Raw genomic sequence first — 60,948 nt, 5'->3', positions numbered from 1 at the left:
AGTGGTTACATCTATTTCTCTGAAATGAAATGGAAATGGAAGGGAGAGAGTAGGCCTCTCTCTTTGTCCCTCGAGCTGAGGGTGTAGTAAAAAGCAGTTGGGACATAATCAGGGGATTACAGCTCCATCTGGCCATGCCAAGGCAAAAACGGGATTGAGCTCTCCTTATCCTCTCTAGCTGTTTCTTCCACTTCCATTGTCTCTTTCCTCTACAGAAAAGGAAACAGAATGAAACTCCAGACCCCTCGTTTTGTGTTCTGGCAGCCTATTCCTCAATGCTAAAAAGCCTGGCATATAGTATCAAATGAGATAACATATGCAGACCTCAAGATACTATGTAAATGCTGGTGACTGCTGTTATTATACTGTTGTAACAGAAATTTGGTGGCGGGGGAGTAGGCACTGACTTGTAGCCCACATGGGCTGGTCACCCTTCAGCCTGCTAAATTAACTCATTTCTGTATTAATTTCTCATCAACCTGTCTTCTAGGGTAATGCAGTGATTTCTACACTGTTAATAATAATCTCACATTTCCACAATAGCAAAGTTGGTAATGCAGGTATTATCCCTATGTGAGGATAGGGTAGTCCCAGGCCTTCTGTTACATCATCACTGGGAACCCTAGATATGGGAAAGTGCTTCCACAGAGGCAATTGAAGGGTAACTGACAGTCTTAGAGAGTGGTTTAGACCACTGACAGGCTAAGTGACTTGCCCGTGGTTGCAGAGATAGCGTGCATCAAACAGGACTTGATCGCAGGTCTTAAATCCAAGGCTGGCCATCCTTCCACTATTCCATGTTGCCTCTCACTTGAGCTTCACACAGAAAGAAACAATTCAAGCCCTGGGTGGTCAGTGCTCTTTCCCTCACAGCCCCGCTTGTGTCCAAGGTAAACCTCGCTATTCTTCCTGACTACTTTCCAAATCTGGGCCATTTCCAATTGTCCTACTCTGTATCTGGTCACTGGACCCAGATGACTCTGGAGAAGGTGAGGCCGGTGACTTTGCACAGCCCTCCCTCACTGTAATCCACTTCACTTGTGAATCATGGCATCATCTTCCTGATGTCATTGGTCCTCTTCGAGAATGAAGGACAAACCACACACACAACTTTCTAAATCCAGAGTTCCTCATGCCCCCAGCATCCGGACCCAATTAGAGGTCCTTAGCTCCTCATGCCAGGTCTGCTTTCACTGGTGCCACTACAGATTCAGGACATTTTAAAAGCCAGCAGTCTGTCCCTCCATCTAAATCACATTAGTTCGACCCTCTGCAGAACCCTTTTTCCTGACATTTATTAACCTTCAGACCTTTATCAGGGAAAGTGAATGTCAGATGGCAGTGACTTTGATCTTCTCAGGCCTTCTTTCTGCCAGATAGTCAAGGGATATATTCATGAAGCCACGTTTCATGAGGTAGCTCTTCCTCATCTCCCCCCACCATAGGAAAATAGACTCCCATAAAGCACGTTAGCCTTGGACTCCTGTTCTTTGATCTTTGTCCCTTGAACGCAGGGAACTTTCTGCAATGGTTTGGCCCCTCGGTGTGGGCAGTTGGAGGGGTTTCTGTTACAGGAACTGGAGAGCCAAATGGGAGAGCTGTCCCACTTGGTCTGTGAAAGCAGCAGGGTTGAGATGAGACAGGCCTACTGGAAAATTCTCATCCTGAAAAATGCTTTTTTGACCACAAGCTCCTGGGCTGAGACTGATCAAAACTGTTCAATATTAATAAACACTTGCCAATGGCACTGTTGACATGATTACCAGTCACCACATGCCACTGAGGTAATTTTTAGCCCTGTCAAACAGGGACCTTTGACTCACTGTACATATTCCTTCCTCCCTTCCTCCCATCATTTCAAACTCTGAGATGTGCCTTCTGCTTGCCTCAGGGAGTCCCTTGTGGCTAAACTCCTAGGAACTAGGAACCCACAGCTTGCCTTAATTCTCAGGAAACAAAGGTCAAACAAATACCACCTTGACTGAGAAAACAGAGGTTTAGGGGGAACTGAGTCCCTGTCTTCCACTCTTTGAAGGACTACCATTTGGAGGAGAAATCAAACTTATGTTTCTAGGACCTAAAGAGTGGAATTAAGAGTGGTGGCAGGTTACAGGGAAGTCGGTTTTAGCAAAATGTCAGGAAAAACTTCCTAATAAGGAGACTTGTCCAACCATGGACTGGCAAGAACTCACATGTGTGTAGCGATTCCAGGATTGCTTATGGAGTGAAGTGTTCAACTAGGCCCTAACGGATGAGCCCCTGTCAGCAGGGCTGCAGCAGAGTCCTGTGCTGGGGGAAGCTCTTAACAGATGACCCTAGAGGGACCTTCTAATTCTAGAATTCTATGAATCAGAGAAAAAACAACAAACAATTTGTTTCCCTACTGGGTTGCTTTAATTCTGCACAACATGGATGGACAAGTAGAGGCCTGGGGGTCTGGGAAGGCCTAGGACTCATGTTTGCATTTAATTTTGGTTTTAGAGGTAAACAATTGAGTGGAGAGGATTGACAAAATACTCTTAGGCCAGAACATTTAGCAGCAAAGGTCATCAATGAATTTTAGAAAAGTATGAAAAATGGCTGAAGTTAACCCTTTAATACAGAATCTGGGAGCTCCACAGGTCTGAGTGGTCAGTTAGCCAAGCCCCAATGGCCAGGAAGCATGGGGGATGGTCTTCAATAAATCCAAGATTACAGACATATCAGATTTTGGGTACCCAGATCAAATCCTGGGTTTGTAAAAGGCAAATGTGGCTTTGGAATGAGCTTGTCCTTCTGCTTGTGGTCTGTGTCCTGATTGGGGAGAACTGTCTTATCAGAAAGTAGGGTAGCAGCCTCCATCTAAAGCTGTAAGGCCAAGGGTGAAGGGGGAATGTCTTTCACTTGTACTTCCTGGTAGGAAATTCCCTTCGGCCCTTACCCTCACTGCCAAAGTTTCGCACCCGATGGATGGCCTGAAGTTGCTGCTCGATGGTGGCAGTGATATCTACATCATCGGGAATGTGGACATAGCGGACATTGCGACCGGTCACAAAGAGGTCATCAAGTTGGACCTGCTGGCCCTGCCGGTCCGTGTAGGTGACTTCAGCCAGGCGGATGTTCATGAAGGCATCCACGTTGTCCACTCGGCCACGGGCCACAGTCTCATCCCGAAGGTCCACTGTGGTCACCAGACCCCGGAGACCCTGCAGCAGGATGACCAGGCTATTCTCAGCAATAGTCCGCTCTTTTACTGAGTGGCTGACCTCCATCTGGCAGTGAAGAGGTGGGGATACTTCAAAACTTTGCTAAAGACAAAAGGAAACAGATGTAAGCAGCAGCAAGTGAAAGGCACAACCCATCTTTATAGAATCTTGAGAGCCAGAAGGGACATATGTTGAAGTCGTCAAGATTTTGTGTGTGACATGGACCTATATGACAGTCTGGTGAAGCTTAGAGACCTCTTCTTAAAATGTTTTTTAAATGTATAAAATAAAATACATAGAATTACCAAGGAAGCCAGTTACAATGAAATACTATTATCAAAATATTTTAAAAAATAAGTTCACAGGCCCCAGGTTAAGAACCTTTGACCTGGTCCACCCATCTTATTTTAGATGTGGGGCTGGGGACAAAGGTTCCCTAACTCACTCTGAGTCATACAGGTAGTAAATAGCACTGATTCTCAGGGTTTCTTCAAATGTTACCTCAAAACCACTTCACTCTGGGAACCCCTTGACCATCACCACCCGCTGGCCTCCATTTCTCACAGTAGTCTGGGATTTAACAGACAATACCCACTGACACGGTGCATTCTTCTACGGCCTGTGTGCTTTGTGTGTTGGCCTACGAGCTCATTAGGGCAAGGACGATGTCTCCTTCCTCTGTCATTAAAGAGAAACCAGCCTCTAGCCTTTGCAGAGAAAGCTGGGAGAGTCACATATGGGTGCCAGAACAGGATGTCTATTTGTCTTGTGCTGTTTCTACCTGGGTGACCTTCAGTGAGTCACTTCCCATCTCCCTGGAACTCATTTTTCTTGGTAAAATGAGGGAGTTGAACTAGGTAATCTCCAAGGAGGTACACAACAAAGAACACTGGTTTAGGAGTGATAAGACTTGGCTTGGCTACACAGATCCTTGCCCTCCCAATTGTTAGTTGAGCAAGCCCCTTTTTCCCTCCCTAAGTCTCAGTTTCTCTATCTATATGATGGTAAAATGAGGGAGCTAGAGACTAGATGACGTTCTCTAAGGTATTTATAAATTCTTCAGTGGATGATCCAATCATCCAATCGTTCTTAACCTGAAACAAGTGAACTTATTTTTTTTAAAACATGTTGATAATTATTTCAAGGCAACTTACCTCTTTTACAATCTTATGTATTTCATTTTATGCATTTAAAAACATTCTCCAGAGAGGGGATCCATTGGCCTCACCAGACTGCCAGAGGGTTCCATGATTCAAAAAAAAAAAAAAGGGTTAGGAATTGCTGTTAACCTCAGCAGGATTTAATCAGCTAAAGGATTTGCAAATTCCTAAGAGAATCACAGATTTTCAGAGTTGGAAAGGCCCTCGATGGCCACTTAGACCTGACAAATAGAAGTTATTCAGTCTTTGCTTGAAGACTTCCAGTGAAGGAGAAATCACTACTTTCAGCCCATTCCACTTTTGGAAAGTTTTTCCTAATATCAAATGGCCATTACCTCTTGGCAACATCTACCACTGCTTCAAGTTCAAGGTCCTTAGCCATCGTTAATTCAATCTCTATTGCTAAACACCAATTATGTGTAGACCACTTGGGACTTCAGAGGTCACCTTGTCCAATGCTTTATTTCAGAGATGTGGAAAATGAGGTCCAAGGAGGCAGAGTGACTTGTCCAAGGTCACACAGACAGTCAGTGTGGCAGGAAGGACTCCAGCTCCAGAGCCTGAGCGATTTCCGTCCTTCTTCTCCCTCCAGGTACCAAGCCGAGCTAAGCCTCGATCACTAGAGACCACCCGAGGCTCAGGGAGGAAGGGCCGTGGCCAGAGTGGCAGAGGTGTGAGCTCAAGCTGCCAAGCCCCGAAGGTGCTGCTGCCCCTACACCAGACGGGTCTGGCTTTTGAGCCTTGTGGAGGGAGGATCTGAGGATGGATAACTAAGGCTTTGTACCTGGTGGGCTGTCACCCTCTCCGGCTGCGGTGGAGCGGAGGGACAAGCCCCTTTTGGGGGGGGGGCAGGGCAGATGGGGAGCTCAAAGCCCTCTGGCTTTCAGGGAGAGGGGGAGGCGGGGTGAGGCGAACAAGGATATTATCCAGGGTCTGGGGAAGGGCTAGCAACTTTATATTTATAGCGGGCAAAAGTGGGAGGGGGGCACGGAGCAAGATAGATGGCACAGGGGATAGAGTGCGAGACCTGGAGTCTGGGAGAGCCGAGATCAAATCCAGCCCTCAGACACGTCCTAGTTGGGTTAAGTCACTTCACCTGCCTGCCTCAGTTTCCCCATCTACAAGATGAAGTTAATAGCAGCACCTTCTTCCCAGGGTTCTTGTGATCATCGAGATGAGGATTGTAAAGCGTTTAGCATAGTGCCTGGCATATAGTAAACGCTATCTAACTGATGGCAATTATTATTATCAATTATTGAGAACGCCATTGAGAAAGTGGGGGGGGAGGAAGAAACACTGCAATCTCCCCCCCCCCTTTCCTCTCAGGGCTTCCAAGCCTGCCCAGGAGCCCATTCCCATTATCCTAGCGCCTCCCTTCCCTCCTCCCCCGCCCCCGACCACTCGGGATTACCTTCCCCCCACGCTCCCCTCCCCCCACACTCAGGGGAGCCTTCCCCCCAACTCCCTCCATTTCGGCCTCCTCCCCGCCCTGCGGACCCACCACGCAGGGCCCTTCACTTCTCTCTTTCTCTCTCTTTCTCTAAGGCCTGGGAGGCCTCCAGGGGCCATGGAGAACCCGAACGCTGCCTCACCAAACTTAACCTCCAGGGCCATGGAAAGGCAGGGACGAAGAAAGGACGTGACCACGTGACTCCGTCGCGCGAACGCCGCGAGAGCGGAAAAACTGCAAGTCCCAAAAGGCTTCGCGGCACTTGGCCCTTTCCGCGCTCCTTCCGGCGGACTCCCGCGCATGCCTGTTGGGGGCCGCTGAGAGCACGCCTCCTGGGGGTCACATCCTCCTCCTCCTCCCACCGCCCGCCCATAGGATCTCTTCCTCCGCGAAGTCCTCCCGGATCTGTTCCATTAGCTTCTCATCCTTTCTGGCGCTTTGGACACAGTTCCTCGAACACCAGACTCCATGTCTGGACTTCTGGCATTTCCCATTGGCTGGGGGTCTCCAACGCGTGGAGCGCTGTCCCTCTTCCTCATCACTCCCCCTGGCTTCCTTCCCAGTCTCACCTCCGTCGATCTCGGTGGATCTCCATGGATCTCGGCGGATCCCCAGTTCGCAGCTGGCTGGTGCACAGCTGTTTGCAGCCCGGTAGACTGGAAGCTCCCTGAGGGCAGGAGCCGTCTTTGGTCTTTCTAATCCCCGTTTAGCACGGCGCCCCAGTACACAGAGCTTAGTAAACGCTTGTTCCCTTCACCCGTTGGACTTGTTCGGTCCTTTCTTGTGTCCGACTCTCTGCGACCCCGTTTGGGGTTTTCTTGGCAGAGATGCCCGGGTGCCTTGTCATTTCCTTCTCCGGTTGACAGATGAGGAAAGCGAGGCAAACAGGGGTAGGTGACTGGCCCAGGGTCACACAGCTAGTACGTGGCGGTGGTCGCATTTGAACTCAGGATCCCGACTCCTGGCCCCTTGCCACCTAACTGCCCTCTTCTCCTCTATAATGTGGAATGATACAGTATATGGCACCAAACTGGGCACTATGGACGCGTGAGCTATTAATAACCCGGTTACCGCCCTCCAGCTTTGCCGCTTTACTGAAGTTTCCCTTATCTCCCCAGCTGGGGCTCGTAAATTCCGGGAGGGCAGGTCTATATTTATCTTCGTACCTGCAGGTGCGAAGCTCGTCTTTTACTGGGTGAGTGAAGGCTGTGAGAAGGTGTTGAGGCGGTGACAGGTGTGGGAAAGTAGTTTCAAGAAGGGTGTGGTCAAAGGTTGGCTCAGGAGAACCGGGTCTGGCTTTGGATTTAGACTTCCGAGTGTGTCTTTCAGTGGCAAACAGAATCCTGACTACAGGCTGGTGGTGGGAGGTGGGTGGGGGCAATTAAGGTAGGCTCTGAGCGTCACAATTTTTGTTGCAAAAGTTAATGCATCAGTAAACATTTATTAAACACCTACTGTGTGCCCGGCACTATGCCAACCGCTGGGGATACAAAAGAGGCAAAAGACAGTCCCTGCCCTTGTGGAGCTTATAACGTAATAGGGGAGACAGCATGCAAACAAACATACAAAGCAAGCTATATACGGGATAAGTAGGAAATAAAAGAGAGGAAGCAGTAGAATTAACAGGTTCCTGTAGAAGGTGGGATTTTAGTTGGTACAGAAAGGAAGCAAGGGAGGTCAGTACTGAGAGCAGAGTGGGGAGAGGGTTCTAGGCTTGGGGGACAGAGAGAGAAAATGGCCAGAGGGAGGAGATGGAGTGTCTTATCCGTGGAATAGCCAGGAGGCCAGAGATGCTGAATCAATGGTACCTGTCAGGGAGTAAGATGTAGGAAGACTGGAAAGGTAGGAGGGGGCTAGGTTACTGTGTGAATGCCAAATGGAGCAGAGAGAGGACAGTGGCTAGGAGCAGTGTCACAGGAGGGTTTCTCCCCCAAGTGGGAGAGGCTTGTGTGGATTTTAGGGCAGAGGGGAAGGAGCCAGTGGTGGAGAGGGAAACCTTGAAGATCAAAGAATCATATGGAATCTTGGGGTTGGGGGACAATTTACAAGTCATTTAGTGCAATCTATACCAGAACAGGAATCGTCTCCTTCCCCTGGAGAGAAAGGAGGGAATGTATGGAATTTAGTTCTCTGGAGTCTGGTAGGAACAGTTGAGGAGATTAGCTTTGGAGAGAAGAGACAGTGCTAAAACGTCCTCATTCTTCTTACCTATTGTAATTCCTGTGACAAAGACACTTGTGGCACAAGAAGAAAAAAAAATCATGATTTCATTAGTGTGGGCATAGGTAAATGATCACTGCACACTCCTCATAGCTGATTTCATGTGAGGGTTGGGCCAAAAAAAATTGTCACAATGTGTGGTCACCCCTCCCTAGTGATTATTCTCCCTGGAACTTTTCCATAGGCATAGCTTTTGAGCAAACGAGGATTCATATGTACATAATTGTTTGCAGATTGTCTCACCCATTTGAATGGGATCTCTTTGAGGCCAAGTGTTCAAATAGACAGGGGGCCATCTCCAGTCATCCTGATCTATATCTGGCCACTGGACCCAGGTGGCTCTGGAGGAGAAAGTGAGGTTGGCGACTTTACACAGTCCTGCCTCACTTGAATCCAATTCACTCACATGTCATGGCATCACCTTCCTGATGTCATGGCCCTCTTCAAGAATGAAGGACAAATAACAACCAAAGGGACAGAGGAATCTGGATTCCTGAGTTCACATTCTGACTCAGACATTTACTAGTTGTGTGACCCTGGGCAAGTCACTTAAACCTCTCTTGGCCTCGGTTTCTTTTTCTGTACAATGGGAATATACCTACTTCCCAGGGTTGTTGTGAGGACCAAATGAGTTAATATTCAAGGCCTGGCACAAAGTAGTTGCTTAATAAATGTTTACTGACAGTATGTGTAAAATGCTTTGACAACCTTAAAAGTACTAAAATGGAGCTATTATTATACTTAATTTTTCCAGTACTTGGTGCAATGTCTTGTATACAGTAGGTGGACTGATTGACATGGGCAAGAAAAAATAGGAAAACCCTGGACAGCTCAGTGGGCTGGCATCCTTTAGTTACAAGCATGCTTGCCACAGTTTCAAAGGGAATTTTTATGTTTTTTGATAAAACAGCATGCAATCTTGAGGAAAGTGCAGTTGAATTTAGGATTCGTGGATTCTAATCTAGTCCTGGCCATTAGTGTGAACCTTTTCCCAACCACAGTCTTGACTTTCTCACAGGAGGAAAAGTAGTCAGGAAACCAGAGGCCTGGTGCAGCCTTCGGTGTTCCTTAACAATTCCACTTGGTGTTAATTCAAGAGTTGCCTTGACTGTGGCTGCAGAGGACAGATGCCAAATACCTAGAAATTAGAGAGAACCCGAAGGGTGGGGGTGAGATGCTGAGGTCATCCCACCACTGGGATCGCTTTGATTTGGCATGGCCCCATCATATTTACATTGGAAGATAGGTGTGTCTGATATTCTGGGAATTGACTTCAAATCCAATGGCAGAGCCAAGTGATGAAGACGTGACTCCGGAAGAGTTGGAGTTTCCCCAGCCTGATTCCTCAGCACCTTGCTGCCACCCATTCCTTGCCAGACCTGTTGTGAGATGGATGCCATGCAGCAGCTAAGGAAAGGATGGTCAGTCAGTCAACAAGTATTTATATTAAGTGCCTTCTCTGTGCCCGGCACTGCATTAAACACACACACACACACACACACACACACACACACACACACACACGGCAAAGAGAGGATGTGGATAGTTTGAAATTTGCATCTTTACAATGAAAGCTGATGTATTTAGTCCTTGAAAGTTTGCAAAGCGCTTTACAGATAGGAACTCATTTAGTCTCACAACAACCCTGCAAGGTGGATGTTGTTCTATTCCCATTTTACAGAAAAGGAAACTGAGGCTGAGAAAGGTTAAACAACATGGCTACGGCTAATAAGCGTCAGAGATGGGATTCAAACCCAGATCTTCTAGACTCTAAGCCCGGTGACTCCATCCACTGCCCCTGACATGCCTTTTTTTTTCCACAAATTTTTTTTTCTGCTTGGGTGTTTGGTCTGTGGTTTGGGAAAGGGCAAAGGTGAGGGCTTTGCTCTGTACCTTGCCACTGGGACATTAACATTCTATTGCTGTAACCTCCTACAGACAGGAATACTGAGGGGCAGTGTAGGATAATGGTCAATGCGCTGGCGTTAGAATCACAAAAGCCTCAGCCAAATCCTGACATTGCCACTTATAGCCTGGTATGAGCTTGGTAAGTCAGAAACTCCTTGGGCCTCATTCCCCTCACCTGTAAAATGGGGATATCAGCACCCACATAGCCTACCTTACTAGGTTGTTGTTGGTTTCGACATAGGCAAGGCTCCAAGGTTTACAGAGGCTGTTTTCATCCCTGAGGATGATAGGTGTGAATCATTACTCTCATTACAGTGGAAGTGACTGAGGTCAGTCAGAGAGCTTGAATGACTTTAGGGTCATACATTTAAAAGGTGGTAGAGCTGATTTGGGGCTGGGGCTCTTTTCGCTACATTAGTCTAGGAGGATCCCATGAGAAAATGTTAGTGAAAATGCTTGACAATGTGATGAGATCCGCCCAAGTCAGCCATTCGCTCTACTGCCCCATTGTGGTGTGGTGGCCTTTGGTTAGCTAAGATTCTGTCATCAGAGCATGAGCTCCCTCAGGTGTAACCAAGCTGGAAAGGCTTTACATGCAGACCTCATGACAAAGCATATGTCTCAGAAAACAGTATGGTGCACAGTGAGGCATTTTTTTTTTTTTGGCTATAGCAACCCATGAAATAGTGTCTGGCTCATAGCATTACACACTGGTGTTTAATAAATGTTTGTTGACTGATGTGGATGAAGTACATTTTAGTTATAATTTAAAAAAAAATGTGACAGCCTCATCCTTAGAAGGTTGGTAATTAGGTAACAATTTTTTGGTTTGGGCTGTAGCCACCTACAAAAACCTCCACATGGAGGGATTGGAATATGTGGTAGAGCAGAGGAGTACTGGAGTGAGCAGAAGCATTTGGGCTGCTTTGGGGTTGGGTCACAAGGGTCAGCGCTTCTTTTGGAATTTATTTGGTATGGCAGACCCCACTTCCTGATGCTTCATTGTCCACAACTTGAGAAGAAAGGGAGTCTTGCTTTATAACACAGACAGGGAAGGCATGAGTATTCTTGTGTGACCCACAAGATAATGGCCATTGATTTAGACCAGAAAGACATCTCAGAGGTCATTCAGTTAAGACCTTTTTACAGAGGAGGAAAGAGACCTAGAAGGGTGAAATTACTCACCCAAGGTTACAAAGGGAGTCAGAGACAGAGCTGGGATTGGAACTTGGGTAATGCAGCACTCCTTCCATTGGACCATGCTGGTCCAACTTCTGGCTTAGATTGAAGTAAAGGGTGCACTTGAGCTTTTCTCATTTGTCTCATTTCCTGTAACTCTGCACCACCCTCAGTTTTAGGGCACCCTTCCTGGTAGCCAGTGCTGTCATATTGTTTACCTGGAAGTGAAAGCTAAACCTATAGGTGGTTGGGTGGTCTCCTTACACCGACAATTACAGTCGTGGCAACAGTCTTAAATCGCCATGAAAAGGGTAACACTGATCTCTCTCTGTTCCCTTTGGTTTGGGGTTAAATGAATATTGAGTTCAGAGAGTTTTGTTGCTGTCACCCCATCTCTGTTATTTCTGACCTATCCCCTTGTCCCCTCGTGTGGTCTCTGGACATGCCTACTGCCCCACACAATGGAATTATACTCACTTTCTCAGCATTGATCTAAGTCCAAAGGGATGGAACATGTCAAAAGACTGCCTCATCAAAGAGCTAATTTAGGGCTAAAGATTTTTATCTTGTTTATTTACCAAGAAGACAGATATGTTTGAAATCACTGGCATCGCTCAGGAATATGTTATTGGGAGGTGGCCGCCTCTTGTTGGCAGTTTGTGGCTCACCTCCAGGGGTCCAGAGGACATGCTCCTGGCAGCTGGTAAAATCTGGCTTTGCAGCATATGCTCAGCCATACTTAAACAAAGGGGTAGGAGCTAGCCTTGAAACAGGCTGGAACATTTCCCCCTTGCTTAGCACCCAGCCAAACTACCCCCTTCAAAGGGAGCCCAAATTGTGTCAAAGAAAGGGGCTGAACAGAAGGCACTTTGTAAACCCTTGACGAGTGTTAATGCATGCTACCCCCATCTACCACACACTTTACTGAGGTGGGGGGTGGGGCGCTTTTGTGAGATAGATGAGCAGGAAGCAACTTAAACTTGTCTGGTTTGTAAAGAAGACTTATTCATCATATCAAAACCCTCTTCCAGTGCCAGGGCACAGTCCACAGTTCTAGAGTATGTCTGATGCTACCCTTTTAAAGATGAGAATGGGGTCATCTCTACCCTTGTTCTCACTACGGAAGAGGCTTGTTTTAGCTTGGACACAACAGGTAAAGGGGGTGGGGGGAGTGGAAGAAGCCAAGTCACCCCTCATGAGGTCCTACATCACCAAGCTGGATGCTTCCTATATATAAATAATTTAAGTCTAATCTATATACTTTATTTGGAACTGAACCAGCCATGGTTCATAAGGACCAAGAAAGGATTACTGCATCATTCCGAAGTGCAAATCCTTCAGCACTAGGCAAGAGCGCATCTGGTTCACTAGAAGGGACTGAGGTGCAGGCCCATCCCCATGCATGCTCCATGGGATGGCCCTCGGCCTCCCCGGTTGCAAAGCACGCTCCATGGGCTAGCTCCCATAGGTTACAGTCTAGCAGATGGGAGGGAGGGGCTCCTCAGATCACTCCTGCTTCAACAGCAAGAGGCTGAATTGGTTTCAATCTACTGAAAAGAAAGAGGGCAAAGCCTAGGAATACTTTAAGTGAGCCCTAATTAGACTTAGGAATCTTTTCCTCAGGAAGGGAAATTGCCTGGCTGGTAATGGAAAGGCAAAGTGACAGCTCCCTGTGGTATGTCAGTCACCTGAGCACAAAGCACTGGCTTTGTGAGACACACCTCGTGACCTCTTGGTTATCTGGTATGCCAGCCTGGGGACGGCAGAGATAGAGGAAGCAGTGGACAAAAAGCTGGGGGGAAGAAGCACAGACCATGCTGAAAAGCAAAACATTTTCTTTGTGTGTGTGTGTATATACATACATATATAGCTACATATCTGTACATCTCCATGTTCCCCAGTTCCTGTTTAGGACACAGCTGGGATAGTCCACGATACAGCCCTGACTGCTCTGCCTCCCTGAGATTCTTGCTCCTACTACATTAGGGAGAAGAGAGCTTTCCAAATCCCCTACAAGGCAGAACACAAACAGAAACCTTTGGATTCCCCATTAAGAATCAGAGACGCTGACAAGATCCAGACCTCCCACAGGCAAGTCGAGGGAGCAAAGCTGAGGAGGCACACATGATCCTGCCCCCTTATATACTCTGGGGCTGGGATCTGAGCCTGCCCAGCCATAGCTGCTCCAACATTTGGAAAGGAAACATGGAAAGGTCAAGTTTGAAAATCAGAATGAATTTAGCTGAGTGCCGTGTGTGTGTGTGTGTGTGTGTGTGTGTGTGTGTGTGTGTGTGTGTGCGCGCGCGTATGTGTGTATGTGCGTGCTCGAGTGAGCCTTTGGGAGAGAGCTCTGAGCAAGGGAAAGAAGCTTGTGTGGTTGGTCACACTACAAAAAAGTACAAGAGATAAAGGCTCCATTTGGTAGAAAACTAGCAGCATCTTTGAGGGTCCTAGTCCGGTCTCAGGCAGCTTTGGTCCAGCAGTCTCTGCTGTAGGCGGGACCCCCAGCTTGCCAGGTTACAGTTACAATTCATCCATCATGGCCAGCAAGTCGTCACCTTTGCTGGTGTTGTGTTGGGGCTGATCATGGATCTCAAACTCCCCCATGATCCGAGTTAGCTCTTCATTTCTTTGCTGATCCTGTTAATGACAGTAAAGGCAGAAACGGGCAGAAAGCATGTGAGGATGTATGGTTGGCCCAGGGTCTAGAAGGAAGTATGTTTTAAGAGAACAGTTCTAGCTTGTTACTCAGGAAGTCATGTCGGGTCGCTAACAACTCTAGGTACTAAGTACATTCTCATTCCCCTTCTGCTCTAAGGGGCTTCTTCCTCTTTTAAACCTAAACGGTGCTTTTGTTCATAGTTCCCTAATGGTACTGATTATGTCCTGGCCTGTCTTATCTTCTCTGCTATACTGTATAGAAATCGTCTGTCTTATCTTCCCTGCTATACTGTAAGTCTTCTGAGGGCAGGGGCTGTGTTACCCACCTTGGCTGGCCTTTCAGGGCCCAGAACTGGGCCTTATTGGCAGTAAATGTTCACTCCACTTTGTATCTGTTGTCCGGCCTGATTTCAACGCTACAGAACAAGATGCCCCTCCCAGGATAAGCGCATCATTTCTAACTTCACCAACATGCTGCTACCCCAGGCCTTGAATACCACCTCCCTCAGTCTTCTTTCCCTTCCGACTGGAGGGCTGGAGTACTCCTCCTGTACAGAGGGCAGTAACCGGACCTTCAGCTCACTACACTTTACATCAGCTGCTCTGCCTGCTTCCAGCCCACCATCTCCTGGCTTTCCAGCCTCCTTGTGTGTGTCGTCTTCTCCTGTTAAGACTACAAGCTCTTTGGAGGCAGGGAGGCAGTTTTTCTTTTTCTCACTGGTATCCCTAACACTTAGCAAAGTGCCAGACACACAGTGGGCATTTAATAAATGTTTTTTGAAAACTGAATTGAACTAGATATTTGCTGAACTGAATTGGCTTTTAAAGGCTATTAAAAATTCAAGATGCTAAGTGTCGAAAAGGACTAGATTTTGACTCTGGAATGGAAGAAACTGAGGTGGAGAGACTTCCTCAAGGTCCCCTAGCAAGTAAATGGAGGCAGCAGCACTAGGAGCTAGGCTTCCTGCTTTTCAATCCAATGCCCTTCCTGGTATCGAGTTAATTGGGGGCTTCCTTCTTTGGGGGAGTCCCAAGAATGTGCCCCTCTCCTTTTTTCTCCTACACTATTCATTGTGAAAATTCTCCTCTGTTTGGCTGAGAAGGTTTCTTATTCTTTTCCACCCAGCTCTTATCTCCCATCCAAGCTCAAGTCTTCATACAAAGTAGGGCTTGTTACAAGGTTCTTGCTCCTTCTCCAAGCTAAATCATTTCCCTGCTTCGTGGTGCCCTGCACTCACTCACCTGGGCTGCCTGAATGTTGATAACTTGGCATGATAAGTCTTCTGGCCTGGTTAATGCTGCGTGCCTAAGGACGAAGGGCAGGAAGAATAGCAACAATACATTGAGAGTTTAGATATGTTTTCTTAAGAGAAACATAAGAAGAAAGAGATCTACTTCCTAATTTTCCGCAGGTTTTCCCAATATGACCAATGCTTCCTTACAACACTGCTTAGTGCTCTTAACTATATCCTCTTATTTGAGGGTGTGCTGGAGGAGCTTTCAAAGCAGCCTTTGATGGGCTGTCACCTAATTGCTAGCCCAATCACTTTCTATTTTTACTGAGTAGGAATAAAACAGCTAGGCCGCTAGGTGGCTCAGTGGATAATGCACTGGGCCTGGAGTCAGGAACACCTGAGTTCAAATCTGTACTCAGACACTTACTAGCTGTGTTACCCTGGGCAGGTCACTTAAACTCTGTTTGCCTTAATCCACTGGAGAAGGGAATGGCAAACTACTCCAGCATCTTTGCCAAGAAAACCCCATGGACCGTACTGATGTGCTGTGGTCCATGGAGTAACGAGGAGTCAGACACGACTGAACGACAACAGAAATAAAGCAGGGATTAGTAGTTTGACTGTCAATACCAGAATTATAAAGGGGGTGAAAAGTACATATTCCAAGACTATGATATATAGTTTGGAAAGTAGATTGCTGAGTTAGTTTGTTTGCCTTCCTATTTTTCAGGGTCACTAGCCACGGACATCATGAGACTGGTGGATTGGGGAAAGTAATCTACCTTCGTGCTGATTCTGAGGAAGGGTTACAAATGCACAACTATAACTATATATATATACACATACACACGTAACATGTTTATATATGTATATATACACATATACTTTTGATTCTTTTGAATTCATGCCACTTATGATTTGCAACTATACAGTGTGCCTCGGAAAAATAATAGCATTACATAGAAATAGACAGGCTTTCGTGGCACTGAGCAGGCTGGAATTAAAGCCATGCACAGGTTCCCACTGTAAACCTTCCCCACTTCTGGGCTTAGCTGTGCTTGCTGGCCTGAGGTAGAGCCAGGTTTGTATAGGAGGAGATGAGGCTAGATCATATTTGAGAACCTGTGCAGCACTTTAATCCAGACTGCTCAATGCCACAAAAGCCAATCTCTTAAATGTGATTAGTAATACCACACAGCCACAAATCAGAGAAGGGCATGGTCTCAGAAAATCAAAACTGCAGGTAACTCAAAGGTCAAAGGAAGAACATGCAGTGAGGGTAACTAGCTGCAGCATGCTACCAACACCAAGAAGAGCTCCTATTTAAATAGTGCTTTGGGAAAGCACCTTTCCTCACTGTGTGGTAGGTCATCCCCGTTTTTCTCCAGTAGGTCATTCCTTCCCCTGCAGCTCACACATCCCCACTGTGTCCATGACCTGTGAGGTTCCCCCCCAGATCTCTTGACATTGAATGGGCACCACTGGAAGCCATAGGTTGTCCCTCAGTCACCCCACACTCTTGATACAACACTCATCTGCTTCCTTTCTGGTTCATGTTTCTTTGGTAATTTCTTTTATACTGTTTTTCCCCTCAGTTCTTTACTGGGCATATGCTGCAGCCTCCACATATCCAAGTCACGTCACTCTAATGACAGACCCATTGCCCTAATGTGGCCTCTCAGCATCATGAGGACAGTGATGTCAAAAAGATGGGCCTTTGTTTCAGGGAGAAGCATGGGGTCACCCCCTTTAGAGATGAGGGAATGGGCTATGGGCACTTAAGTGATTTGTCTATGATTATACAGCCACTAAGTTTCTGAGCTAATGGGTGACATGTATAAGAAGGGGTACAAAACACTTTATGATACGGTGTGTACGACCAGGAGATTGGCCAGTCATACAGTAAGATGAAGGACAACAAATGGATAATCCAAGTACTACATTCATAAACATGATTCTCTCTCTCTCTCTCTCTCTCTCTCTCAGCACAGCAGCAGAAAGCATGGAGGGCTGTATTCTGAAGGGGTAGGAGGAGAGAATATCTATCCTGACAGACCCATCAAAGTACCAATAGGAGTAAAACATACTCTTCTTCTTCATCAGTGGTAAACAGATTCAACCGGAATCCGGGTTCAGGGCCACTGGTTTTGTTAATCTCCATTCCTCCCAACAACCTGGCCAAGAAATTCAGTTCTTCTTTAGCAAGAGGGTTCGGGGCAGTGCTGTCCTATTAAAACAATTTCATGCTTTTTAGCTATGTGAAGGTGTTCACACTTACAAGCTTCAGATACTGTAACAGATCACATAGACTTGGGGTTAACATTTCAAATAAAGGAAAATATAGCTCAAATAAAAATAAGACAACATGATTTCTGGGGTAAATTAGGTCCATTCAGAAAGCCTGGAAATGCCTCTAACCATTCTCTAACAGCAGCAGAAGCAAGCTCTTAGTCATAAGAAAGAAGTGATCTGAACTCTAAGCAGAGGGAGTTCACCTGACAAGCTCAGCTGGTGTGCATTAGGCCTCCATGAGAGGCTGTGGAATGGCTCCAGCCACATGCTCTGAGACAGAGGCCAGGTAAAGCCCTGGCTGCAGCAGTGCCAACTCTTTCTTGACAAAGTATCTTTCCTCTGTAAAGATGAGAACTTTTTGCTTTTTACTTTAGGGTCCATTAGTTTTCTTTTTCTTCTCTTGGTACTATCAGCTAAATCCATGGGATCAAGGGCTTGCTCCCAGGCCTCATTTTGAATGAGCTTTCACGCTGCCCTCTAGTGGTGAGAGATGCCACTGAGAGGCATTAGAGTACTGATCCAGTGATAAAAGTGGTTTATTCCATAACCAGCTGTTTACCAAAGTACTGGGAATTTATATATAATGGAACTTAAAACCTTGCTTAGGATTCATGCACTGCATCACTAAACAGGGAAGCACTTTTAGAAGCAGAGGATCCACAGAAGTGCTAGTATCAAGCTATAGTAACCACTGGCTTAAGGCACTGGTTCATATGACCTGGTGTGTGGTGTCTGGGTTTGTCAGGCAAAGGCCTGGATGATCTACATTTGCTCACTGAAACTGCACACCTTAAAGGACAGTTAGGAAGACCACATTTTAAAGGGGAAGACCTTCTGATGGACCTGAGAAGAGGACAAGTGCTAAGGGAAACGTTTGTTTTAAACTCTCAACAGTCCTTATCCCCACCTTGGCTGCTGCAGGCTATGTTCACAGGAAAGGTTCAACATAGACTGACGGTAAAATCTGAGGATGGCAATACGGGAGAGTAGAAAGGAACTCACCTTAGTTTTCAAAGCTGAGTTCTTTGATGCTCCAGACACATGTGTTTCCACTGGCCGACTAATGCTGTACCTGGTATCAGTAACAAGTAGTTAAAGTATTTTCCCGGTTCCTGTATCATTTCACAGGCTTTCTAATTATATCCCATTACAATTCCCACATTAGTTACTTTGAGGCATTGAGGAGCTGGAATGAAGAGTATGGTTTTAGGTGTATGGATTTTGGAAAGGTATTTGGATTCTAGATTACTAAGTGGGTATCAAACACTCAGAATTTTCAGTCCCTCAGGAGTGAACAAAAACAGGAAAACACAGAATTGGGAAGCATCTCCCTTCATGTTTTAGGGTTATCCCTAAATATGGCCAAATGTGATAATCATGTAAAACTGAAAAAAATACATACTATTAGAGCAATAAAAGAATAAAGGAAAAAGCATTTATTAAGTGCTTACGATGTTCAAATACACATTTGAGGCATCTAGGTGGTTCAGTGGATAATGCACTGGGCCTGGAAGCAGGAAGACCTAAGTTCAAACCCAGCCTTAGACACTTATTAGCTGTGTGACCCTGGGCAAGACACTTAACCTCTGTTACCTCAGTCCACTGGAGGAGAAAATGGCAAATCACTTCAGTATCTTTGCCAAGAAAATCCCATGGACAGTATTGGTGTGCTATGGTCCATGTGGTCATGAAGAGTTAGACAGGACCGAATGACTGAACAACGAAAATGTGCAAACGCTAGGGGGTACAAAAAGAAAAGCAAGACAGTTCCTGCTTTCAAGAAGCTCACATTCTACTAAGGGGAGAAACACATATCGGAGGCTCCATCAGCAAGTCCTACAGAAAGGCTCAGTGGTCTTTAGGGTACAGCCTCAAGGCAGACAATAATACATTGTCAATGCCTCTTTGGCCGCTTGCTGAAGGGCATGATTGGAGGCTCTGGCCAGCTTTCTTCCAGGCTGATTGGTGCCTTTTTCTTTACCTATGGAGTTCTTTTCAGTGTTATACTCTTAGTTTTCTACGACAAGATCAAGGATCTACGTGCATTCCACAGGAGGAAGAGAGCCATCTCTGCCTCTATCAATGGCTCTTATTGCTAGGCTCAAAGAGGCTTTTAATTCAAAGCCATTCTACTTGGGTTCTTTCAGGAAGACAGAGTTTACTTACATATTTGTCCCTAGTGTGAGGACTCTGTCTCCATAAAGATCAAAAGAACCTTCACTTTGTGCCCTGACATAGTGTCCGCCATGCTTAAATTCCACTCTCTTCACTTCTTCTCCTTTGTTATTAAACATCCTGCAACATAACGAATGGTTCAGAATGATCTCAAGGGGCAAAGACCTTTATGAGCTTTATTCTTTATACCAGAGGATAAGGACTTGCTGTTTTTGCCCATAAAACACTGCTCCCAATGTTACGGATAAGCTCTAATGCTTTTTATAACCACACAGGGTAGAATGAAAAATGGTGGTGGGGCAGGGTAGAAGTGTGCTTTGTGGAGGGAAACTTTACTCAACTCTGTATAGTTAAGGTCAATGACTGAGACCTTAGTTTATAACAAAAACAAATCTCAAGAGTTCAAAGAAAACTGAAGAAAAAACAAGAAGAGAACTGAAAGTTACCTGGTCCAAATCTTTGTCTGATACGCAGATCAGCAAGAGTTACATCACCTCTGACAAACGGTCATTAAGCCTTATCATAATATATCCAGTGATAGGGAACCCACTAACCCACTCCATTTTTGGATATCTCTAAGAAAATGTTATTTTTTATATTGATTCAAAATCTGCCTCCCCATAACCTACCTACCAGTCCAAATTATTTTTTTCAATTCCCACAGAACAAGTTTAATCTATTTTTCACATGGAGGGACTTAAAATATCTGAGGATGGTTATGTTTCCACTAAGATTTCTCTTTTCCAGGCTACATCTGACTAGTCTGTTGAACTAATATTCACATTGGAGGTCATCCAGTTCCCTTGCCATGCTGGTCACTCTCTTCTGGGTTGCTTTCCATGGATAGTTGATCATTCTTTCTCTTGTGGAACCCAATCCTCTAGGAGTTAATCTGGCCAGCACAGAGTTGTGTAAATAACTTTTCCTGCTTTGGACACTGAACTTCTATTAATGGAACCTTAGGGTTTTTTTGGTGGGGGGGAAGGGGTAGCTACATTATACTGACTTAAATTGAACTTTAAGTCACTAAGATGCCCACATGATATCAAGTTGTATTTCCTCTATCCTGTACTCACGAAGCTAATTGTTTAAAAGGTATTAAGAACCTCTGTCAAATCATTACTGCCAAGAATTCACCTGATGAGTCCAGGAACTTCGATTCCCCATGGAACAGGCCCAGATATTGGCAACACAAAGCGGCCATTTGAATTCTGGACTTTGTCCTTTAGAAATATGGACACCTAGGAAAAATACAGTAGTGATATCATTTTTAGTATCAGGCAAAGTGAGTACAATCTAAGAATCAAATGTATAAAAAATCATTTCTGAGACTGGCAGGTATGCTAGAATTCAGGAGGAATGTGTGAGGCAATAGGGGCAAAAGAGTCAGGTGTTAGTTCGTGTTTTACAGCCTTCTTCTCAAATGAAAATCCTTAATGCCGGCTTGACGTGTCACGAACTAAAAACTGTTAAGAGACTTTAACAAGCTAATCACATTAACTAAAGTTATTTATGTTCTGTGAATAATTCTATTTTTAATATCATCTATTACTAATTTTTCACATGGCATGACTAAAACGAGAGTTGGCACTGTGGCTTCCTCAGGATTTTAAAAACTGCCCTCATAAATGAAACACAACATTCTCATATCAGGTGGTCTTAGAGAGTGGCTTGCTTTTCCATTGTAAATAGTTGTCACCTATTAAGCATCTGTTATGTGTAAGGCCCTGTGCTCGGCACTGAGTATATAAAGACAGGTAAGACCCGGTCCTTGCCCTCCAAGAGCTCACAATCTAGTCTGTGAGATAGAGCATATGTGTAAAAAGAGAACTAAGGATATAAAGGAGCATATACAGATGGTAAGTGTTAGAGGAGGTCCAAGGAAAAAATGAACACCGTGGGCTGGGCTGGCAGGCTTCATGGAAGCGGTATGACTTGAGGCCTGGGGCTTGAAGGGTAGGACTTTGATAATTGAAGAGGATCCATGGGAATGGTGTGAGGAGGGGTGGGAATGGGAGCACTGAGTTGTCCAGACCAGCTGGAGGAATGGATATGTGAGGGGAATGATGGAAAGTAAGACTGGAGATGTAAGTATAAAAAAAGCCACTTGTGTTAGTTTCTGTCACAAATCAACCATATTAGAAGCCACTCGTTTTCTTAATTTAACCACAGAGCCTGTGTTTTGCAAACAGAACTTCACTTGTAGGAAGAATGGTGATTAAGTAGGTGATCTCTGGAGATTACATCACATTCTCCTGCAAATGGAGGCAGAAAGGTCTTTGTGTTTAATTGAAGCAGGTGAGATATTTATCCCTACAAGATGGGTAGTATGATTTTAAAACAGGAATCAAGGACCCTGCTCAAACTATACCTCTAGATAGACTCTTACTATATTAAGGCTATTATTATTGTCTTTGCTATTAACAACTACTCACATTTCTAGAGAACTTTCCAGTTTAGAAAGCATTTTCCTTATTACAGCACTGTGAAGTACATAGTACAAGTGTCTTTGTTTTATAGATGAGGAAACAAATGAGGCCCAGAAAACTTACATGGGCCCATGCTAGTGCAGGGCTGAGACCTTCCTTACCCAAAGCGGAGAGTTCTGTCCCCTGTACTTGCCCTCCACAGAGTGTTTTTCTGGACCCTGCTGCATCTTAGTGTGGGTCCCCCAACCCATACCTCTATGTTCTGACACCAGCTCCATTTTAAGGCTGACTGATCATGTAAGAGACTGTTCATCTACTTACCGGGATGTGCATGTCCTGAAAGAAAATCAGCAGGGTCTGTCTGATGAGATGGAACTCACCAGCAGAGAGACAACCATACACCTGCCAAAGAGCAGAGAGAACAAGGCCCATGACCTTTCTGAGAAGGGGCAGGGGTGGGTGCACAGTGAAATGAAGGATCCAGAACGATCAGAAAAGCAAAGCAAAGCAGCAGCAGCAGCAGCCATGACAGCTGGGCCACCCAAGGGAACAGTAACAGAATAAAAATAAAATGAAACTAGTATGAAGAAAATTATCAGAGAATAGGGATCTTTGAAGTATCTTTACAGTACTTTTTGTCTTCCCCCCCAAAACTCCTGAGAACATACCCCAGAAGTTAATAAAAATCATAGAGTTCTAGCTCTAAAGGAGACATCTTAGGGGTTTTCCAGAACAGTCTTCTTAAGTTCCTCCTCTCTCTCCATCCATAGTTTTACAGAAAAGGAAATTAAAGCTTAATGGAGAAGATACTTGCACCTGGGCTGATACCAGAAGACACCTAGTAGAACATTCACTATCAGCTTTTGGGGAGGATGGAGGACCATTGGCTGGGGATGTGGCAGAAGAGATCTCTGGGCATGAGGTTAGATTAGATGCCACTTTGAGATCCTGTATACTACAGCTCAGAGACTCGAGGATTCTAGGAAGTCCTCTCCAAAAAGGCCAGAAAACACTGGCTACTCTTTGCGGTCACTGACAGGGGCAAACAGTTGAAGCTAATGTCTAAAATGTTTTCTGAGGTAGTAGATTCTTCTCAGAGAGTTCAGAATTTTGTTAGGAGACTTGTGGGCCTCCAAGGCTATGGAATTTACCTTTCCTAAATATTGAAATGACAAAGAATGTGAACAGGGCTGAAGGCTTAATGACTGATAATGTCCTTACTTCAATTATTTGCCGAAAGGTTTCATCCACTTGGTTCACGATGGTTGGGGAGTCACGGATAAAATCCTTGATGGTATCTAAGTGGTTGAAAGTGACCAGCAATACATCTTTAGGTCGGGGACACAGCAACACTTGATATTTGAAAGCCATGGTCATCAAGTCGTAGAGCTAAAAACCCACCCAATAAACACAGAAATAAATTACCTAGGTCATAGTGAGTGATCAATAAATGTGATAATGACATTGTGCTATTAATATTTTTTGTAGTTGAGTCATTTCAGTTGTGTCCTATTCTTCATGAGCTCATTTGGAGTTTTCTTGGCAAAGATACTGGAGCAGTTTGCCATTTCCTTCTCCAGCTCACTTTACAGATGAGGAAACTGAGGCAAACAGGGTTAAATGACTTACCTAAGGTTGCACAGCTAGTAAGTATCTGAGGCTGGATTTGAACTCAGGAAGATGAGTTTTTATGACTCCAGGTGCAGCACTCTATTCACTGTGCCACCTATTATTATTCCTCTATTAAAATCCTCTGTTGTCTCACTGTGACATGGAAGCCACCTTGGTTTTTCTCCAGCCAGAAGATCTTCATGTGCAGGTTTGGGCATGCCTATGTATCAGTTTTCTCAGGATTAGCCTAGCTAAATTTGGAAAGACTTACCACCAGAAGGTTAGTGATTAATTTTCTTTTTTTAATGTTATACATTTATTTTTCAAAAATTTATTTATTTATTTTTAAGCTTGTAATATTCAGTTCCACAAGCTTTTGAGTTTTAAATTTTCTCTCCCTCTCTCCCTTCCCCCCCTCACCAAGAAGGAGTGCAATCTGATATAGGCTCTACATTTACATTCACGTTAACATATTTTCACATTAGTCATGTTGTAAAGAAGAATTATAACCAATGGAATGAACTACGAGAAAGAAGAAACAAAACAAAAAAAAAGAGAACAAATAGTATGCTTCGATCTACATTCAGACTCTGTAATTCTGTCTTTGGATGTGGATAGCATTTTCCATCATAAGTCTTTTGGAATTGTCTTCTTAGAACCTTGCATTGCTGAGAAGAGCCAAGTCTATCAAAGTTAGTCATTGCACAATGTGGCTGTAACTGTGCACGATGTTCTCCTGGTTCTGCTCCCCTCACTCAGCATCAGTTCATCTAAGTCTTTCCAGGTTTTTCTGAAGTCCGCCTGCTCATCATTTCTTATAGCACAATAGTATTACATTATATTCATATACCACAACTTATTCAGCCATTTATAAATTGATGGGCATCCCCTCAATTTCCAGTTCTTGGCCACCACAAAAAGTGCTGCTATAAATAGTTTTGTACATGTGGGTCCTTTTCCCATTTGTGTGATCTCTTTGGGATACAGCCCTAGAAGTGGTATTGCTGGGTCAAAGGGTATGCACATTTTTATAGCTGTTTGGGTATAGTGGTGATTAATTTTCTTGTCCATTGCAACGCATGAAGAACATTTCCAAATGCATGGAGCAGTGCATTCTGGGAGAGTGTGCCCCAATGATAAAATCGTACATTTGCTGGGTTCATTTCTTTTCTTGATCTCATCTTCATGTTTTTCTCTAGGCCTTGACTGGACCCTGGGGAGACACTAGGACTGACAGGGTCAAACACACCTCTAAATAAATGCCTCATTCTCCACCTTCTAAAGCTGGTACCATTTAAGTTTACTCTGGGGACCCGGCCCTCTAGAATAAACTTCCTGCCACTCACCCATCCCCAGAGCACTGGTATTTGGAGAAAGAACACTCTACTCCATCACAGGACAATGGACTGCAGAAGCTCCAACCAATGGTTATTTTCCGGACCTCTGGCCAGCAAATTTTCAGCTCTTGCTCCCATTATCCCAGTGGTTCAGTGTTCCTGCCTCCTGGGACATTCTATGGCTTCCTTTCCCCTTCCAGCTCAAAGTTATCACTTCCAAAGCACTCCTCCAGCCTCTCCTTCCATGACACCCTCTAAACCCCCATTCAATTAGCAAACTTTCTTTTATTCTCAGTCTCCTCTTTTTTCACTCTTTCTATCTTCTCATGCTCACTGAAACCTTGTCCTCTCTGGAAGACTATATTCCTGAGCATCCTCTTTGGGGAAAGCTGCTCCTTAGGGAACCATGAGCTCACTGAGTTAACAGAGTGCCAACTAACGCAGGTAAAAAGGCTGGTCAAAGCTCGGCTGCCAGGCCACAGGCAAGACCAGCAGGCGTCCGCTAAGGAGAGTTCCACTGTCGTCTGCACAAGGCAGGGCCACGTGTGGAGTCCTTTGTTCAGCCATTTTAAGGATAACAATAATAATTAATAACGATAATCGTAACGGTGACAGGTGACGGTTATGTAGCACTTGTAAGTAGGCTTGTACAGTGTTTTACGTCCCCTTTATTGTTCAACACAACAACCCTAGAAGCTGGTGCTATTATGATCCCCATTTCACAAATAAATGAAGAAACTGAAGCTCAGAGAAGTGATTGCCCAGGGTCATACAGTTCAGAATTAGGGTCTGTGGCAAGTTTTGAACCTAGGTGTCGGTGACTTCCAGCTCCATCCTTCACTCTGGCTGGCCGGTCTGACAAGAGTCACCAGGATGGTGAAGGGGCTCTGTCAGGTTCCTGCAATGTGAAGAGCAGTGGAAGGAAGGGGGAGGGGAGGAGGAAGCCCTTCCTGCCCAGGAGAGCTCTGTAAGAGGCGGGGCACTTCAGGAAATAGCAGCTCCACAGTGGAAGCTGACATGCAAGGGCTGAATTTGTCTCATGCTGTAGAGGAGGCTATTTTTCAGGACTGGGCTGAACTTGGTTCCTTTGAAGCTGAAATTCTGGGATTCACATCCCCAGACACAAAGGAAGAGGATGCCATTATAGGAGGTGGCAGCGTCTAGCATTCCCCATCATCACTGCTACCATCACGCCACAAGCGCTCCTGCTTTGGGGGTTATTCCACCTCCCTTTATCCATCAGTCAACAAGCATTTATGAATCCCTTGAGTACCAGGCCCTATGTTATGTATGCTATACTACAGGGATGCAAATACAAAGAATGAAATAATCTCTGCTCCCATGGAGCTGACGTTCTAACAGGGGAGACAACGAATCCATATGTAAATATACACAGAATAATTATAAGGAGAGTAAATACAAATAAGTACAAAGTGATTAAACACAAGGCAGTTTGGGCACAAGTATTTAGAAGCAACAAAAAAGGGTTCCTGTGGAAGGTGGTGCGTAAGCTGACTGGAAAGAAGAGATGGATTCTGAGATAGAGAGAAAGGAGCACATTCAGGCACAGGGAACGTCTGGGGCCAAGGCACAGAGAGAGGGAATGGAGGGTCATGCACAATGGATAGAGAGAAGGCTAATTTAGTTGGATATCATGTGGAAGAGGGAGAAATGTCCCATAAGGCTGGAAAAGAAGGGGTTGAGGACATATGAAGGTTGCTAAAAGCTAAACAGAGGAGTTTCTATTTTATCCTAGATCCAACAGCTAATTGAATATGGGAGTGCCGTAGCCAGATCTGCATTTACGGAAAATCCCTTTGGCAGCAGGATAGGCTGGTGGTGGGGTTGGGGGGAGAGGCCTGAGGTTGAGAGACCAATAAATAGGCCCTTATAATCAAGGTGAGAGTCAATAAGGGCCCAAACTAAAGTGGTTGGTTAGCTCTATGAGTAAAGGGAAGAGATTGGATTTCAGAGATGTTGTGGAAGTAAAAACTGCAAAATTTAGCAATTGATTAGATATTTGGAGTGAGGGGGAGTGGGGTATCCAGGATAATGCTGAGGTTAAGAACCCAGGCAATTAGAAGGATGATAGTGCCTTCTATAGAAAGAAGAGGGAATCTGGAAGACTAGAAGGTTTGGGGGAAAGATGACTTCAGTTTCAGACACACTGAGTGTGAGATGTCCTCATCTGTTTTGAAATGTCCATTAGACAATGGCAATAGGGGCCTGAAGATCAGGGGAGACCTTGGCCTGGATATGAAGATCTATGAGTCAAATGCATAAAGGCAATGATTAAACAGAGAATGCTGAACTTGGGAGAGTGCAGAACTCCTAGCTCTGCTACTTCTCCTTGTGTGACCTTGGGCAACTCACTTAAGTGCAATGAGTTTCTATTTTCTCACCTGAAAAATGAAGGGATTGGAACAAATGCCCTCCAAAGTCCCCCCTCTTCCCAACAACTCCTGATCTGTGATCCTGTAATCTGGGCCACAGCCTTGCTATTGTGATTAACCCATTCCCACAGTCCCTCTCCCTCCTTTCTCAAGAAGTCTGAGACCAGCTCGCAATCACCTCTCCAATCCAACTTTTCATCATAGTTAGGCTTGAGGTCTCCTCAAATATCTCGCCTCCTATGATCTATGGCTTTATTCTACCTCAGTGACCCATAGGCATGGTCAGTCAGACCTTAAAACACCATCACAACTGAGGCATCACCTTAATGTTGGCCAGTAAAACCCCATCTCTGGACATAGTCTCTTACCCTTCCATTTCTCCTGCCTCTTGCTAGACCTATTTTTGATCCTCACTACAAGTCCCTCTATCTTTCCCCCTTCTCTCAATCTATCACCCCTTTTCCGGCCCCTCTTTTCTTCCTGTTAAGAGAGACTTGACTTTATAGACAATCAATTTAACTTATATTATCCTGCACCCATCACTCCCTTGCTCTCTTGTGCTACTGCCAACTCCCAACTCTGGATCACCTCACTATCCATCTTCTTAGCCTGTATCTACTGAGTACTGCAGGAAGAAGGCACACCACTAAGTTCACTGCAAACTATGTAGTCTAATCTCTCTCTCTCTCTCTCTCTCTCTCTCTCTCTTTCTCTCTCATTTAATAGTATTTTATTTTTTCTCCAATTACATGTAAAGATAGTTTTCAACATTCACTTCTGTAAGATTCTGAGTTCCAAATTTTTCTCCCTCCCTTCACTCTCCCTTCCCCAAGACAGTGAGCAATCTGATATAGGTTATACATGTACAATCATGTTAAACATATTTCCACATCGGTCATGTCATGAACGAAGAATCAGAATAAAAGGAAAAAAACCATGAGAAAAAAACCCAAAAAACAGCCAAAAAAAAGTGAAAATAGTATGCTTTGATCTGTCCTCAGACTCCATAGTTCTTTCTCTGGATATGGTTAGCATTTGCCATCACAAGTCTTTAGGACTTGTCTTGGATCATTGTATTGCTGAGAAGAGTTAAGTCTATCGTAGCTGATTATCACACAATGTTGCTGTTACTGTGTACAATGTTCTCCTGGTTCTGCTCACTTCACTCAGCATCAGTTCATGTAAGTCTTTCCAGGTTTTTCTGAAATCTGCCTGCTCATCATTTCTTATAGCACAACAAACAATATTCCATTACATTTATATACCACAACTTGTTCAGCCATTCCCCAATTGATGGGCATCCCCTCAATGTCCAATTCTTTACTACCAAAAAAAGGGCTGCTATATTTTTCCTTTCTTATGATCTCTTTGGGATACAGACCTAGCAGTGATATTGCTGGATCAAAAGGTATGCACAGTTTTACAGCTCTATGGGCATAGTTCCAAATTACTCTCCAGAATGGTTGGATTAATTTGATGTGGTCTAATCTCAACTGGATCCTTACTAGCACACAGCAAAACTTTTATTTTTCCATCATTCTATATCCCAGTCTTTTCAGTAGCTGTTCTATATCTTATCTTTTTTCTCAAAGCCCTAATGCCTTCTCATTTCCTCTTGTCTACTAAGGAGCCAATGTTCTTGCTTCCTACCTTACTGAGAAAATTGAGAACATCCATCTTGAGTTCTCTTATCTCCTCTACTCCACACCTCAAAACATATACAGCTATTAAAGCTTAAAATTTCACTAAGACTTTCGGGATACTCCACATATATATGTACATGTGTGTCTATACATGAGGAGATGGTTAGTGAAGATCTATCTACTTATCTTTCTGTTTATTTTCATCCCCTCCGTTCTCCTTACTTACTTCTGTTTCTGAGTAGGAGGTCTAAGCCAACTTCTACTAGTCCAGGCCAATCCTTCTACAAGTGCCCTAGATCTCATCCTCTCATTTCTTCTCTAAGGGCTTGGCCTGTGCATCATTCGCTCTCTCCCAATTACATTCAATTATTTCTTATCTGTTAGCTCTTTGCCTGCTCAGGTCTCCCTCATTCTCAAAAAAACCTTCCCTTGATCCTACTGTACCTTCAAATTAGCACTCTCTCTTTTCCCTTTAGTGCCAAACTCTCAGAACAAGTCATCTAGATTTGTTGCCTCCACTTCCTTCTCTATTCCTTGCAATACTGATTTTGATTCCACCAAACTGACCAAAAATGTACTCTCTAAGGTTATTGGTGATTTCTTCTGCTAAATCTAATGGCTTTTTCTTAGTCCTCATCCATAACTGCTCTACATTATCTCTTCTCTTGGCTTTCTTGTGCCTGCTTTCTCCTGGTTATCCTCTCACTTGTCTGACTGCCCTTCCTAAGTCTTGCCAGATTATATATTTTCACAACCCTTAGCTTGGGTGTCCCACAGGGTTCTGCCCTTGGCTCTCTTCTCTCCTCCCTTTATGCCTCTCCCTTGATGATCTCATTTGTTTCCATTGATTTAAACATCACCTCTACCCAGATGACTCCCAGATCTGAAAAAATTTGAGAAAAGATCTGTATGTCAAGCAGAAATCTCTCTTGAACTCCAGTTCCATATTATCAATTGCTAGACATCTCTTTGATTTCTTGCATTTCAAACTCAACACGTTCAAAGTGAAATTAATTATATTATCCTCTAAGCCTGTTTTTCCTCCAGACTTCTCTATTTCTATTGAGCATACCATCATTTTTCCCCTTACTTTGCTCCATGATCCAAGTCATCGTTGGTAGTTCCCTCTTCCTCACTCCTCATATTCGATTAGTTTCAGATTCTCCCTTTATAGTATTGTCCCCTTCTCTCCACCTACTGCCATCACCCTAGTTTCTACCCTCATTACTTCTTGTCTAGCGTGAAGGTAGGGTTGTACCTCATTTAGCCTTGATATATTTATCAATAACAATAGCTACAACTAACTATATACTAATTACCACAACTACAAAATAGCTTTTACATAGTACTTTAAGGTTTGCAAAGCACCTGAAAAATATTATCTCATTTTATCCTCAAAACAACAATAAGAGGTATGTGCTTTTATTATCCCTATTTTACAGTCGAGGAAACTAAGTTACTTGCTGAGGGTGATACAGCTTGTAAATGTGTGAGGCTGGATTTGAATGCAGCTGTTGCTGACTCCAAGTCCAGATCACTATTCTAGCTGCCTCAGTGACAGAGAAAACTCAGTATCAGAGAACACATCTTGCTTGATTGAATCAATCAAACCCAGAGGTGTGACCAAGGCCTAAACATCTCTATTCAAGTAATCAATCAAAGACTTCAGATTAAATGCAAAAAGTCTTTAGATAAACTGGAGTGACATTGATGGGTTGGCTAAGGAAACCTGGATATGCCCTGTGGGTCATCAGTTTAGGCCCAGGAGATTAGAGCAATTCCAGCTAGTCCCCTGAGAAAGAATTTATTAGGTAGAAGGAATGGCACCCTCAGCTGAAGTCTGTCTTCCTCCTCTAATCCCACTGACCTAACGCCTTGTGAACCCTGTAGTTAAGGAAGACTACTCTTCTTCCCACAGTGTCTCAGAAGGGTCTCTGATAAGCCTAAAGTAGCTAAGACATTAGAAACCAAGGACGAATGGTGAAGATTCAGTTTTATAAAGAGCCCAGTAGAAAACTACATCATAGCCTTCTAACCCTCAAAATCTGTGATTATGTGACCCAAGTGTACAAATATATTTATAGTAACATTTTTTGCTGTATCAAAGAACTGGATACAAAATGAGTATTCATCAAAGGGAGAATAGATTAACAAATAGTGGTATGTTAAGTTAATGGAGTATTATTGACTATAAAAAGTGACAAATGGGGGTGAAGCCAAGATGGAGAACTAAAAGCAGAGACTCACCAGAGTTCTCCCAAATTCCTCTCCAAACAACTTTAAAACAATGCCTCAAAATGAATTCTGGAGTGGTAGAACCAACAAAAGGACAGGGTGAAACAATTTTCCAGCCCAAGACAATCTGGAAGGCTGGCAGGAAAGGTCTATCTCACTGGCATGAGAATAGAGCACAGTCCATGGGAGGCCTCTCCCTGGTAAACCAACAGTAGGCCTTGGGGATAACTGAAGGGAAAGAGGCAGCTTCCGGAGCTCTCAACCCACAGATGGTAAGGAGGTTGGATGCCTGGTCAGAAGATTACACTGGACCCTTTGCTGGCCCTGGGTGCAAGACTCTGTTGCATTGCCTATGCACAGTTCCTGGTTACAGTCTTGGACAAAGAGAAGCATTGGCACACTAGCACATGCAGCAGCAGGGATGACAAGGACCTTGGTCGCAGTTCCAGGGTGGAAAAGGGTGGTGCTTGTGGTTGCTCACAGACAAGAGCACAGGCCAGGACAGCAGTGACCACACCTCTCCTTAGATCACACTACCTTGGAAGAACTGAAAACTTACAGATCCCCAGAACTAGATTTGAAAATAGCAGAACAAAAAACCTAAATCTAGAGCTGGTGCCTTTTCCACCCTAGGGGTAGAGCCCTACTTTAACATCAAGTTAAAAGTCAAGAAATAGGCTGGAAAAAGGAGCAAACTACAACAACAAAATAACTTGACCACAGAAAGTTACTATGGTGATAGGAAAGGTCAAAACAATCTCAGAAGAAGACAACAAAGTCAAAATAGACACATCCAAAGCCTCAAAGGTAAATGTGAATTGATCTCAGGTCTAAAAAGAATTCCCAGAAGAGCTCAAAAAAGGATTTTAAAAATCAAATAAGAGAGGTAGAGGGAAAAATGGGAAAAGAAATGAGAATGATGCAAGAAAATAATGAAAAAAGCCTTAACAGCTTGATAAAGGTGGCACAAAAATATTAAAGAAAATAACACCTGAAAAATAGAATAGGCCAAATGGTAAAAGAGACACAAAAATCCACTGAAGAGAAGAACTCTTTAAAAAGCAGAACTGGCCAAATGGAAAAAGAGGTATAAAATTTCACTGGAGAGAAGAACTCCTTTAAAAAGTAGAATTGGCCAAATGGAGAAGGAGGTACAAAAGCTCACTGAAGATAATAATTCCTTAAAATTAGAATTGGGCAAATGGAATCTAATAGCACCATGAGGCATCAAGAAACAATAAAACAAAATCAAAAGAATGAAAAAATAGAAGAGAATGTGAAATATTTCACTGGAAAAATCACTGACCTGGAAAATAGATTGAGGAGAGATGATTTAAAAATTATTGGACACCTGAAAGCCATGATCAAAGAAAGAACCTCAATATCATATTTCAAGAAATTACCAAGGAAAGCTAATCTGATATCCTAGAATCAGAAGGTAAAACTGAAATTAAAAGAATCCAACAATCACCTCCTGAAAGAGATCCCAAAATGAAAGTTCCAAGGAATATTATAGCCAAATTCCAGAACTCCTAGATCAAGGAGAAAATATTATAAGCAGCCAGAAAGAAACACGATCAAGATAACACAGGATTTAGAAGCTTATACATTAAAGGATCCTGGAGGACAAAAGAGTTAGGATTACAACCAAGAATCACCTACCCAGCAAAACTGATATATAATCCTTTAGAGGAAAAAATGGATATTTAATGAAATAAAAGACTTTCAAGCATTCCTGATGAAAAGACTAAAGCTGAATAGAAAATCTGACTTTCAAATACAAGACTCAAGAGGAGCATAAAAAAGTAAATAGGCACGAGAAATCATAAGGGATTCAATTAGCTTAAACTGTTTACATTGCTACATGGGAAGATGGTACTTGTAACTCTTAAGAACTTGATCATTATTAGGGCAGTTAGAGTATATACAGACCGAGGGTATGGGTATGAGTTGATTATGATGGGATAATATCTAAAAAATAAAATTAAGGGGTCAGAAAGAGGGATGCACTGGGAGAAGGGGGAAGAGAATGGAGTAAATTATCTCACATAAAAAAAGGCAAAAAAGAGCTTTTACAGTGGAAGGCAAGATGGGGGGGGGGTGGCAGGCAACGCTTGTATCTTACTCTCATTGGAACTGGCTCAAAGAAAGACTAACATGCGTACTCAGTTGGGTATAAAAATTTATCTTACTTTACAGGGAAGTAGGAGGGGATGGGCATAAGAGGGTGGGGGCTGATGGAAGGGGAGGATTGGAAGAGGTGGTAGTCAGAAGGAAAACAATTTTGATGAGGGACAGGGTGAAAGGGAGGAGAGGGGGAGAGAGGGAGGGGGAGAGAGAGAGAGAGAGAGCTAGTGTTGGCGAGGGGAAAGTCCACCTTTTTATCAGAGACTGAAATAAAGGAGGAAGGATGATGTCAAGTTATTTTGTGATGGAGGGTAAAAGGAGAAGAGTGAGTGAATGGCGAATGCTCTCTATTTTCTCAGTAACATTTGAGGTGAGGTACTTTATGACACTGTAGGCAAGGGAGTGTGTGGGAGGCTTGAGGAAAGAAGGTTTGGAGTAGCTGCTAAGGCAAGATCAACACAGTGAACTAAGTAACAGTAAAAGGATCACCTCACTATAGACCAGGTGTAGGGAACCTGAGGGCCTAGAGGCCACATGACCCTCTAGGTCCTCAAGTGTGGCCCTTTGATGGAATCCAAACTTCACAGAACATGCGCGCTTGAGGATCTAGAGGGCTAAATGTGGCCTTGAGGCCGCAGGTTCCCCACCCCTGCTATAGACTTAAAAAAAGATCTCCCAACAACTAAAGTTATCCAAATGTGGAATCAGATGCTTTGGGAGGTAATATGTTCTCTATCACCTGAGTTCTTCAAAATAATTCTAGATGGGATTCTTAGGCTGAACTCGATGGTTTCAGAGGTCCCTTCCCCTTCTGAGATTCTGTAATTCTGAGTCAGTGAAAGAAACACAGGTGTAGTAAGGAGAAGTAAGCTAAAACCAAAAGAAGAGTTTCAAGATGGAGGAAGTCAGTCATTAGTGTCAAATATACTGGAGAGGTCAAGAAAATCTGGATGGAAGAAAGAGCATTGGTGAGCTTTGGAAAAGCGGTCATGGCAGAGTTGTAGGCAGGAACCAGATTATAAAGGGCTAAGGGTGGAGAAAGCGGAGGTGCTGGGAGGCAACAGGTGTAGATCACTTATGTTTAGAAGTGTAGCAGTGGAAGGAAAAAAAAGCTATCGGACCACAGATTTAGAACTAGAAGGGCTCTTCAGTGAGCATCCCATTATTTTTCTCTCTAAACTCTTCCCTCCTCCTATCTTCCCTATACTACAGAGGGCAGTGCCACCCTTCCTGTCCCTGAGGCTCGCAGCCCAGCAGTCATCCCAGATTCCTCACTGTCTTTCACTCTTCCTACTTGAGCTACTGCCAAGGCCTGTCAGCCTCACCTTTACATCCTCCAATCCGACACTGACACTGCCGCACTCTAGTCTACTGGTGAGACTGCTGGCCCCAGGCTCTTCCTACTCTAGTTCGTCCTCCATTCAGCCACCAAAGTGATTTTCCTAAGGCACAGGATTAACTATGTCATACTTCCACTCCCCACCCCTTGATAAACTCCAGGGGCTCCCTATTGCTTCCCAGATCAAACACAAGATGTTCTGTTGGACATTCATAGTCCTTCCTAGCCTAGCCCCCTCCTACCTTTCTAGTCTTCTTATACCTTACTCCCCCAAATGTACTCTTTCACCCAGTGTCACTGGGAGTTCCACAAATGAGATCTTTCATCTCTCAAGACCAAGAATTTCCTGTGGCTGTCCCCCAAGTCCCAAATGCTTTCCCTCCTCCACTCTGATTACCGACTTCCCAGGATTCCTTTAAGTCCCAACTAAAATCCCACCTTCTGTGGCAGACAGTGGTTAAGTGACTTGTCCAGGGTCATACAGTTAGTGAGTTGGGCTGCATTTGAACTCAAGTCTTCCTGATTGCAAGCCCAATACTCTACCTACTGTGCCATCTAGTTGCCCCCAATGTGACAATTCACATTGGATAGCCTTATTATTGTATTACTTAATGGGCTATGTTAATTTTATTATGATATAATACTTAAATGAGTGGTGTTTGATGATCACACTAGTATCAATGCTTCCTATTTCTACAGCCCTTTAAAGCTTACAAAGCACTTTCTTTCCGATGACTTTGTAAGTTGGAGAGTGTAATATTATTAGCTCCCTGTGATAAATGAAGCGAAAGCTCAGAGAGGTTGACTGCTGTTTCCATGGTCACACAGGCAGTAAATGTCAAGAGCCAGAATCTGAACCAGGTCTCTTGACTCAGCCACATTTCTAGTGTGTAACACCATCTTCTCTAGTGCAGTGGGAGGTGAGGCCCTTTCTGAGGGAGAATGGGGAGGGGAAGTGACTGGGGGCTGAGATGAATCAAATGACAGTGGGGCCCCAGTTGAGCTGCAGGGTTGGATGAAGCCCCAAAGATGTGCCATGGCTCAGGATCTCCTTGGTACATAGGCTGGGGCATCTATTATTTCCTTGAGGACAGAAGCAAACATCTGGCAGGTGTGGTATCCACAGAGTCAGACTTCACGACTTTTATAAGCTACATAATGCAGCACCCCTAAACAGAACTACTCTTCCTCAGATTGAAATGCCCCAACTTGTTTTCCTGAAGTGATAATTTTACATTACTACACTAGAACAATTTTGAAAATAATCTAAAGGTGGTTTTGATATTCCTGGTTTTCTGCAATAACACCTAATTGGAGACCAAATAAGAATGAAAGTGAATTAAGTGGGAAAAGGGGGAAGATTATTTAGTTTAGGTTATCAATTCAGTCTGGGGCAATAAAACAAAAATAAGGAAGGGCAGAAGAAATGTAAGGCAGAGAAGAGAGATTCTGCTCACCTTATCCATGCTGCCCGGGCTTAGTCCCATGATGGAGGTGTGAGCCAGGCGATTGTAGACTGTTTTCAGGGCATTCTTGGAATAGAGCTCTTGGGGCTTGAATAGCTCCTCCAAAAACTTTTTATTGAACATGGTTGAGATGATATCATTCATAACTGTAAAGAAAAAACAGAACCTAGCTGAGTTAGTGTGTAGGTGGAAACTCTTCAGAAGCATCCAAGAAGGACACACCTGAGAGTACACAGGTCTAGGAGAAAAGTGGTATAATAGAAAACACAGCTCAAAAAAAGAGGAAGGGAAACCTTGCAGTGAATGGAGCGCTGGCCCTGGAGTCATGAGGACCTGAGTTCAAATCTGGCCTCAGGTACTTCCTAGCTGTGTGACCCTGGGCAAGTCACTTAACCTTGTTGGCCTCAGTTTCCTCATCTGTAAAATGAACTGGAGGAGGCAATGGCAGACCACTCCAGTACCTTTGCCAAATGGGGTCACAAAGAGATGGACATGACTGAAATGACTGAATAACAACAACACTAGGAGGGAGGTGTTTCTTTTTCTTTCTTTAAGAGATCCCTACTAAAAGATCTTATTTCCTTTGACAATAAGTGTTTATTAAGAGGCTCCAACGTTCAAGGCACGAGTGAGGGATGTAAAGATAAAAATCACAGTTCGGGCTCTTGAGGAGCTGCAGCCTTCTGGGACAGGAGGAGGAATATGTTTTCACAGAAAAGAACAGTACAAAGCGGGGCCTGACAGGGAAAGGAGAAATCCAGGGAAATGCTCCAGGGGAACATTAGGAGACAGAAGACACCCCTGGTGGCCAAGTTGAGTCTCACATGTAGTAGGCATTTAATACATTTAGGTTGAATTGAGAGGAAGATGAGGATTACGAAAGGTAGTAATGAAGAGGGAAAGTGGCCCAGGCACTATGGCCAGCCTGCTCAAGCTCATGGAGGTGGGAGACAGGCTATGTTCAAAGGACAGTCTAGTGTAGCTGGAAAGGAACGAAGGGGATGACATGAAATCAAGCTGGAAGGGAGGTGGAAGCCAGATTGTGAAGGGCCTTAAATGTCACCATAAGGGGTTTAGAGTCTATCCCTTAGGCCATTGTGAGCCATTGAAGGCATGGCAGTTAGAACTGTGAATCAGGAAGCTAATTTTATCAGCTCCGTGAAGGATGGCTTGGAGGGGGAGAGACTGGAGGCAAAGAGACCAGGAGAAACCTATCATAATAGCCCAGAGAAGAGGACATAAGGGCCTCGACCAGGGCAGTGGAAGTGTGAGTGGAGAGGGGTGACGGACGTGAAAGATGTGATAAAAACGGAACCAATAGGATTTTGACAACTGATTAGATATGGGAAGAGGGAAGAGTCAGAGGTGACTCTCAACTTAGGTCACAAGGAGGAAGGAATGGCATTAAAGAAACAGGAGAGTTTGAAATGTGAATGGCAGCTGACATGGCTGCTCTCTTCCCCAGAGTGGGTGCTAAGTTGTATAGTTAACTCAGAGTTTTCAGAGCTCAGAAATGGGTAGAAAATATTTATAATTATGTATATATAAGTCCCTCCCTGCGTGTAAGCAATAATAAAGCCACAAGACATCTTAAAACATTTTGAATTGGTCAATTCTGTTCAGATTTTGGATGGAAGGGCCATGGCTAAAATATAAGGTTTAATTTTTATTTTTCTACAATCCACAAAATGATGATGTGGCAATCTTCATTATGTCATACCTCCTGAATTTCGAATTCTACTCTAGCAACCATATTATTCACTCGAAAATAACCAACATCAAACCAACATAGTATATTCATTCCTCATGTCTTATAAATTAGAGTTATATTGTTAGAACAGTAAGGATCCTGAAGGATAATTTGGTGCAATCCCTTCATTTTACAGATAAGGAAACTGAGGCAAAAAGACTTGCCTCAAATCACATAGTAAGATAGTTGGCCACAGCCTTAATTCTTTTCCCATTAAGTATTTATTTTTCAAAAAAAAAAATCTTTTTTGCTTTATCTTAATGGGTTAAAAAACCCCCAACGTCAAATTCACTACCTTCAAGCTCATGGCATTTTCTTACTTTAAAATGCATACCTTCACTATTCTGAAACAGTGAAAAAAATAACAATAAGCAAGTGGTTGTTTTGAGGCTAATAATTCAAATTTATCTAATAATTTAAGGTCTTAAAAACACTCCCCTCATAACAGCCTTGTGAGGTAGATAGTGCAAATGTGATTATCACCATTTTACAAATGTGGCAGTTCAAGTTTAGAGGGGTTAAGTGACTCGTCCATCATTACACAAATGAGACCCCACCAGGAAACTAAAAAAAGAATAGAGTCCTTTCCTCAGAGATAATAGTGGTTAGGACAGAGTGGAAAGTAGTAAGGATCCAGCCTACAAAGTAGCACCATCAACCCTGAGAGTCTGGTAAAACTTAGAAATAACTATCAGTTAGCTCTGGGATACTTTTGTTTCTCTGGGGCCTTTGAGAATCCTGCAGGAATCCAAGAAAAAGAGATTAAGACCAAAGGAAGCAACTCTAAAGGAGAGCTAGGCTTCCTAGGTAATCAGTTAACCATGCTGGCAAAGGAAAAAAGAAAGTCAAACCCTTCCTTCTGAAATGTGAATAGTCTGTCCTGGTTATGATAGCTCTTTTTAGGAGGGCAGTCCGAGAACACTGTTGGAGAGGAGGCAAGAGCGCAAACAGAATTGACTCCCTGAGGATGGGATGCAAGGAAAACGAAATGTCAGAGGAGAGCTATTTTAGGGTTGAGGTCATTGCGACCACCCTGGCTTAAGTCCTTCACTGAACTCTCCTACCTGGGTTGTTACAATAGTCTTACAATTTGTCTCATATCTCCCCATTCTAAATTATGTTACAGCTCTGACAAAATAATTTTCCTTATGCACACCTCTGATCTCTTCAGCGACCTATGGAATAAAGTCCAAACTCCTTAGCGTGACATATACGGTCTTCTAGAATCTACTCCCTTTCTCCCTTTCCAGCTCGGTCTCACACCATTAGCTCATTATGCTCCAATCGAACTAAGTTATTTGCCCTTCCCTAAACAACTTGGTGCTTTTACTCATGCCATTCCCTCTGCCTAGAATACCCTCATCTTTGTCCTACTTGAAATCCTCATCTATTCTTCAAGCTTGGTTCATATATTACCTCCTCCACAAAACCTCTCCTGGTCCTCTCAATGAGAAGTGCTATTTCCTTCCTCAGAACCTTTACAACACTGCCCCTTTCTTATGCACTCATTGGGTTCTTTTTTGTATGATAATGATTAAAACGAAGGTTTCATGAAGGTGGGGAGCATGTCTTCTATCATCCTTCTATCTTAAGTACAGGCTTAAATAGGTAAATAGCTCATTTTGGGGCCACAAAATGACCATGTTTTCAAGTAGCCCGTTTCATGCCAAAGACCATATGCCACAGTCTCATACATCTATTTGTACCAAATAACGTCTCTGATATGCAAATAGCAGGTCACGTGATCAAAACACATTACTGGTGTCTATAAAACCATAGGTAGGGGAGCACCAGATGCTGCATTCTACCTGTCTATAAATATTACTAAGCAATGCTGGGAATACAAAGACAGGCAAAAACAAGATCATGCCCCCAGATATCTTACGTTCCAGTGGCGGAGACAACATGAGAACAACCATGCATACACAAGATCCACAGTGTGAATGAACAAAGCATTTATTAAGCACTTACTATGTGTAAAGCACTGTGCTAAGAGCTGAGGATACAGATAGAAAGGTAAGATAGTCCCTTCCCTTAAGGAGCTGATATGCCAATGAGGGGGACAACACAAATGGAGGGTTTCAGCAGCAAGTGAAATGGAGAAGTCCTGTGGACCTTAGCGTACGCTGGCAAAGCAGACCAGAATGCTTCTTCTTTAGTTTCATTTCTACTGACCAAATCCTATTAGTTTCTGATGCTGAGCCATCGGATGGTGCCAAGGACTTTGGTGACAAGAACGCTCCTTTCTGGGTCTTCAGCAGCTTTGGCTGCAGCCTCCGCAGGAGCCGTTGCCAGGCTGCATCTGCTTTGGGGGAGCCTCCCAGGATGATGGCTGAGGGCATGGGCCAGAAGCCCTGCCCTTCCCAGGAAAAGTGCAACCTCTAAACCCTCTGTTCCTCAGCATCATCCCTGGCCATTATCCCTGCTTGGGTTACCCTCTCCAATCTTCTCAATCCTGACCAGTCCAACTCTACACTATCTTTGACTCTTCATTTTGATTCCCTTGCTCCAATGTCCAACGGCCAATTAAACCAAGACAAAGCTCAACCACGGATTATCCTCACCATCAACCTCCTTTGTTCCTAATCACATGATCCTGAACGGAACTGGACAAAATCATGAAACAATGCAAACTGGGTCCACTTTTAATTTAGGCTAGTTAATCTCAACTAGACTCTCACTACAGCAAGGCCAGCTTACTAATCCTTCCTATCCCATTCATGACAGGAGCTGCTCCAAACCTTTTCTCTCCTTTAGCCTCCCATGCTACCCTCTCCCCTAAGCTTTATGCTGAGAATGTTGCCTCATACTTTACTGAAAGAATTGAAGACATTTGCCAAGAGCTCCCTTCTCTCCCCCACTAATCTCACATCCTTCTGACATGTTCTCCCACTATGTCTTCCTTTATCTCTGATGATGAGGTAGTCCTTCCACTGGTCAAGGCCAATTCTTCCACATAAACCCTTGATCCCACCTACTCCTGCAGATTGTCTCCCCATCATCTCTGGTCTTTAATATCTCCCTATACACTGGCACCTTCTCTGGTACCTACAAACATGCCCACAGCTTCACCATCTTTACAAAACCTTTACAAGATCCCACCATGCTCCCCTCATTGTCATCATATATCTCCCTTTCTCATCTAAACTTGGAAACACCATCTACAATTGGTGTCTCCACTTCTTTTCTCCTAAACCCTCTGCAATATGGCTTCAGACCTTGTTATTCAACTGCGACTGCTCTCTCCAAGAGTTGGAAGGCACCTCAGGAATCATCTAGTTTAACCCTGACAGAGGAATCCCTACCCTAACATCCCCCCCCCCCACAGAGTCCTCTGACCTCTTGAAACTTGAAGAGCTTCTCAAGGGGAGCTGTTCCCCAGCAATGAGTGCTCATTGTGAGGGTATTTCTTCTGACATAGAGCCTCTTCCACTTCCACCAACGGCTTCTGCTTCTGAGTCTTGTCCCTCCTCTACATGACAACCTTTCATACACTGAAATACTTCTATCATGTCCTCTCCTGACTTCCTTTCTCCAGGCTAAACATGCCAAGTTCCTTTGATTAGTCCTTGTACGTCATGATCTCATGATCCATCTGGTTGCCCTCCTCTGATTCTTCTTTAGCTTATCAATATCTCTCTTAAAGTACGGTGCCCAGAACCAATGACAGTACTTCAAATGAAGTCTTATTAGAACGAAGTACTGTGCCATTACTTTCCTGCTGTAGGAATCTGTGCTCCTCCTGATGCAGTTTGAAATTGCATTGGCTTTTTTGGCTGCACCTCACACTGTGTACCCATGTTGTACTGGGGATCCTTTAAAAACCCCAGGATCCTATTCATGCCAACTGCTGCCTATCCATACTACCCCCATCTTATATACATGGGGTTGATTTTTTTTGTACCCAAGTGTAAAGACTTTACATTTATTGCTACTGCATTTCATCTTTATTTTCAGCCTAATACTCTAACCTGTCAAGATCGTTTTGGATCTTAACTCTGCCATACAGTATGTCAGCTTTCCCTCCTAATTTTGTGTCACCTGCAAATTTAATGAGCATGCCTTCTATGCCTTTATCCAAGTCGCAGATAAAAAAAATGTTAAAGAGCACAGGGCCAAGGAATAAATCCTGAGGTAGTCCCCTGAAGACCTCATGCTAAGGAACCATTAACAGCTATTCTTTGAGTGGGCCACCTGGATAATATTATCTAGATCAGGGGTGGGGAACCTTCGGCCTTGAGGCCACGTGTGGCCCTCTAGGTCCTCAAGTACGGCCCTTTGACTGAATCCAAACTTCACAGAACAAATCCCCTTAATAAAAGGATTTGTTCTGTTAACACTTGGACTCAATCAAAAGGCTGCACCTAAGGACCTACAAGGCCACAGGTTCCTCATCCCTGAGTCCTAGATAGTATAATCCACTGATCTATATTTCTCCAACATACACACAAGAATAGTATGACATAGTTTATCAAAAGTTTTGCAACTAGATCCATAACATTAACCTACTAGTTTAACAATTCTGTCAAAAAAGAAAATGAGGCTGGTGTGGGATGATTTGCTCTTGATGAAGCCTTAGCAGTTCTTTGGAATCACTGCTTCTTTTTCTAGGTATTCACAAACCATCTCTAATGATCCTTTCTAGAATTTTTCCAGGAACTGAAGCCAAGATCACTAGAGCAGACTCTGTATTCTTCTTTAAAAAAGATTGGGACATTTGTACTTATCCAGTCTTGTGGTACTTCCTTCCATTTTCTATAATTTTTCCAATATTATTGATAGTGGCTATGCGCTCATATCTGCCAATCCCTTCGGGAACTGAGATAAGACTCTATGTAAGTGAGGCTGATCCCTGGACAACAGTCACACTAGACATACATCACCAGGCCCATACTTAAAACTCTTCTACCTTTAGAGGACTTTCCAGAACTTACAGTCTGTTGGCATAAGCTTTGAGAACACAGGGTCACCTCCATACCACAATGAGGCATGAAAGGAGATACATATGTAAAAAGTTATTTGAATCTATATTATAAGCCCTGCAGTCACTAAATCAACAGAATCCTAAGTGTGGCCTAAATATTGCAGAAAAGTATAGCGAGATAGAGGTATTTGAAAGGACCCAAGAAGACATCTAATATAAGCTTTGCTTGAAGGGTGAAAACCTTTAATGATGAGAAACTCATTACCATATGAAGCAGCCCACTCCATCATCAGACAGCTTTGTTTATTAAGAACTGCTTGTAATGTATGCCAGGTACTTCTGTTTGTTTGTTGTCTTGGTTTGGCATAGTAGAACAGCCATCTTGATAAAGGCCACAAAGCTTTGCCAGTAATGCAAGCTGGATTATTGAGAGTGCCAAGAAGCCAAAGAAGTACAGTGACAAGAAGAAACAAGGTGGGTAATTAAACTGAATTAGATAATTGGACGTCTGCTTGTGGCTTGCTTCTGACTATATTAAGATGTGGCAGGCATATGCTAACTAATAATTAAAGACAGCTGTGAAGATAGCCTTGTCCTATCTTGAGGAAAGCCTGGGAGCCTGCTCTAAATAGTCTTTTCAGAAATCTTCAGTGGAGTTGAGAGACTTAGCCACAGGAGCTGGTCACAAGGATGAGGTAGGTTGTTCACCAAAAAGAACACAAAGGGTCTAGTTTCAGACAAATATGGAAGACAAGGAGAAATGTGCTGTGACCTGCAGAAACTGTGCCACATTTGCCTGTCTCACAGGACAAAGAAAAACTTCTACACTGTAAAGTGCAAGTTAGTCTACAGAGTAGAAGAGAAGGCAAAAAGGATGGAGGAATATATCTCTACTCTCCAGACTACTAGGAAGAATAACTACTTCCTTAAAAACATGGAATAAAAGCTTCAAAGAAGAAATAAACAAGAAAAAGATGTAAAAAGACATACAAGGATTACTAATCTGTCAGGGTTTTAAAAGATGGAGGAGCATGACACAGAAAGGGAAGGCCTGCTGAATATTTAGACCTGAGCAATAGATACGAGCTTCTTTTCATGGAGAGGGGAAGTTGGGTCATTTTAGGAAGAAACTACTTCATGATGGTGTGGATCCACAGGTCCCATCAAATGAGAGGTCATGCATTAATGACCAGAGGAAGAGAAAATGAGCAGTGATTTGTTGACTTGATAGCAACGCTGAAAGTGTGCTCTCTTCACAAAGTACATAACAGGGACACGACAGGGTGCCTTTTGGGTCTTGTTAAGACTGATGATGACTATTTCCTCCTGGTGATTCATGTGGGGACAAATAATGCGATAAAAGGCAATTTTGAGATGGCAACACTGAGGATTATAAAGTCTTGGGCAAGAAGACCCAAGAGTCTTGAGGAAAGTTTTCACCACTATTGTTGATTGAAGGTAGTAAAAAAAAGGTAGAGTTGGGAAGTATTCTGTCAGGATATTGTCTGAGAATAGATAGGAGTTGGAATTTTGTACTATGGCTTAAAATATAGGATTGATGGTTACCAGCCCTAACAAAGGCTGGTAAAAATATGTTTGCTTGGAGCCTTGCAACTCTAATGAATAGAGCTTTAAACTGAAAGGGGAGAGAGAGGGAGAAAATGGGCCATATATATGTGACAAGCCTGATACCAGAGATTAAAGGGAAAAAGAATAGCAGAAGAGAGGAACAATTATTCATGGGAAACAATATCCAAGAAGACAGGCAGCAATAAAACACATGGCCTCAGATGTCTATATAGAAATGTGCAGAAATATGGGTAGTAAACAGAATGAACTAGAGATTCAAACACAAGAAAGCAAATCTGACCTCAGATAGATCAATAAAAATTGGTGAGATGGAACTCCTGAACAGAATTTGGCCATGGAAGTATATTTTATTTAGAAATTATAGAAGAGATAAAATGGTGGTCGTGCTGTATTGTCTATTAAGAAGATATACTCATGAGAGGAAATCGGGAGAATGCATGTGGGTAAGGCTCAAAGGAAAACTGGTGACACTGTTGTAAAAGGCTACCATAGACTTAGATGGAAAGGAATTTGATGAGTTTGGGAACCAGATAACAAACCTGCATGAAGGCTTGGCATTGCAATGATTTGGGGCTTCGGCAACATGGACATCTGCTCGACTTCTCATCTGTCTAGAGCCAAGCAACTAAGGAATTATTAGCTTGGATTAATGATAATTTCATCCTTCAAAAGGTAGAAGATACAGTAAGGGGTCCTGCTATTCTAAATGTGACTTTGATAAGCAAAGTGTTTGTTGAAGTAATAATGATATGAATTGTAGGAGTAAGGGACCATCCAGTGAAAGAGTTTGTGAGAGACAGAAGCCACTCCAGATTTTGGGAAATATTTCGAATGCCTCAGAAAAGATACGTAGGATTCAAAATATTCTGTAGGTAAATTGACCCAAAAAGGAGACCCAGAATGACAGTTAGTGGACCCAACCAGAACTGATAAGGATAAAGAGGAAAAGAGAGAAATTGCCAAAAGAGAATGAGGTGCTTGTATAGGGTACTGATCAGCTAATCCAAAATTTTAAAAAGAAATGTTCAGAAGATGGTAGAAGCAAGGCAGATAATAACTGAGGGTGGATATGAGAGCAGCCTGATGGCTTAGTAAGAGTGTCAGCTACACTTGGGACGAAGAGTAGATCAAAGAAGGGGGAGGACTGCTGCTGAAGGTAGATGGTCTGAAGGTAATAGATAATGGGGAGAAGGCTGAAAATCTCAGTGATTATTTTGCTTTTCTGTTTCTTCCAAAAAGCCTGACATTCACAATGGGAAGGATAGAACAAAAATAGCTAATGGGGAGTTGGAAATGAAGATAAGTAAAAAGTTGCTAAGCTATCACCTAGCTGTCTTCAGTGAGTGCAAGGCATTAGACTCAGAGAAACTACATCCTAGAATACAAAAAAAATCCCCTGAACAACAACATAACAACCCTCTCCTGCTTGCCAAAACTCCAGACCCCAAAGCCTAGCAAATATGACTACTGGGCCATTGTCAAGCTGTTTGTGAAGGACCCTGGGGAATTAGTAGAGAGCTGAAAAGATTGGAGAAGTACAAATGGTCTGATTTTCAAAAAAAGTAAAGAGTAAAATCTATGAACTGTAGGCTAGTGAGCTTGAATACAGTTCTGGAATACGTTATTAAAAAGATGGTTTTAAGCCTTTAGAAATGGGAAACAATGATCAATAATATTCCAGAAAAGCTTCCTTGAGAAACTGTCATATTTGACTAACCTAATTTTCATTTTTATAAAATCAGGGGAGTGCTATAGACATTATACAGCATCGTATACTAAGATTTAAGCAAGACACCAGACAGATAGCAGTGTGTCATTGTGGAAAGTACGTTCGATTTGGAGTCAGAAGACCTGGATTAAAATTCCAGTTCTGCTCCTTACTACAACCCAAATGTCTCTGGGCCAAGCCTCTTAATCTCCCTGTGCCTCAGTTTGTCATCTATAAAATGAAGGATTGAACTAGATGGCCTCTAAGGGCCCTTTGAGCTCTAAATCCTATGACGAGAAGTTTCTTATATTATTCTTGGAGCTAAGAGGGAGTGATGTGGGTTAGATAACAGTACAGTTAGGCCAGAACTGGTTGAGTGACTAAGAAATAGGTCAGATGTCAAGCGTGATAGAGGCCTCTTTTCTGCTTTCTATACACATTTGTTTTGGATGGCTTCCTCAGTTCCCAATGAGTTCAATGATCATTTCTATGTGAATGACTCCCAGATTTCTATATCCAGCCCTGGTCTCTTGAGCACTAGGCCTATATTGCCAACTGCCAAGTGGATATCCCATCAGTATCTCAAACTCAGCATGTCCAAAACAGAATTCATTATCTTCCTCTCCCCCTGCCCCCACACATACATACTCCTAAACCCATTCCTCTTTCTAACTTTTCTTATTTTTGCCAAGGGTACCACCATCTTTCCCATCACCCAGGTTCACAATACTGGAGTCATTCTCTACTCTTCACTCTTTCTTAGCCCCATACCCAATCAGTTGCCAAGCCTTGTTGATTCTACCCCTATAACACCTCTTGAATCTCTCCCCTTCGTGGGAGCCACCACTCTAGTTTGGGCCCTTATCACCTCTCACCTGGACAATGGCAACAGCCCCTAATTGGTGTGTGCCTTAAGTCTCTCTCCTCTCCAATCCCTTCTTCAGACAGCTGCTAAAGTGTTGCTTCTAAAACACAGATGTGACTATCTCACTTCCCTTCCTGATAAACTCCAATGTCTCCCAGATGCCTCTAAGATCAAATACAAACTCTCTCTTTGGCACTTGAATTCTTTTACAACATTGCTCCAACCTACCTTTCTAGGCTTATTAAACATAGCTTCTTTTCACATACTCTACAGTCCTGTCAAACTGGCCTTTTTGCTGTTCCTCACAATGACAATCCATTTTTAGCCTCCATGCCTTGCTCAGTCTGGAAGGCATTCTTTCTTTGCTCTCATCTACCTAAATCCCTAACTCTGCTCAAAGGTCAACTTGAGTGTTGACTCCTCTTATGAAGAGTCTGGTCCCCTTAGCCCAGAATGATTTCCTCTAGATATTTGTTAGTATATATCAGATCATTGGGAATATTGGACTAAACTTAAAATATTAACCAGAGCAGACACCTAAGACATATCAAAGTGGCAAATAACCTGATGTCCTTATGTCATTGAAATGCTGAGACAAATCTACTGTTCTGTTTTGAAAAGTAGGCTTTCTAAATGTTCTACCACCTTAAAGATACCAGGGCTAGATTACTTGGGTCAAATTAAGATACAGGTCAGCTGGAGACTGGCAAATTAGAAATAAAATCATACAACATGCATGAATTCCATGCATTCTGCATCCATGCAGCCGCATGCTTGCATTTCTGTAGCTTGCTCAATAGTCACTGAGATCTGATTAGGAAAGCAGCTCAGGCAATGAACATTACTCCTTATTGAAACCATGCCCTCACTGGTTACGTGATACCACAGTAAGCTTGTTTCCAAGGACTACAAACAATCCTATCAAAACAAAGGTGTTGCTACTGTCCTCCTAGGCCCTGCAGTACTTTAGGACAGAGTACCCCTGAGGATAGGGGTGGACAGAGGGAGGAACAAAGATCCCTCTGCAAAATGCTCTTGGGCTCTCATTTGCACTACCGGATCTATTTCTTTTGAGACTGGTAGAAAATAAGTCTTCATGCCAGGCTCAGGGCTTTTCACTCTGTTAGTGACTACTACTACATATGGAGGACTATGTACTTGTGGATGGAGATCTAAGACATGCAGCTAAGAGATACCATACCTCTTTTCCTGTCCACCTCTGTCCATTCATCTACACGAAGCATATAAAAAAAAACACCAGTTTATGAGGCAAGGGCATTTTTTTCAAATGAAGTTTTTAAAAGACACCAACTCTTAACTAGCCAACCAATAGAATGCCATTTAAAAAAAATTAGCATTTCACATCTGCCAAGAAAGCTTTCCCTGTCATTTGCACCTCTTAAAAGGAAGAGAGAAAGCATTACTGACATCTGCTAGGCAGGGCCAGAGCCTACAGGATTTTCAGCACTATAGAGTAGTAGTGGGGGGAGGAAAGGAAAGGTTCACTTGGAGGGTTCTTTTTCAATAGCTCGAGAAGACAGCTCTTCTAGTGCTATACAGGCATGCAACATTGAAAATAACTCTCCATTATGAAGAATGTGCCACAGAAGGTGTGTGCATGGGGAACAGAACAGGAGGCAGACAGTAGGACATATAGACTCATTCCATGCATCCTGATTTCTTCTACAATTCAGGCTTCCCTTTAGCTAGAACCTTTCAAGTTGGCCAACTTGCAAAATAAATAAAACAAGAGGGCAATGTCTGTATTTACCACATTTCCCATTTGCAAAGCAAGTTAAGTAACAGATGGATTTCTGAATAGAATATTCCCAAGGATCACAGGTCAAGCAGACACTCACTGGATCACTCACTCAAAGGAAGAACAAATCAGGCAAAATTCACTGGCTTGAAAAGTCCTACTTGTTTTAAGTTTGAAGTAGCTTTTTAAAAAAAAATCTTTCTTCTTTTCTCCTGAAGTCCACCTGACATTGATTATTAACCAAAATGGATGAGAAAAGATTTTTTATCTCTAATCTAGTTTGCTCAGGGATTTCAGTAAATATATTTATTGAGAAATCAGCAATTAATGGAGACATCTATAGCCAGAAGGAGTTTTTGATATTATGACAAAAGGGTATTTGTAACTTTTTGACTTACATGGAATACAAAGGGCTAACTTGAGCCAAGAGTGTTGCAAAACAATAGTTCATAACTATACTCTCCAGTATTATAGTTTATTTAGCAGCAAAGTGATTACATCCTAGAGAATCAACAACTATAAAATTCATCACCTTTCCTGCAAGTTATGGTGTTCTGGGGATGAAAGATTTATGAAGCAGCACCATGAGTCTGGCTTCTCTGAAGCTGATAGTGATGTCTGGGGCATTCTATCAAAGTTTATTTCTTTCTTTTATGTTTGCTTAGGAAGCAGGTTTGAACGGTAGGCTTCTGGGAACTCAAAAAAATACTGAAAAGCTGTGGAAATCTCCACTTTGTCTCTGTTATATTGCGTGCTTGGGAATAAGGTGATGCTGCAAAGAGCTCATCCTGTCTGAAGGACATTCAGTCTTGTTTACCTGCTGCTGAGATAGTTGGTGAGTGAGCAGGTGGTGAACGAATGAGTCCACTGGCAATAAAGCCCACGTCCAGCAGATGTCTCTGTGGTGCTGGTTTTATGGTCAGTCTCTTCCTTGGGCTCCAGAGCACCCATTTGCACAGAGACAAGAGTGTAACTATAGCTCTATTAATTCTCCAGCTGACTTCTTTGTCTAGTTTATTGGACCACAGAGTTATAACGGGGGGAGACCATAAAGATCACCTACTCACCCCCTCATTTTACAGATGAGGCCCAGAGAAGTCAAGTCACCTAGGTATTGAGTAGAAGAGCTGAAGCACTCCAATTCAATTATCTCCCCATTGCCCTACACTGTCAGGCTTCACCACATCCTCCACAGCTGGAATCCCCTAGTAATGTGCTCAATATGCACGCACAGTAATTACAGAAAGCACTCAATAAATATTGGTTGGTTGACTGATCTTAGGAGGCCTTGTATTTCCCTGGACAGAGGGAGGATGTATGTACCACATGCCTTCCCTATGTCCTTTCTGGTTCTATTTCTCTGTGCACTTGAACTCACAGTTCCACTTTAAGGAATATGTTTTGGACTAACGACGATTTGGAATCATAAATATAAAATCAGAACCTAACCTGGATAGAGCCAGTGAGTTGATCAGATCCTTGCTATCCATATTCTTAAAGTCACAGCCAAGTCATTTTACCTCTCTATTAAGGTCAGTTTCCCTACTTGTAAAACAAGGAACACAGCAATGTGGTAGAAACTTATTTTTATGAGTGTTTTTGTTTGTTTGTTTTTTGGAGGAGGGAAGGCAAGGCAATTGGGAGTTAAGTGACTTGCCCAAGGTCACACAGTTAGTGTGTCAAGTATCTGAGGCTGGATTTGAACTCAGGTCCTCCTGACTCTAGGGCCGGTGCTCTACCTACTGCACCACCTAGCTGCCCCTTTATGAGGGTTTTTAAGACGAGAAGAGTAAAGAAAAACAACATTCTTACTCTTGCTTTAAACTCTCACAACAGTTAGTGGGCAACACTCAGAGGGTTGCTCCGTTGAGGCTGAACTTGCTTTTTGTTGAATTCTGAAACAAAGACATACTAAGTGGGGCGCCTAGAGCATCTTCACTGATGATACATCAAGACTGTCTGATAAGTAAAATGTTGCCAGAAAAAAAATCCCTCCATATATATGTATGTGTATATATGTATAACATATATTTACATGCATATATATATCTGTAAAATTTTTGTTAGATAGTACATGAATGAATAGTCTGTAGAAAAGGGTGATAAAAAGGTTTGCTGCGGTGGGGTTGTAGCAAGGAGAAGCAAGCAAAAGACAGCTGGGCCTCTTATAGGATCATAGATCTAGAACAGACTTCGGAAGGCCAGCCCCTTCATCTTATAGATGAGGAAACTGAAGCCCAAGGAGGTTAATCAGCTTGCCTTAGGTCACACAAGTAGGAAGCCAGAGGCAGGATTTGAACGCAGATACTGACTCATCAGCTAGTTCACCTTCCACTGTACCATGCTGCTCTTTACTAACACTGCTTTGGGGAGCAGATTTGGTGCCTTGGAAATGGACTGTTACCTTTCCAATCTCAGGAATCTGCGCCTTGAATCAGCACAATTCCCATACTTTTCAGAGAGGCTAAGGAATTCCCCAGTAAGACCTAAGACTTCCCTAAATTGTCTTATTTGGCCGTAGGATGCTGCACAGCATTTCAACTTTCCAGAATAACTACCCAGATTAAAGATAACTTGTGGAACCAGTTCCAATTCTTGTGGGAAAGGAATGGGGAAGAAAGCATCTTAGCATGGAGACATAAGACTTTTCAGCTGGGAAGGCAGTTGCTGGGAGGGCGCCTAGGCTGCAAAAAGCTGTGTTATGGGAGTATCAGGAGGTCTCATGCTAGAGAGTAAGGACCATTAAGGAAAAGAGGGGTGTGGGTAAAGGAAAGGAATACATTGGGGTCTTGACCAGGGAAGAACAGGGAACTATGGGAACTAGGGCCCTTTTGGAGAATAGGAATTATTGGAAGGCCATGTCAAAATAGCAAATGAGATAAGAGAGGCAAAGGCGTTTGCACAACTTAAATCACAGTTACACATTACAGTTATTATTGTTATTAATTATTATTATATGGTATATGCTGCTGCTGCTACTACAACAAATGATAATAATAATTACTTCTATTGTTAGCAAGTTCTTCTAGTTTGGAGGAGGAGAATCAAGCCAGACCGGGGACAGAATGACCATGTGTGTAAGATCAGGGATCTTGAGGGAACAGTCATCCAGTTTTAAAGGGTTGGGTGCTTCAGGAGCAGTGTTCCAGTTTGAGAGGAAGGCGCCGAGGGAGTAAAGTCTGAGGTGAGGTGGTCAGGGGAACAGCGTTGTCAGTTTTGATGCGAATGTATTGGGTCTCCCACTTCTAAGGATAAAATAATGGGGAACAGAGTTTGAAGGCAGGCAGTGTGTGGTAGGGAGCAGGGTCCTCCAGTTTTGAGTGGTGGTATTTAAAGAACAGAATTTGAATGGAAGGCCTGAGGCGATGGGGGAGAAGGGTCTTCAGAAGGTATTGGATTGCATATTGCTGGAGCAAATTCCCCCAGTCTTTAGGGATGGGATCAGGGGAGCAGAGTGTGAGGAAAGGAAATTGGAGGACTGGGGTCAGAGGTTGCTATGGAGGGGTTAGGGTCTGACAAAGGGGTCCAAGGACAGCTTCTTTCACTCTTGAGAGTGTACAGGACCTGCAGAGGGTTTGGGAAGGAGAGGTTTTTTTTGAGGGAAAGTTTCAAGGTACAGAGTTTAAAGAGGGGGGGGTCCAGAAGCGCTCACTTTTTTGAGGTCACAGGGAGTAGCTTTCCTGGCTTAGGGGGAAGGGGTCTAGAGGAGCAGCATCCATTAATTTCAAGGGTCTCAAGGACCTGGGTCCTCTGCTTTTGAGGAATTATTAAGAAACAACAGCTTGGGGGCAGCTAGGTAGTGCAGTGCACCGGCCCTGGAGTCAGGAGGACCTGAGTTCAAATCGGGCCTCAGACACTTGACACACTTACTAGCTGTGTGACCTTGGGCAAGTCACTTAACCCCAATTGCCCTGCCTTCCCCCCTGCAAAAAAAAAAGAAAGAAAGAAAGAAACAACAGCTAAAGATGGTTCATGGTGAAGGATCTTCTGCTTTTGAGGGGTCTCAGGCAGACAGGTCCCTTGCTTTGGAGGGAGTTTTGGGGAAGCATCATCTGAAGATTCCCTGCTTTGGGGAAGGGTCTGGGGAGATGGGCCCACTGCTTTTAGCAAGGGTCTCAGGAGAAGTATCCCTTGATTTTGAGACTCAGGGATACAGGTTCCATATTTAGGGGGGTCTCAGGGAGCAGAATCTCCTGTCTTTTGTGGGGAGGGGAGGTCCATGGGAGCCTTGTCTCCAGTTCCTAAGGGAGGACTCAGAACAGTCTCCTGTTTTTTGGGGGTCCCTTGGAGCAGTGTCCTCAGCCTCTGGGGGTCTCAGGGAGCAGTCTCCTGTTTTGGGGGCCCTTGCAGCAGCATCCCCAGTCCCTAGCGGGGTGTCTCAGGGAGCAGAGTCTCCTGTTTTTTGAGGAGGGTCCCGGGTAGCGGCGTCCCCAGGCCCTGGGGGGTCCCTGGGAGCACAGTCTCCTGTTTTGGGGGCCCTGCAGCGGCGTCTCCACCCCCTGGGGGTCCCAGGCAGCGGCGCCCGGGTTCCGCAGGCTCTCTCACCTCTGTGGACCTTGTCGGCCCGGACGTTCTGCTCCCGCAGGCGCTGGTTCAGGATGTAGAGCATCTCCCCGCCCAGGTTCAGGAAGAGCAGGGGCAGCGTCCGCACGGACATGGCGCCTCGGGGCCGGCCGGGGCCGGGGCCGGGGCGGGGGAGGGGCCGGGGCTGGCCGCGGGGAGCCGGGGCACCAGGCACCGGCAGAGCAGCGAGTGCTGCGGGCGGACCCTGCACAGGCGTCCCAGACACTCGGTTGCCAAGGCAGCGCCAGGGCCGGGGAGAAGCGGCCAATCAGAGCGCCGCTTGTTGGGAGGTGGGCGTCTTAAAGGGGCCAGGGCGGAGGGCGGGACAAGTCCCGTTGGCCGACATTTAAAGGTCCCGCCGGGGGCGAGGCAGGCGTCTCTGGGTCGGGTGGCGGGGCTGCGGGCTCCGGCTGCCGCTCCTGTAGGAGGACAAGGCAGGGGGTTTGAGCTTTCATTCATTTCAGGGAGCTGAGACAGAAAGAGCGCTGGACTTGGGTTCGAGTTCCGACTCCGCTTAGTAGTTGTGACCCTGGGGAAGTGCAGTTAATCCTGCTTTATCTGTGTGACCTTGGGGCCGATCTCCTTCATCTCTCTGGGCCTCGGTTTCCTACTCTGTAAAAGGTAGATTTTGGAGGACATGACCCCGAAGTTCCTTCAGTCCTAAATCATCGATTCCGAATCAATTCCACAAGCATTTATTTAGCACCTACTGTATGCAAACCCCCATCCTCCAGTCTCCACAATGAAAGCCCCTGCCCTATAAGCGACGTTCTTCTGGGAGGCGGACAAAGCCCAGGGAGAAAAGTATATACAAGATACACATAGTGTAAGGGAGTGATACAGAAAAGGACAGGACCTAATAACAGAAAAGGGAAGACAGATAGGGAAACTGAGGCCCGGGTCCATCGGCTGTATCCTGCTGCACCGCCCACCTCTGGGTGCCATCGGGAGGGTCCCTGGCTCCTGCCCAGGGCAGCAGGGCGGCTCCGAGGGGGCTTCGGGGTGAGGGGCTTCCCCGGAGGGTGGGCAGCACAGGCTTGGAAGTGAGTGTAGCATCAGCTAAATGAAGGAGCCGCTTCTCCCTTACTGTCATTTCAACCACAGCTCCAATTCGACTTCATAGAATTGTTAGAGTCAGGAGACCCGGGTTCAAATTCTACTTCGGACAGTTACTAGATAGATGTGTGACTACAAAGCAAGTCGTTTAGTGGTGGAGTGGATAGAGTGCTGAACTCCGTGGGGTCAGAAGAGCTGAGTTTGAATCCTGCCTCATATACTTAATAAGGTGTATCACTTTGGTTCATTCACCCCTCCCTGGCACAGAGTCCTGATCTGCCAGAAATGTCGGGGTTGGACTTGACTCCAAGGTCCCCAACAGGTTTAGATCTTGTTTAGTCCTCCTGACTCTCTGTGACCCTATTTGGGTTATCTTGGCAGAGATGCTGGAGTAGTTTGCCATTTCCTTCTCTGGTTCATTTTACAGATGAGGAAACTGAGGCAAACAGGGTTAAGTGACTTGCCTAGGGTCATTCACCTAGTGTCTGAAGTCCAGATTTGAACTCAGGGAGATGAGTCTTCCTGACTCTAGGCCCTGGGCTCTATCCACTGTGCCACCTAGCTGCCCCTAGCTTTAGATCTATGATCCTTCAATTTTCTCATCTATAAAATGGTGGTAACCTACTTGCCCATTAGGAAACCAGTTTGCAAACTTTTAAATTCTATATAAACCTGTTATTCCATTTTTTTAGAAAAATTTTCATTTGTGAAGATGGATCCACAATCAAGAACATTCCCTTCGATTTGAACTTTTACTGACTTGTTTTTACATCACAATCCATTAGATTCTGAACTCTTGGAGGGATCACAATGCTCTTTTTGCCTCTTTGTATCCATAGCACCTAGCATGGTGCCTGGTATGTAGCAGGTGCTTTATAAATGTTTACTGACTATCATTTATGTCACCTCTAATAGCAAGTCATCCCTTGTAACAAAGAATAAAAAAGAGAAAAATAAATGGACATTAATATATTGATATTAACTGAGGTAGGGAGTAAATGCGATATTCCATAGGTAAAGTCCCTCTTTTTGAGGAAGGGACATTCAAGAACTCTGTATTTCCTTTATCCGATCATCATGTTTTATTTTTCCAGCTTTTGCTAGGTCTCACTCTTTCTAAACCTTCCTTTCATCCTGTGACCTGTAATCTATCCCTCTACCCTTTAGTACTGCCTCAGGCCATCATTCTTGCTCTTCCCATTTGACCTTTGGTGAACCAACCCAGCCCTACACAGTCCTCTCCTCTTGAATCTCGTGTCCTCTGGCTGATGGTGCCAGAGCAAACCCCAACCATGGATTACTATCACACCTACCTCCTTCGTTCCTACTCACATGCTGTTAAGTCGAATTAGAGGGAATCATCAAAATGTTGGCTACAAACGAATGCTAGCTAATCTCAAATGGGTCGTCTTCACAGCAAAGCAACCCTATTACTCCTTAACACCTAAACCCACTGACTTGGACCTGCTTGCCAAGAGTTTCCCCGTTTCCTTCCCTTCTCGTCTTCTAAATCCTTTGCAATTTTAGCTTCTGATCTCATCATTCAAGTGAAACTTCTTTCCAGTTACAGGTGATTTCTCAATTGCCAGATCTAATGGCTTCAGCCTCGATTTCTCCAGTCTTTGGCGCCATTGACCCCCTTCTGCATGAGATCTCACTCACTGCTGTCTTGATTCTTCTTCATTCATGACTCCTCAGCCTCTTGTAATGGATCTTCATTCATGTCTATCCCACTGACTCTGAGCCCTCTTCTCTCCCTTGGCCCTCTCATCAGTTTCCCTGGCTTAATGAGCATCTCTATTCGGATGATTTCTACATCTTTATCCAGCTCCAGTCTCTTTCCTGAGCTTCAATCCCAAATTGTCCAATGTCTGGTGAACATTTCAGACTTGATGTTGCATAGGTATGCCACTCAAACTCATCACGTCCAAAACACAACTCATTATCTTTCTCCACAAACCCAACCCTCTTCTGAACTTCCCCGTCACTGTGGAGGGCACCACTGACTTTTTAGTCATCCAGGTTCATGCCTTGGCCATCATCTTCAACTCCTCTCTCACTCACCCCACATACAGCTAATCATCAGTTGCCAAGGCTTATAATTTCCTTCTCAAAGATCTCTAGTATAGGTACCCTAATTCACCACCCTTATTCAGGCCTTTATCACCACTCTCCTGGAATATTCCAATAGCCAAGCCTCCATTCCTCAAATCTCTCAGCACATTAGTCCACCCGCCACTCAACTGCCAAAGCAACTTTCCTAAAGCAAAGCACGAAGCATGTCAGCCCGACTGTTCAGTCAATTCTAGTGGCTCCCAATTATGTCTAGGACCAGAGGAAGTCTTTTGTCATTTAAAGCTCTTCACCTGGCTCCTTCCCCCTTTATATGGACGTGTTATTTTTACGGTACCCTGTCCTACTTGCTGTTCTTGAATTGGCTCTTTCCCTATGCCTAGAATGCAGGGGGAGACCTCCAACTTCGTGTCAGGGGCTTCTTTTTAAGACTTGGCTCAAGTACCACCTATTGCAGGCCTTTCCTGGGCCTCCAGCTGCTAGTGCCACCCCTCTTTAGGGTACACACACACACTCATGAATGTGCTTATGTAGAGTTGGTACACACACTCATGAATATGCATGTATGTAGAGTTGGTACACACTCATGACCGTGTAGAGCTGGGAGTGCTGTGATAAAGCTTAAACTCCTCATTTGGAACCTTTGGTTTGCTTTTAGCCTAGTTTTACACCAGGATTTCATCAGAACCCTCTGCTCCTGCTTGTATTGGTCATCCTCTTCCTCAGCTGTCAAATCCCTCTAACTCCTTCCCGGTTGTTCTTCCCCACAAGGTTTTCTCTGACTGTGCCAGCCCAATGACTTTCCCCTGCTACAGACAATAGTAACCACATTTACTGTTCCCAACACTAATTCATCCCTTATTTATGTCCTATTGTTGTTCATTGATGTACTTATCTCTCTGACTAGATGGTTGGGTCCTCGTGGATAGAGGCTATGCCTTCTCTTTCTTTGTACCCAGATTCTCTCCACCCCACCCCCCAACCTGTTCTCCCAACTCTTGCTGGCATTGGGCCTCCTACATAGTAGATGTTCAATGATGTTTTGTTCATTGATGGTCAAAGGCAAATACGTGTAAGAGCGCTGGGGCACACATGGCACTAATTAATATTTGTTGAGCTGAAATATAACTTCCAACTTAGAATCCTTGAAACTATAATCACAGGATGCTGGGAGGGACCTGAAACCATCTAACTCCCTTATTTTACAGATGAAGGAATTGAAGCTCAGAGGATGGCAGTGATTAGCTCAAGGTCACCCAGCCTACAGGTATAGAACTGGGATGGAAACCTAGAGCCGGCTCCAAAGCTGGTGCACTTTCTGATATCTCTGGGCCTTCTGGGGTGAAGGGGCCCCTGCCCTTAGAATGTAACTGTTCTAATCTATCTAATGAATTACCATATTACTCATCAAAACACTCAAACCAGCCTGGATACAGCAAAAAATAAAAATAAAAATAAAAAAAAATAAAATGAAAGACAAAATCAAGCTGGGCTGTGGTCCTGCCTCGAGGGAGCCAGCATGCTCACAGACATATGTATGCACCTCAGTAGAGACCTCAGGTACATACCTGGTGAAATCTCTCTTACTTTTCTCAGGTCTACAACTCTATCCTTCTCCCTATTCAGCCAGGACATAGAGAACACTGGGTTTTAACTTAATTTATTTTTTGTATTAGATAAAGTGCCACAGGATTGGTGGAGCCTGGGCTAAGAGGCCGAAGTGTCCTGACTCTCCAGCCGCTTTATTTCTTCACGTTTCAGTGCTTCTTCTTGTTTCTTTAGCTTCTTCAGCTTCTGTGTCTCCTGGAAAACCTATTGGAGAAAATGGGAAGAAATGGTCCTTGAATTGTGGATAAATAAAATCTCATACATGGAGATGTCTTTGGCAGAACCTGGGTGAGTCCTGGTCAAGAGGAAGATGTGCCAATAGGGAAATGCCCTCTAGTCTAAATCATCATTCGGTCTCCAGTGACAGAGAACTTAGTACTACCATTTGAGTCAGGGTATCCCATTGATAGATCAAGTCAAAACCTGTCTCCCTCTACCTGCCTTTCTCCTTACTCCCTGGCTTTCTACTGAGGTTAAGCAGAAGTCTGATCTGTCACTCGCTTAACATGACAGCCCCTCTCACACTAGAAGACAACACTCAATTCCCCCTAATTCAGATTTTCTCCATAGGGCACCTTCCCCTAACTGAAGTGAAGCCCCATCCTTTTTACCTGCAGGGTAGCTACCTGCCACCTCTCTGGTAGGTCAAACATTGTTTTAATGGCCAAGATGAAAAAAAAAAGGCATCTAAGCCAAAGCCCATGAAGGCTATTCCATGGTACTACTAGAGCCTACCCCACACCAGCCCAATTAAAGCAGCTTTTGATCCTTACCTTGATACAAAACTCCTTCTTAGCCAGCCACCGTCGGTGTGCGGGCCGGTAATACAGAGGGGGAAATGTGTATTCAATGCCCAGCTCTTGACACGTCTTCTCAAACACCTCAAAGTTGGTCTGCCGAAGCTTTTTGAGTACCTTCTTTCTCTGGTCAATGGCCATAAGCAGCAATCGCTTGTGGGCTTTGTCCTGTAGAAGCACCAAGTTAGTGGAATATCAGCTGTCATGGGCAATGTGGGAAGGCCGTGATTTTTCCTGACGGTCTCATGACCCAGGCTGCCATTATTCTACATAGGAATCTTGCCATGGGACTTAACAATCAAGCCTTATGCCCCTCCTTCCAAAGGAGTGGTGGGGGCTTCCCCATTCTAGTAAACTGTAAGGTTCTTAAGGGCAAGGACTATTTTGTCTTCTTATCCTCAACACGTAGTCCATCACCTGGCGCTTAATAAGTGACAGCTGAATGCATGAATCTCCGATGGGCAGACTAGTTTCTTCATCTGCAGGCTCAGATATGAGCTTAAGAGACCTAAGGGCCTACCCACTGCTTCAATGCTGCAGAGGCAGAGAGACTCGAGAGATTTTCAGAGTCACAGATGTAAAGGTGAAGGGACCTCAGAATCATTTAATTATTCCTTTATATTATAGATGAGGAACTGAGGTTTGTCTCAGGTAACCTAGCCGGTTAAGTAGCAGAGCCCAGATTCCAATCTATGTCCCCAGACTCCAAATCCAGCCCACTTTCTACTTTACCCTGTGGCTTCTGGAATCAAGGTCTGGGCTCCCCAGAAGAAACAGAATAACAACAATAGCTGTATTGGGAGAGGGCTTCAAGGTTTGCAAAGTGTGTTACCTGTTCTATTGCACTGATCCTCAAAACCTAGGAAGGGACATTCTTTAGGTGGTAGTCTTTCCATTCTATGGATTAAGAAAATGATGCTCAGGAAGGTTAAATAATTGGCCTGTGGTGGCATAGCCAGTGGGCTGATGAGTGCCACCTAGTGTCATCTTAATTAATACAAACTAACAGAGATAGTCAAAAAGTACTCTAAGGACATTTATTATGAGCTATGTTTGATAATTGTACAGTCACTCTCCATGAAATTACGTTTAGTTTGGTTTATTGGAAAACTCAGTTAATTTTTGAGTATCTGACGGAGGCTGTCTGGGCAAAAATTCTATTGGATGCCAAGGAGAAACACCCATTTGTAAGCAAGGGTGTGCATCCTTATACACAAGAAATATGATTAATCCATTAGCTACGCGAAATTTGATATCCAGTTTAGCTGTAAATAAGAGCACATTTTCTCTATCAATAAATGTTTTATGAGGACCCCTCCCCCTACCCCGGGATCTTAACCCTGCAGGTGCTGCCAGATGTCTCTCCATGGAGGAGTGGATGGAAGGAGAAGGGAAGGGGGGGGAGGGGAAAGGAGGGGGCAGCTCACCTTGTGATGCTTCTGCATGTGTTCTTCATAGTTTCGGATCCTGACTGTCAATCTTACAACTATAATACCAAATTGCAAGGGGTCAGGACACAAGCAGCCAGAACTCGAGTCACAGAATCTTTTTACACTTCACTTCATGATGGGTCCTCTTTGATTCAGTGACACTGGCCTCCAGGCTGTTCCATGAATAAGACACTCCATCTCTCTCTTCTGGGCATTCCCCCAGACCTGGAATGCTCTCCTTCCTCCCCTCCAACTACCCACCTCCTTGGCTTCCTTTAATTCCCAATTCAAATCCCACTTTCTACAGGAAGCCTTTCCCAACCCCTCTTAATGCCAGGGTCTTCCCTTTGTCAATTATCTCCCATTCATCCTATTGATAGCTTGTCTATACAAACTTGTTAGCATGTTGTCTCCCTTATTAGACTGCAAACTCCTTAAAGGCAGGGACTGACTTTTGCCTCTCCAGCATTCAGCAGAATGCCGAGCACACAGTAGGTGCTTAATGTTTATTGACTGAAAGAGCTGAGGGCGACCTCAGAGATCAAAGCCCAAATGCCACCTGACTTACGTAACTTTGACCTCCTTACCTACCATCTCTTTTGGGTAGGGATGGAATACTATCATGGAAACTCCCCCAGAGGATTCAAATCAGCAGCTCTTCAGTTTAAGGGGTTTTCCTGGAGCACTGGCCATGGTCATGCAGCCAGTATGTATCAGAGGTCAGATGTGAACCAAGGCCAGCTGCCAGTGCCCTGATAATTTCAATGGCCGTGGGAACCC

At 44.0% G+C, this 60,948-nt stretch overlaps 3 protein-coding genes across 6 annotated transcripts in view; all 3 read right to left on the bottom strand.

The window, feature by feature from the left end:
- Positions 1 to 2,371: 2,371 nt before the first annotated feature.
- Positions 2,372 to 6,010, bottom strand: LSM10 (LSM10, U7 small nuclear RNA associated). 4 transcript variants are annotated; one of them, XM_036742644.1, is made up of 3 exons: positions 5,847 to 6,003; positions 4,340 to 4,417; positions 2,372 to 3,287 (listed from the first exon to the last, which is right to left on the bottom strand). In XM_036742644.1, exon 3 carries the CDS (start codon positions 3,249 to 3,251, stop codon positions 2,880 to 2,882), a length of 372 nt encoding a protein of 123 aa, XP_036598539.1. In that variant the 5' UTR covers positions 3,252 to 3,287; positions 4,340 to 4,417; positions 5,847 to 6,003; the 3' UTR covers positions 2,372 to 2,879. The 4 variants fall into 4 exon arrangements, with proteins under 4 accessions (XP_036598539.1, XP_036598540.1, XP_036598538.1 ...); XM_036742645.1 differs by lacking the exon at positions 4,340 to 4,417 and having other exon boundaries at positions 5,938 to 6,010; XM_036742643.1 differs by lacking the exon at positions 4,340 to 4,417.
- Positions 6,011 to 11,646: 5,636 nt separating this feature from the next.
- OSCP1 (organic solute carrier partner 1) lies at positions 11,647 to 53,438 on the bottom strand. Its single transcript, XM_036746896.1, has 10 exons — positions 53,187 to 53,438; positions 36,037 to 36,191; positions 23,116 to 23,283; positions 22,216 to 22,296; positions 20,603 to 20,706; positions 19,457 to 19,585; positions 18,293 to 18,362; positions 17,086 to 17,225; positions 15,006 to 15,069; positions 11,647 to 13,742 (listed from the first exon to the last, which is right to left on the bottom strand). Exons 1-10 carry the CDS (start codon positions 53,296 to 53,298, stop codon positions 13,626 to 13,628), a joined length of 1,140 nt encoding a protein of 379 aa, XP_036602791.1. The 5' UTR covers positions 53,299 to 53,438; the 3' UTR covers positions 11,647 to 13,625.
- A 4,539-nt stretch (positions 53,439 to 57,977) lies between these two features.
- Positions 57,978 to 60,948, bottom strand: part of MRPS15 (mitochondrial ribosomal protein S15) — an 11,715-nt gene continuing 8,744 nt past the window's right edge. Inside the window, exons 6-8 of the mRNA XM_036747914.1 lie at positions 60,166 to 60,224; positions 58,715 to 58,906; positions 57,978 to 58,145 (exon numbers count right to left, since the gene is read on the bottom strand). Coding sequence (XP_036603809.1) covers positions 58,041 to 58,145; positions 58,715 to 58,906; positions 60,166 to 60,224 — 356 coding nt within the window. The 3' untranslated portion in view covers positions 57,978 to 58,040. The remainder of the gene's footprint in view (positions 58,146 to 58,714; positions 58,907 to 60,165; positions 60,225 to 60,948) is intronic.

This window comes from Trichosurus vulpecula, chromosome 2 (assembly GCF_011100635.1).
Source record: "Trichosurus vulpecula isolate mTriVul1 chromosome 2, mTriVul1.pri, whole genome shotgun sequence".
Lineage (NCBI taxonomy): Eukaryota > Metazoa > Chordata > Mammalia > Diprotodontia > Phalangeridae > Trichosurus > Trichosurus vulpecula.
The sequence above is the reverse complement of the archived record's forward strand: the minus strand, read 5'-3'. Positions and strand labels throughout refer to the sequence as shown.

Coding starts and splice junctions, on each gene's coding strand:
- LSM10 (XM_036742645.1), bottom strand. CDS start 3,251: ATGGAGGTCAGCCACTCAGTAAAAGAGCGGACTATTGCTGAGAATAGC.
- OSCP1 (XM_036746896.1), bottom strand. CDS start 53,298: ATGTCCGTGCGGACGCTGCCCCTGCTCTTCCTGAACCTGGGCGGGGAG. Junction 23,284..36,036: donor GCCCGGGCAGCATGGATAAG/GTGAGCAGAATC, acceptor GTGGGTTTTTAG/CTCTACGACTTGATGACCAT. Junction 15,070..17,085: donor ACCACTGATGAAGAAGAAGA/GTATGTTTTACT, acceptor CTTCGTCCTTAG/GCACGCAGCATTAACCAGGC.